Below are 71,930 nucleotides of genomic sequence, written 5' to 3'. Positions count from 1 at the left end.
CAAAATTTAATACGACAAACAGATGCACGCGTCTGACTTGCGCCCAAAATTCCACCCCCGTAGCTCGCACAGTTCCACAGCAATAGCCCGTCAAGCGTGACTGACGCGTTACATACATACATACGGACATTTTGATTTTTATATATGTAAACTAGAGGGACAGCATTACGCGCAGCGTAAAGAGGGACGGCATTACGCGCAGCGTAATGAATCAATTTTCAATAAAATCGGCCCAGTAGCGGCCGAGTTATTGCCAGAATAAATTTGGCGTCTCCTCTTGGCCGGCGGTGCCCTGTTCCGGTATTCATTGCCAAAGGTCAGTGACCTTCCGGCTCTGATTTCGCTCAGTTTTGAAAGCGAAGAAACTGAGCCTAAGGCGCGTGCCGTCTGCTCGGCGCCGGCCGCGGCCCAAAATCCCGCAAAGATGCGCCCGCCACGTGCAAACCGCCGAGCGCACCCCCACCAAAATTTAATACAACAAACAGATGCACGCGTCCGACTTAAGTCCAAAATTTCACCCCCGTAGCCCGCACCGTTCCGGAGCAATAGCCCGCCAAGCGTGACTGACGCGTTACATACATACATACATACGGACATTTTGATTTTTATATATGTAAACTAGAGGGACAGCATTACGCGCAGCGTAATAAGTCAATTTTCATTAAAATCGGCCCAGTAGCGGCCGAGTTATTGCCAGAATAAATTTGGCGTCTCCTCTTGGCCGGCGGTGCCCTGTTCCGGTATTCATTGCCAAAGGTCAGTGACCTTCCGGCTCTGATTTCGCTCAGTTTTGCAAGCGAAGAAACTGAGGCTAATGCGCGTGCTCTCTGATCGGCGACGGCCGCGGCCCAACATGCGGCAAAGATGTGCCCGCCACGTGCAAGCCACCGAACCCACCCCCTCGAAAAGTTGATACGACAAACAGATGCACGCGTCCGACTTAAGTCGAAAATTTCACCCCCGTAGCCCGCACCGTTCCGGAGCAATAGCCCGCCAAGCGTGACTGACGCGTCACATACATACATACATACATACATACATACATACATACATACGGACGTTTTGATTTTTATATATGTGAATTACGCGCAGCGTAATAAATCAATTTTCAATAAAATCGGCCCAGTAGCGGCCGAGTTATTGCCAGAATAAATGTTGCGTCTCCTCTTGGCCGGCGGTGCTCTGTTCCGGTATTCATTGCCAAAGGTCAACGACCTCCGACTCTGTTTTCCCTCATTTTCGCAGCGAACAATCTGAGCCTAGGGCGCGTGCCGTCTGCTCAAAGCCGGCCGCGGCCAAAATATCGCAAAGATGCGCCCGCCACGTGCAAACCGGCGAGCGCACCCCCACCAAAATTTAATACGACAAACAGATGCACGCGTCCGACTTTAGTCCAAAATTCCACCCCCGTAGCCCGCACCGTTCCGGAGCAATAGCCCTTAAAGCGTGACTGACGCGTTTCATACAGACATTTTGATTTTTATATATGTAAATGTTCGACCTTGCGCGGCAAAAATAAAACTTATTGAAGAGGACATTCAATGAAAGCATCATTTCATTGATTTAGGATCAACGGGGGTGGGTGGCCCGAACCTCTCGGTTAGGACGCCAGAATGTGCGTAGCATCTCAGCTCATAATCTTGCAACAAAGCTTCAAGTTGTCTATCCAGTTCTAATTTGCATGCTTTAAACTTTATGTTAGAGCTGGTCTGACATCATAAAACGAGCCTGGTTCAAATTTATCACGAATTTTTTTGCCCGTATTTTACTCGAAGAGGGCAAAAATGCTTTATCACCGCTCATTGCCAAGGAAGACTGAGGAAGATTTCGGAAATCACGTGGGTTGTATAACGGAATGGCTGCTACCAGTTTACGCGGTCAAATGTGTAAAAATACGCAACACTTCTTCAAAACTGCGATGGTCCACACCGGGGACCCATACCTCCCGGGTCTCCCCTATTCCGAAATCGGCAGCAGAACCTTTCTTTCCGCTTATGTCTACGCATTTATGGCGATCACTAGCGATTCCAGAAAGATGGTCTTAAACGTTGCGAGAGACATAATCCCAAAAAGTTTCTCCTAATTCCAAAAAACTTTCGGATTTTGATTCCAATCCTTACACACGGCTGCGCAGTCTAAAATAAGTATTTGATTATAAAAGTTGTTCAGTTTTCGCTTCATTCTCATAATAAGTAAATAGTTGTCGCTTTCGGGCGTTGCGTGGATGGCGGAGCGATTTTGGGCGCCCCCAACCTCTGGATCCGCCAGTGATCGTAACGTTATGTAGTCGAATCCGATTAATTCACTGTTTCTATCCTAAATGTGACCACCCGTCTTATGTCTAGTGTCACATGTTAGAAAAACACAGCTTTGTTTTTACAACCGTTGTTAAAATTTACATAGAAGTTGAATATAACCGACAAATAGAGCCACTGCCTCGTCGATTTCGCATTACAACTAGTTCCGTTGCAACACACCTAGTTCCGTTGCAAAGTAACTAGGTAGTTTGCAACGTACCTAGGTAGTTTGCATCCTAACTAGTTAGTTTGCAAACTAACTGGACGGTCAGTTAGTTTGCAACGGAACTAGTTTCGTTGCAAACTACCTGGCCGGTCAGGTAGTTTGCAACGAAACTAGTTGCGTTGCAAACTAACGGATTTCGCATACTAACTGTAACAGGTATATGATAAGCAGCGCACTTGATATCCAACGGTGACCCAAAACAGCAACATTTTTCAGTTTGACCTGACCTGGAAGGTCAATGACTGACCTGAGAAAGTAAAACTGGGTATCATTGGATTCGTCTCTTCCCAAAGAATCTTTGTAGTCCTTACCGCTAAGCTCTATCTCCAACAGGAACGAAATGGCGCGGGGAGGTGGCAACCACCCCCCGCATGTGCGTTCTAGGATGGGAAAATGGCATGTGCGGGCGACGGATAATATTTCCGTGACCTGTGATGACCTGACCCTGACCTGAAAATAAAGTACAAGTTTGGTACCCTCAGAGTGTCTAAAGCATCTGTTCACGAGTTATAAAAAATCAGCGTATGAGTTTTTAACCCGGCAGGCGGTGGGCCTCCCGGCTCCCAGCCACCTTCCGCGCGGCGGGGGAGGCATTTTTTTTTCCCCAGAGCTACGCTCGTTCACTATGCCTTACTTCGGCCCGTCAAATCATCCTACGAACAATCGGCAGTTTAGCAACATGGCCAGACGAATCTGGAGCTAATCTTTGTCCTTCCGTTCAGTGTCACAGAAAATACAGGGAGCTTCGCGGTACCATTTAACCCGCGCACCGACGGGGGTCTGCGCCAACTTCGCACCGACGGGGGGGGGGGGGCGGATGACCGCCCCCCTGAGATCTCGAAAACGAAGCAAGATAGCGACAAGCGGTAAACGGCATCGGATACGCACGGCCAAGGTCTACAATTTTTACTAAGGTCATTTTCAGGTCAGGTCAAAGATGACGTCACAGGGGTCAAAAAGTCAAAATGGCGGCGCTAGATATAGAGAGAGTTTTTCTCGAATAACTTTCGAATTAGTCAAGATAGGAACAAACTAAGGACATCATCGTGATCCTCTCGTCAATCCGCATCGAATGATATATATGTTGACCTCGAAAGGTCAAGGTCAAAGGTTGACCTCAGGTCACGTGACCTCGAGGTCATCATGTATATCATTCGATGCGTCTTGACGAGCTGAACACAATGAGACCATCCACGCGTCTGTATCTTGTTCCTGTACGGAGTTATTGGCCAAAAACCTTTGGTGACCTTTGATGACGTCACATGACCTCACAGCTGCCCAACAGCAAAACAGACCTCAAGGTAGTGAAGTTTGATCGTATATGAAGTCATGTATGGTATATGGGGCCATTCCGACCCGTTTTAGTGGTAAAAACAGGGAGTTGATTTTTCCCCCATTGACTTATAATGGGGAGGTCGCGAAATTGACCTGACCTTAGGTCACCGATATCAAAATTCCGAGATATACAAATTGTAGATACTAATGACCTAATAATATCCTGCGACCTTCAAAGGCCTCAGACATCTACTGTAGCTCTGGCACGGTGACAAAGTTGCAAAAAAGTGACTTGAGGTTGGGTCATTCAAAGTGACCTGGTGACCTGACCTTAAAAGGTAGGAAGTTCATCATCATCATCATCATCATGTATTCGTATGGCATCCGTTAAAACACGGCTTTTCAGCACAAGAGTCATTCCATATATGCACTGTCCTTAAGGCTAATGATCTAAAAACCTACTAAAATACTACGAATAAGCCATTTATACTCATTTTCTAAGAGATGCTGTTAAAATCCAAGTTACCTACAAGCGTATTTTAAAATAAGCGGCGGATGATATCTATTCTATCTGGGTAAGACCAGCTCGACATTTCCGCATCCCCGCGCGGAACGCTACGACCGTGCTGGCGTGGCGAACCTCGTTCGGCGTCTCGTTCCAGCTCGCTGCTGCCCGAAACCCGAAAGAACGTCTGGCGAGCTCCGTGCGGACCCGCGGAAGTTGCAGCATTCCCGCCATTGATCCTCGCGTTTCCCTCTCGGTTACACAACCGCGACGCTGCAGCAGGTCTCGCAAGTGCGATGGTGCATGGACAGAGTTGAGGAGGCGGTGCACCATGGCGAGGTCACGTTCTGTGATGAGTTGTTCTACTCTCGGCCACTCAAGTTCAGTAAGGTGAGGCGTGATATGCTGATGACGTCGGCAGCATTTAACTATTCGTGCACCATGATTAATTATTTTTTGAACGCGTTTTCGCTGTGTAGCGTTGCATGCTGCCCACACTGTCGCGCAATACATTATGTGTGGGAACACCAGGGCCTCAATAATCAATTTCTTGACTTCCTGTGGCAGCCGACGGGAGAATTTGGAGAGACCTATCAGAATAGTATAAGAACGTTTTACTATATTCGAAATATGTTTTTCAAACGTGAGGTTTTCATCCAAAATAAGCCCAAGAATTTTAGCGTTTGAAGTGGGGCGGAGCATTGTTTCTCCAAATTGAACTTTCAGCTCATTTCCTATTCTTCTTTGACGTGTGGAGAATAGAACGATCTCTGTCTTTTTGGGATTAATTTTTAGTGAATTTTCTGTAAACCACCGCTGAGCGTCGCTCAGCGTTTGTCCAATTTCAAGCTCCAACTGATGAATATGCTTGGGGTGACCACTGTGAATGAATTGAACGTCATCAGCATATAAAACCATCTTAGTGTCACTTAAAAATGAGGTCAGGTCATTTGTGAATAGCAAAAACAGCACTGGCCCCAAAATCGATCCTAACTTGCACACCATGTGTAAAATTGATGAGGTTATAGTCATACCAAATTTCGCGGCGCTACGCGCCGCGGTTTTCCCGCTATTCGCGAAAAACCTCAGGGGGGGGGGGGGCGGATATCCGCCCCCCCCCCGTCGGTGCGCGGGTTAAAACAAAAACGTGCACGGCATTTGGTAGCTCTAGCTGTAGCTGGGCAACCGTGCCCTACCAAAAATGCAGATTAGTTCGATCTTCTATGCGTCCATCTACCATTATTCAGCGTCTGTGCCACTCTTGGTGTTGACCCAGTTGATGCGGCAGTCCACAGCAACAATATTGCAACAATATTGATCTGTGCAAATGCTGCTGAATGCTGAATGTTGTGAATACCAAATACGTGCCACTTATTAACTCAGCTGCACATGCAGGTACAGTGCTGGATCTCCCACGGACCCAGACTTAACCCGCGCCCCGTTGGGCTCTGCCGAGCAACGCGCCCGGTTGGGGGGGGGGGGGGGGCATTTTGGCCCCCCCCCCCTAAGATCTCGAGAACCACGCAACATAGCGACAAGCGGTAAACGGCGTTGGATAGCCCCAACGGGGAACTACCTTGTGACCCAATTTTATTGACCTAGGTCAAATCGATGACGTCACAGGTCAGGTCAAAGGTCCAATTTTCACCGTTTACAGGCACTTCAAGAAATGCGTTATAAAATCGAGTAAAATGCATTTCATTGAAAATCATCGATGGGGAAATGTTCTTCAAACACATATTTTGCTATTTGAGGTCACTGATACCAGGTCAGGTCACAGAGGTCAGGTCACGGGGGGGGGGGGGTCACAATATGAAAGTGTCGTGTGATACATGTTTTATGGTCCATTTTACATGACAAATGCGATTATATGGGTCAGGCAGCCTTTGGGGCCAGCTTAGATCACGTTTTGATCAAGGTCAGGTCAAGGTCAGGTCAAGGTCAGGTCAAATTAGGTCAAATTTCAAAGTTAATATTTTTGCATAAAATGGGTACTGAATCGATGCAACTCGTCACGGGGAGTTCAATGGTGGTCTTTGTTTTGCCGTACGTGGTCTAGAAGTGCTAAAAATTGAGTTCAAAAATTTGACGTCATCATTTTTGAACAGTTTTTTCGCTATAACTTGGCCAAAAAACGAGATATCGACCTGAAATTTGGTATGTATATAGAAGAGCGCTGGGACTATCACATATATTCCGGTTTTTTCGAAATTCGGAAAATTTTTGGATTTTTTCAAAGTTTTTCTAAAAAAATCAATTTTTTGATTTTTTTTTGGTCAAAAACCAAAAATTTTGAAAATCCGAGATAGCAGTTTTGTAGCGCCGCTTTTTGTCTACTAGACCATATAAAGAACTTTGAAATTGCTTGATAACTGTAGATTTGGTGAGCGTTTCAAGATTGCATGTTTTTTGCTCATTTTTGCTCGAACATGACCTCAGTTTGACCTCAATAACTCCTGACCTAAGGTGACCTAAGATTTGAAATTTGGTGTGAAGGTGTCAAATAGATGCCCGGGAAGGTACTGAAAATTTGGCGGCGCTGCGCGCCGCCGTTTTCTTGCTATTCAGGAAAAACCACAGGGGGGGCCAAAATGGCCCCCCCAACGGGGCGAGGGTTAAAAGACATGAGCTGCACTTTTCGGGCGGTAAAGGCTCAGTCATCACAATGGAACGCGGATGGGCTGCGCGAGTGCTGCAAAGTAATGGTGTGTTCAACGGTGTGACGCAGCCATTTTACTGTGGCGGTGACCGACCTAGTGCATGACATGACCGACTAAAGTGCATGAGCTAGTTTCTGATGAGGGCACCTACGAAAAGCTGCCAAAGGATCCGACGAACAGTTACTCACGGAAAGTAAGAGAAATTCTCAAGAATATAGAAAGGAAAGGGGGCATTTCACGAAGTCTCTACACCGGGCCGGGCCAGGTGTTTGAACACCCCCCCCCCTGTGGTTTTTCGCAGGTATCTCAAAAACAACGGCGCAGAGCGCCGCCGTTTTTGGCACATATGTTCGTACATCTTTTCCGCACATGTTGTAAAAATTTCAGACTCAGGTCGCCTTAGGTCAGGTCACCAGGTCACGCCAAGTGACCTCACCTCAGAAAAAATAAGAATGCTCGTCATAGCTACACCATTTGATCGATTGCCTTGAAACTTACAGCGATTGATAAGAGCAACATTATCTATCAAATAAATATCTCGGAATTCTGATATCGGTGACCTGAGGTCAGGTCAATTTTGCGGCCTCTCCATTATAACCCGCGCACCGACGGGGGTCTGCGCCAACTTCGCACCGACGGGGGGGATGACCCTGAGATCTCGAGAACGAAGCAAGATAGCGACAAGCGGTAAACGGCATCGGATACGCACAGACAAAGTCTACAATTTTTACAAAGGTCATTTTCAGGTCAGGTCAAAGATGACGTCACAGGGTAAAAAAGTCGAAAATGGCGGCGCTAGATATGGAGAGTTTTTCTCGAATAACTTGCGAAATATTCCAGATAGGAACAATCTAAGGACATCATCGTGATCCTCTCGTCAATCCGCATCGATTGATATATATGTTGACCTCGAAAGGTCAAGGTCAAAGGTTGACCTCAGGTCACGTGACCTCGAGGTCATCATGTATATCGTTCGATGCGTCTTGACGAGCTGAACACAATGAGACCATCCGCGCGGCTGTATCTTGTTCCTGTACGAAGTTATTGGCAAAAAACCTTTGGTGACCTTTGATGACGTCACATGACCTTGCAGCTGCCGAACAGCAAAACAGACCTCAAGGTAGTGAATGTTGATCGTATATGAAGTCATGTATGGTATATGGGGCCATTCCGACCCGTTTTAGTGGTAAAAACAAGGAATTGACTTTTCCCCCATTGACTTATAATGGGGAGGTGGCGAAATTGACCTGACCTTATATCACCGACATCAAAATTCCGAGATATACAAATTGTAGCTACTAATGACCTAATAACATCCTGCGACTTTTAAAGGCCTCCGGCCTCTACTGTAGCTCTGGCACGGTGACAAAGTTGCAAAAAAGTGACTTGAGGTTGGGTCATTCAAAGTGACCTGGTGACCTGACCTTAAAAGTTAGGAGGTTCAAACGTGCACACCATGTGTAAAATTGATGAGAAAATAGTCGTACCAAATTTCGCGCTTTCCCGCTATCCGCGAAAAACCTCAGGGGGGGGGGGGGCGGATATCTGCCCCCCAATGGTGCGCGTGATAAGACAATGGGAGAAAATTAAAAAGCGTCTGTTTTGCACGAACGCTATTCTAGACACTCTCAAACATCGAGATGTAGGTAAAATTGACACACTGAACCGGAAAATGACAACTGTGACCCCTCGTTATGTCCCCGAGGTCATCTCAGGTCACGAACAGAATCTAACAGTTTTTCGCTAATAACTTCTGATAGAGGCGTGCTAGAGCGCTGAAAATGCCTTAGATGTGTTAGGCTCGACGTTGCGGATCGACTGATATGCAACATGACCTTTTCCGGTCAGGTCATGACCTTGACCTGAGGTCAGATTTTCAAGTTGACCCTTCAAGGTCAAATTATGGTTCTTTCGACGCTTCTCGACGAGAGGAACACGATGCTGGCAAAAGTAATGTCTTGGCTCTTTTGAGTCAAAAGTTATTGCCGAAAAACCGTTTTTTGTAAAAACGGCTATTTTTGAAGTTTTTGCCCTCTGGAGGCTAAACCGTTGACCTGAGGTCAAATCTGAGAACATTATTCAGAAAGGTCTGTAAAAGGGCTATCGAATGCGCTTTTCTGCGGTGCTGTAACTCTATCGGTTCCCGAGATAGCCGTTGGCAGTTTCCAAAATGTTGAAATAGTCAACATTTTACCTTTGGTGACCTCTGGTGACCTGACTTTTGACCTGACCCAAAAAATGACAGAAGTGTTTTCGTCCTTATTTTGGACGTTCTTTCGATTGCCACCTACCGCGTGTCGCTACGTGGCCCAGGAGCCGAGTTAGAAGGGGGGGGGGGTATTCAGACACCCCCCGGCCCGGCGCGGAATCTCAGAGCATGGTGTGTCAAAAGTGGAAATAGCCGCCCGGCTTTAGTTCGCCAGCCTTGTCAATAGATGGCAGTACCCATAGGCGCGGGAGCCGGGGGGGGGGCAGTGGGGGCATCTTGCCCCCCCAACTCTGGGGCCGTGGGGGCGGTGCCCCCACAGCTTTGAGACGGATGAAAACATGTGTCACTGGCTGTGAATATCAGTTTTTATTTTCGGGGATATGTGCCTGCCCGGCTGACCTGACCTTGACCCTGATCCATGCTTGACTGACCCCTGCATGGAGCTGACACTCTTGTAGGCCTTATATGATGGATTGTGCACCGTTTTGACAGAGTTTATGACGAGAGGCGCCCATTGCGAAGTCCTGAAGTCCATGCTACTGAAAGTCCGATTTCAGGTGTTTGACCTGACCTTGAACCGACCTGTGACCTCAAAATTCAACTTTAAAGTACTCATCTGAAGCGTCTCGTCGCGTTCTTTCGTTTGCCGCCTCGTGCGTTTCGCTGCACCTATTGGTTCTCGAGTTATCGGCTGGGGGCGTTTAACGCCCCCCCAGCAAACGGTGGGTGGCGAAATACCCCAGCAACTGCCGGGTAAAAGTACCATCGTAATTCTCTCGTCATTCCGCATCGAAACATGTATGTGTTGACCTCGAGAGGTCAAGGTCAAAGGTTGGCTTCAGGTCACGCTACCTCAGGTCGCTTGACCTCAAGGTTACGTGAGTCCAAGGTCATCTTGTATATCATTCGATGCGCCTTGACGAGCTGAACACAATGAGACCATTTGCGCGGCTGTATCTTTTTTCTGTGAGTATTTATTAGCAAAAAAGCGTTAGATAACCTTTGATGACGTTACATGCCCTTACAGCTGTCCAATAGGAAATATGGCATCAAGGTAGTCAAAGTTGGTCATGAATTATGTCCTTTATGGTATAATTGACGATGACAGCTCGGCCGTCCCAGCATAGTGACTCTGAGCGCCGGCCAAGTTGCCCCGCTAGTCCAGGCCAAATAACCCCACATTGCCATTCTGAAAATGTTTGTCTATAATGTCGTCATGGCTGTACAGAACTACACCTTTTTTCAATCCGAATCGGCATCCGTTCAGTTAGTTTCGGCAGATCTGCGTTAGGAACGTCAGCCGGAGTGCGCTTTCGACAAACCACGCCTCAAACTCGGCATAGTGCAGCAGCGTGACATGGGGCATTTAATTTTGACACTGAGCGGGGTTTCGACACTGGCCAATGGATTTCGGCACACGGCATAGGACTGTGACATCGGGCATTGAAAAAGGCAAATTTCATTTTACAATGGCAATGGTCATTCAATTTCTTTGCCGTTATAACAAGCAAAATCAAGCAAATTTCATACCACATTTTGTATATTGATTTGTTTCCAATGCTTACCACTTGAATTTATGGCATTTTCCTTTTGTTAGACTTCCCTTGGATTAATGGAACACAAAATACGCCAAGGCCGTGGTTTTAAGGTCTAAACGTTTTTTTTTTCTTCTGTGAATGGAGGGTGATAAGGCTATGTAGCAAGCCATGTCAGAGTCGTGAGATGAGAGGATCATGCGGAGGAAGCATTTGGGTGAGTCTACCAGTGACCGGTGAGCTGCGGCGGCTGACAAGGCGCCGGTATAAAACTGTCCCGCTACGGATATACAGCCAAAGCGATCGATGGGTCAGCCCCTAGGGTTTCCACCTTTCCAGAGGGCAGTTTTTTTTTGTCAAGAAATACAGTTGACCATGACTGACCACACCGCCGTCCTGCAAACATTGTTGCCGCTCTCCGGTGACACGCCCATTCCCATTTCGGCAGACCTGAACCATCCGCGCTGGCGGTCAGCGCCACTCACAATGTGTCGACAGATCGACACAAATGAAAAAATCAATATTTTTGTTTTTCATGCAAGAAATACGGCTAAAACATTGTCAACTTTAGATGCGTTGAGAGGAGCGAGGCCCCGAATGACCCCCGTCAACCTTTGGATTCGCCTGGGGCGTGGCCCCGAATGACCCCCGTCGCCCTTTGGATTCGCCAGTGCTTCCACATTGTCACAGAGTGACGCAAGGATGGTGACCTCGAATGAGGTCAGCTTGTGTGCCGGAAGCGGTTGATGTTAGGGACGAACCGGTGTTAAGGTTCCAGAGCGACTGACGAAATTAGGTGCCCGTTGCCGTATTCGAACGAACGGTTGCCGATTCGGATTGAAGAAGTTGTGGTTACTTAGCAACCAAGCGCCCATATTGAGGGGCTCTTTACAGCATCGTGGAGCATTTTAACACAGATCCTTAACCCGCGCACCGACGGGGGTCTGCGCCAACTTCGCACCGACGGGGGGGGGGGGCGGATGACCGCCCCCCCCCCTGAGATCTCGAGAACGAAGCAAGATAGCGACAAGCGGTAAACGGCATCGGATATGCACGGCCAAGATCTACAATTTTTACTAAGGTCATTTTCAGGTCAGGTCAAAGATGACGTCACAGGGGTCGAAAAAGTCAAAATGGCGGCGCTAGATATGGAGAGTTTTTCTCGAATAACTTTCGAATTAGTCAAGATAGGAACAAACTAAGGGCATCATCGTGATCCTCTCGTCAATCCGCATCGAATGATATATATGTTGACCTCGAAAGGTCAAGGTCAAAGGTTGACCTCAGGTCACGTGACCTCGAGGTCATCATGTATATCATTCGATGCGTCTTGACGAGCTGAACACAATGAGACCATCCACTCGTCTGTATCTTGTTCCTGTACGGAGTTATTGGCCAAAAACCTTTGGTGACCTTTGATGACGTCACATGACCTCACAGCTGCCCAACAGCAAAACAGACCTCAAGGTAGTGAAGGTTGATCGTATATGAAGTCATGTATGGTATATGGGGCCATTCCGACCCGTTTTAGTGGTAAAAACAGGGAGTTGATTTTTCCCCCATTGACTTATAATGGGGAGGTCGCGAAATTGACCTGACCTTAGGTCACCGATATCAAAATTCCGAGATATACAAATTGTAGCTACTAATGACCTAGTAATATCCTGCGACTTTCAAAGGCCTCCGACATCTACTGTAGCTCTGGCAAGGTGACAAAGTTGCAAAAAAGTGACTTGAGGTTAGGTCATTCAAAATGACCTGGTGACCTGACCTTAAAAGGTAGGAGGTTCAAACTTGCACACCATGTGTAAAATTGATGAGGTTATAGTCATACCAAATTTCGCGGCGCTACGCGCCGCGGTTTTCCCGCTATTCGCGAAAAACCTCAGGGGGGGGCGGATATCCGCCCCCCGTCGGTGCGCGGGTTAAAATGCCTTTCCAAAAAAGATTTGAGTTGCTTAATTCACTGATGAAATAAATTGACCATTGTCTAGCTAAGCTGCAAGCTGCCGAAGTAAAACGCAATATGACTAAACGGAATGCCTTTTGTCGATATTAAATGCCTCTGTCGTTGTTCAATGACCCTGGTCGAATATCAACAGATGCTATTCTAAATCCGTGAAACGTGTCGAAATGCGTGCTCCAGTGTCGTGTTGTTCGAGTGCCTGTCGAGAAAAGGTGCCCGCTGCCGTAATTGAATGAACGGATGCCGATTCGGATTGAAAAAAGGTGTAGTTTACACAACGCGCTTAGATTAAGTTGGGTGGTGCGCTTACTGGGACATGAATCGAGATCTGGTGATATATTCCGATCTCGCATTGCCCCGTTTACGGTCAACACTTTTTTGAGAACTAGATTCAATGAACAGGTCTTGGAAAGATGTAGACTCAGCGGTTTTCACAAAGATTTGCTCCGGAAATTCAAGAAGTTGTTCCACAAACCCTGCCCCGGTTCTAACGAAACAGTTCGAGAAGAGATTTTGTGGTATAATGAAAAAATATTGATAGATAACAGTCCTGTGTTCTTCCCTCGAATGTATCAGAAAGGAATAATATTCATTAACGACTTGCTTGCAACCCAGGGACAGTTAATGACATACGTGGAATTTTGCGAGAAATACAACTTTAGAGTGAACAGCCTTCTGTATCAAGGATTAATAAGGGCTATCCCTTCTGATTGGAAGTTATATTTACGGCGACCTGGAGACTTTCTTGATGTAGGACAGATGAGAGGGGCTGCTATTTGCTGCCGGATACTAGGATCAAAAGTAAAGTGGATCGTAAATTTAAGGACAAAAGAGTTATATCTTTTAGGTTTGACAAGTCAAAAACCAAAGTCTCTAATAAAGTGGGAAGCCGAGCATCTAGCCCCAGAAGCTTGGGCCACATACCTTAAGATTCCATACACGTGTTGCGCTTCCACCCAACTTCAGTCCTTTCAGTTTCAGGTGTTGCACAGATATTTGCCAACTAAACGCTTTTTGCACGTCAGACGAGTCATAGACACGCAGAGTTGTGACTATTGTGGAGAATCCGATACTCTCGTACATCATTTATACAATTGTCCACCTGTGCACGCCCTTTGGATTAGGCTATTTCGTAATATGAACTCGAGAATACGACCTGCACATGTTCCGTGCGATGCTCGTTCCGTGTTGTTCGGTGCAACGCAGGTGCCATGTGTCATTAATGTCATCATTCTGTTAACCCATTAGTGCCCAATGTTCCCATTTGGGAACATTGACAATTTTGGCTCTAGGCTCTGATCCTGGGATTGCACAGCGATTATGAATATTGGTTCTGGCATCTGAAGCCCTGAACAAAATTTAGCAGCCTAAAAAACTTGAATTTCACCCTTATAAAGCACCTCTCTTGATTTTTGAAATAGCCCTTTTTTGCCACACTGTACCTTCATCAAGAAAATAATTTCCTTAAAATCGATTTTTTGATAGATTTCCTTATAATTTCCAGTAATGCTTCAACAATAAGTTCCAATTGTACGGGAGAAATATCAAAAGAAATGCTTCACCACAAAAGCGTCGGGGGCTTCCAAAATTTGGATGTTCCCAAATGGGAACATTGGGCACATCCACTGGTATGTCAGCTCATAATGGACTGACATTGGAAGGCAAAAGCGAAGCTCTTTTTCTCTCTCCTCGCGCTCTCTCATTTCTCTCTCTCTCTCTCTCTCTCTCTCTCTCTCTCTCTCTCTCTCTCTCTCTCTCTCTCTCCATCTCCCATTTCCTCCCTCCCTCTCTTTCTCTCACTCTCACTTGTTCTCAATTTCCACTGACTCAATTTGCACGTCCTCTCTGGCTGGTTCTGCTCTCACGCTAGGTCCTACACCCGGTGTGTCAAGTGACAGTATCGCTCACGTTACTGATGCTCGGATGATAGAGCGTCGTCTAGTCCAGTGTTATATCCGTCGGCGCCAATGTCAGCGAATGGAGTAGGGTCATTGTTGGTATCGACGAGTCAAGAACGCTGGGCCAGGTGAGGGCAGAGCAGGGTGCGAGTCTCTTGGGCTGGGCGGAGATGTCGTCCTTCGGCTCCTGGAATGTCTTCAGACGCCTGCCTTGCACCATGTGTTCTTTGACAACTACTTCTCGTCGTATGCCTTGATGATAGCTCTCCGTCAAAGAGGCATCCGAGCAACGGGCACTGTGCGCGACAACAGGCTGAAGAAGTGTCCCCTGCCTGACAACAAAACTGCTGAAAAGGCGCCCAGGGGACAGCATTGGTACCAATCCACTAACGGGGTGCTGGCCGTGAAGTGGAGAGACAACAGGGCAGTGACAGTGGTCACAAATCACTCGGGCATCAGCCCACTCAAAGACGTGCAGCGCTGGTCGGGTGACGAAAAGAAAAAGGTGACGGTCAAGCAGCCGAACCTCATATACGAATATAACCAGTACATGGGTGGCGTAGACCTAGTGGACGGAGCGGTGGCGGCTTACAGGCCTGTGATCCGGTGGAAGGAATGGTACGGCACGCTCGTCACCAACGCATTCGGTCTACTGAGAGTAGCCAGCTGGCGCATGTACCGCAGCTGCACCGGGAGAAGTGTGGACCAGCTGGTGTTCACTCGCGAGGTCGCTTTGGAGCTCCTAAAAAAAAAAAAAAAAACGAGACAAGAGCCATGACCGCCAAACGTCACCGACAGCGGACCAGGACCCAGCAGCGGCCGGGTGACGGTGGTCTCCCGGACTGCACAAAACCACTTCATCGTCCCGGCTGCCACTCAAGGCCGCTGCAAGCTGTGTCAAAAAAATACGCGTACAATGTGTAGCATCTGCCAAGTACGACTGCATAACCACTGCAGCCAGAACTACCACACCTAGGCTGCCGCCACGGGGCTGGCACTGCAGACGCATATGTAGTATACACTGATGCTCTGACACTGCTGACTAATCCCGAGCAACGGGCACTGTGCGCGACACAGGCTTGAGATGATGTCTCGCTTCAACAGGTGAGACACTTTGGTGATGGATGGAAAACTGGTATCGCTGGCTTGTGATTTATCGTTCTAAATGTCTCGCTCTACCGTAAGAGTAGAATAAAACGACTTTGGGTGTCAAAAATGTGTGCTGACAAGGGTCGATCAGTGAAGTGAGACCACGATCTCATTGTGGATAGTGACAAGGTCAAAAAGAACAAAAAGCCCTTCTTTAAAACGTTGTATAATATGTGTTTCTACTGTTGCTTTCTTCGTTTCTATCCGCATACTGCATACGCCTCTTACCCCCATTTGTGCCCAATGTTCCCAAATGGGAACATAATTTTTCACCAAGTTCGATTTTTTTTAGGGTAAAACCAATGCCACAGCTGGAATCAGTGACGTCGAAAACCATCGGAACACCATTCGAAATATCAAATATCGCCGTATTTATATGCTTGGTCATTAATGGGTTAACGAAGCGTTACATACATGTTCAGCGTAGGGATGGTAGGACACTCGTGATGGCGCAGTTGAAATCACAGGTAGAACAGTTTTATGAGGCAGAGAGAATAATCGCTTTGAGAGGAAATCGAATGAAACATTTTGCTGCCAAATGGCGATGTATTTATGTTGAAAATGGTATAGCGATATAACGCTTACGGTCGACTGGTTCGATCAATATATGATTATGGTTGTGTAATGTGTTGCAGGCAGGCGACAGATGTAATATCAAGATATGTTTTAGTGATGTGTTGTGCTTCGTATGTGTAAATAAAGTGAAAAAACTCCTGACCTAAGGTGACCTAAGACTTGAAATTTGGTGTGTAGGTGTCACATTGATGCCCGGGAAGGTACTTAAAAATTTGGCGGCGCTGCGCGCCGCCGTTTTCTGGCTATTCAGGAAAAACCACAGGGGGGGGGGGGGGGCATAATGCCCCCCCCCCCAACGAGGCGAGGGTTAAGGAAGCGGCACATCATCGACAAAAACCATTTTCTCCAGCGATTTACACCACCTTGTCGTCGATCAATTAGCTTTTCACAATTTTCCCATGACAGGCGGTACATTTCTCTTGTCAACAGGCGTTGTTTCAACTCGCTCCGTTTAACGGTCACCTAAAAATAAAATTAATTCCAAAATCCCCCAAAATCCCTCAAAGGCAGCAATTTTTCAAATAAAAGTGCCCTCTCCGGTGCACGTGGCGCGTGCTATCCTTTGCATTGCACAACACCTTTCAATAGCCCGTTCAATTCTGTACACGATGCTGTTTTCCCCGTGCCGGTCGGATCCCCGGTCACCTAAGATATTGCACGGGGACTGGACCCGTGTCGGCCAAAATTAGCCGTTTTCGCCCGATTTCGCACGCCGATTTATACATGTTAAGTCTATGACGCGAATTTGCACTTTTTTGGCACGCGCCACGCGCTCACTCACTAACGACCCGATCGAGCTGAGACACATTGCTAATTGCAGCTCGACATTGCACTAACGACACATTGCTCCAACAGACGGTAAATAACTTTTGAAAATACCTATCTCCAATTTTAGTGTTTTCTGAACCAAAATTTTGCGAGGAATCTGATGGTGTGGTCCCTGAAATCTAAAAAATTTCCATTTTGGAGATAGCACCTAATTTTTGAAAAGTAAATATTCGTCATGCACAAAAGTCAAATAAATTGAAAATATAATGAGTGAATATTTATACTAACACTAGAATGTATCGAACATGAATTAGTGATATATTTTAGATGAGATGATACTATATCTGCTCATACATGTACATGAATTAGTACATTAACCCGCGCCCTGCTGGGGGTCCTGGATTTCCACGCCCTGCTGGGGGGGGGGGGGGTGTTTGAACACCCCCCCTTCTAACTCGGCTCCTGGGCCACGTAGCGATACGCGGAAGGCGGCGTTCGAAAGAGCGCCAAAAATAATGAGGAAATCACTTCGGTCAATTTTTTGGTCAGGTCAAAGGTCAGGTCACCAGAGGTCATTGAAGGCAAAGTTTCGCCGATTTCCAGGTCGAATGTCGACAATTTCCAAGTAGCCAACGCATAACTCGGGAACCAATAGAGCTACAGCGCCGCGGAAAAGCGCATTCGATAGCCCTATTAGCGCCCTTTCTGGGTAATGTTCTCAGATTTGACCTAACGTCAACGGTTTTGCCTGCAGGGGGCAAAAACTGCAAAAATAGCCGATTTTTTTCGGAAACAGTTTTTCTGCAATAACTTTTGACCCAAGCCTTGTACGAGCTTACTTTTACCGGCATCGTGTTCCTCTCGTCAAGACACATCGAATGAACTATAACTTGACCTTGAAAGGTCAACTTGAAAATTTGACCTCAGGTCAAGGTCATGACCTGACCGGAAAGGGTCATGTTGCATATCAGTCGATCCGTATCGTCGAGCTGAACACATCTAAGGCGTTTTCATCGCTCTAGCATGCCTCTATCAAAAGTTATTTGCGAAAAACTGTTAGATACCATTCGTGAGCTAAGTTGACCTCAGGGCATAAACAGGGGTCACGGACACCATTTTCATGTTCAGTGTGTCTAAACCACTTGTAATTCAGTGTTTGGGAGTGTTTTTAATGTCTTTCGTCCAAAAGAGGCGCATTTCAATTTTCTCCCATTGACTTATAATGGGGAGGTCGCAAAATTGACCTGACCTTAGGTCATCGATATCAAAATTCTGAGATATACATTTTGTACATGCTATTGCTACTAGCAATCGCTGAAAGTTTCAAAGCGATCGGTCACTCGGTGTAGCTATGACAGACATTGAAACTTTTTATGAGGTTAGGTCACTTCAAGTGACCTGGTGACCTGACCTTGAATGACCTTGGTCTGAAATTTTCACAACATGTGTAGAATTGATGAATGATAAGGTGTACCAAAAACGGCGGCGCTCCGCGCCGCCGTTTTTGATATATTCGCGAAAAACCACAAGGGGGGGTGTTCAAACACCCCCCCCCCAGCAGGGCGCGGGTTAACGCCCTTTCTGAGTAATTTTCTCAGATTTGACCTAACTTCAACGGTTTTGCCTGCAGGGGGCAAAAACTGCAAAAATAGCCGATTTTTTCGGAAACAGTTTTCTGCAATAGGGTAGCCTGGGGCAAGACGCCCCAGATAATTTATTTTGCTACTTAAATTTTGTCCCACATCACCTGAAAGGCCAAATTTGTGCTCAATGCGTTCTTTGGACATTTTACTTTAAATTGCACCCCTCAAATTGATTCACTTATGATCGGACTCCAAGCTAGGAAGTGATTTGTGAAGCAACTGCAAATGGGGCATTTTGCCCCAACCCCAGGGCAAAACGCCCCACGGCCTGGGGCAAGTAACCCCATACCTTAGATTAAAGATTTAACATGGTAGTTGGCTAAATCTTATGTGAGAGGTCCGTTAGACCTCTGGAGGCACGGCACTGAAGTTAGCACATACCATCCTTTCAGGTGCTCAGCATATGACACTGTTGTATGAGCAGGTTTTTCACCTACCTCATAAGACCAAATAATAAATTATTGCAATGCAAATGTTAACAAAATACTTCCTTTGCCATCCAGTTGCTGAGAAAAATACACATAAAGGCATAGAAACTTACTGTTCGCCAGCTACCGAACATTAGAAAGTGGGTAGCCCCAACAACACAAGAGGTAAAACGCCCCAGGGGCTTTTTGCCCCGCGACCTTCTGGGGCGCTTTACCCCATCACGTAGTTCGGTCAGAGAACAACGCCTTGCACTCCAGTGAGACATAATTTAACACGAACCAACCCGGCATGATAAGCGTCAGACAATAGTTGTTCAAAATACATAAAAGTCGTTAACCTAATGTGGACCATAAAAGAACGCCATGATTCATAATCTGACAACAAAACATAAAAATCACTCAAAAAACACATTTTTAGCTATATCTCCCGAAAGAGTCATCACAATTTCTTTCCAGTCTGCTCATATAATGATCATATAGTGCACGTTTTATAGAAGAGATGATGTTTCCCCAGAACCCTGCCAGTTCCGAGAAACATCGGTGAGGCGTTTTACCTCGGCGGGGCGACTTGCCCCGGTCTACCCTATCTTTTGACCCAAGCCTTGTATGAGCTAACTTTTACCGGCATCGTGTTCCTCTCGTCAAGACGCATCGAATGAACTATAACTTGACCTTGAAAGGTCAACTTGAAAATTTGACCTCAGGTCAAGGTCATGGCCTGACCGGAAAGGGTCAGGTTGCATATCAGTCGATCCGTATCGTCGAGCTGAATACATCTAAGGCGTTTTCATTGCTCTAGCATGCCTCTATCAAATGTTATTTGCGAAAAACTGTTAGATACCATTCGTGACCTAAGATGACCTCAGGGCATAAACAAGGGTCACGGACACCATTTTCATGTTCAGTGTGTCTAAACCACTTGTAATACGGTGTTTGGGAGTGTTTATAATGTCTTTCGTCCAAAACAGGCGCATTTCAATTTTCTCCCATTGACTTATAATGGGGAGGTCGCAAAATTGACCTGACCTTAGGTCATCGATATCAAAATTCTGAGATTAACATTTTGTACATACTATTGCTCTTAGCAATCGCTGAAAGTTTCAAAGCGATCGGTCACTCGGTGTAGCTATGAAAGACATTGAAACTTTTTATGAGGTGAGGTCACTTTAAGTGACCTGGTGACCTGACCTTGAATGACCTTGGTCTGAAATTTTCACAACATGTGTAGAATTGATGTATGATAAGGTGTACCAAAAACGGCGGCGCTCCGCGCCGCTGTTTTTGAGATATTTGCAAAAAACCACAAGGGGGGTGTTCAAACACCCCCCAGCAGGGCGCGGGTTAACCCTCGTCGGCCGAGAAGGGGTGGGGCGGATGCCGCCTCATAGGGGTTTTTCGCGATAGCTCAAAACACGCTGAGGGAAAACAGCTGAAACTTGGCATACCTAATATTTTATTCAAGCTGGATCTTTTGACACCAACTGCGTTTTCAGGTCAGGTCAGGTCACTGACCTATGACGTCATAAATGAACCTCTGCACGGTCCTCAGAAGTTGCAACTTTGCAATGCCCTCAGTGCCAGAGGAACTTTCACAGGAAGATGAAACTTACAGGACGTAGTATCCTTTAGAGGTCTCACAAATTGTATATCTCAGATTTTTCCCAAATGTCACATGAGGTCAGTTCGGTCACGTGACCTCACCATAATAAGTCAATGGAGGGAAATATGAAAACTGTTATTTTGACGCCGGTAATTGTGTAAAAACTGTCCCAAGCACATGAAATCGTGGTTTCATGCACTCTTTGTAAGGTCCGATCATGAAACCACGATTTCATGTGCTTGGGATAGTTTTAGATCATTTCCGGCGCCAAAATAACAGTTTCAATATTTCCCCCATTGACTTATAATGGTGAGGTCACGTGACCGACCTGACCTCATGTGACATTTAGGTTAAATCCGAGATAAACAAGTTGTGAGACCTCAGAAGGATACTACGTCCTGTAACTTTCATCTTCCTGTGAAAGTTCCTCTGGCACTGAGGGCGTTGCAAAGTTGCAACATCTGAGGACTTCGCAGAGGTTTATTTATGACGTCATAGGTCAGTGACCTGACCTGACCTGAAAACGCAGTTGAGGTCAAAAGATCCAGTTTGAATAAAATATTAGGTATACCAAGTTTTAGCTGTCTACCCTAAGCGAGTTTTAAGCTATCGCGAAAAGCCCTACACCTTTTTTCGATCCGAATCGGCATCTGGTCAGTTAGTTTCGGCAGATCTGCATTAGGAACGTCAGCTGGAGTGCGCTTTCGACAAACCACGCCTCAAACTCGGCATAGTACAGCAGCGTGACATGGGGCATTTAATGTCGACAATGAGCGTGATTTCGACACTGGCTGGCCAATGGATTTCGGCACACGGCATAGGACTATGACATTGGGAATTGGAAAAAGGCAAATTTCATTTTACAATGGAAATGGTCATGCAGTTTTGTTGGCGGTATAACAAATTAAATCGAACAAATTTCAAACCATATTTTGTACATTGATGCGTTTCCAATGCTTACCACTAGAATTGTTAACATTTTCTCCTTTTCTTAGACTTTCCTTGAATGGAACACAAAATACGCCAAGACCGTGGTTTTAGGGTCTAAACGTTTTTTTTTTTCTGTGGATGGAGGGTGAGTAGGCTAGCAAGCCATGTCAGAGTCGTGAAATGAGAGGTGTAATGCGGAGAAAGCATTTGGGTGAGTCTACCAGTGAGCGGTAAGCTGCGGTGGCTGACAAGACGCCGGTATAAAACTGTCCCGCTACGGATAAGCAGCCAAAGCGATCGATGGGTCAGCCCGCAGGGTTTCCACCTTTCCAGAGGGCAGTTTTTTTTTTGTCCAGAGATACAGTTGACCATGACTGACCACACCACCGTCCTGCAAACATTGTTGCCTCTCTAGGGTGACACGCCCATTCCCATCTCGACAGACCCGAACCATCCGCGCTGGCGGTCAGCGCCACTCACAATGTGTCGACAGATCGACACAAATGAAAAAATCAATATTTTTGTTTTTCATCCAAGAAATACCGCTAAAACATTATCAACTTTAGATGCGTTGAAAGGAGCGAGGCCCCGAATGACCCCCGTTAACCTTTGGATTCGCCAGGAACGTGGCCCCGAATGACCCCCGTCGCCCTTTGGATTCGCTAGGAGCGTGGCCCCGAATGACCCCCGTCGCCCTTTGGATTCGCCAGTGCTTCCGCATTGTCACAGAATGGCACAAGGATGATGACCTAGCATGAGGTCAGCTTGTGTGCCGGAGGCGTGTGATGTTAGGGACGAACCGGTGTTAGGTTCCAGAGCGACTGACGAAATTAGGTGCCCGTTGCCGTATTCCAATGAACGGTTGCCGATTCGGATTGAAAAGGTGTGGTTTCTTAGCAACCAAGCGTCCATATTGAGTGTCTCTTTACAGTACCGTGGAACATTTTAACGCATATTCTTAAAATGCCTTTCCGAAAAGATAAGAGTTGCTTAATTCACTGATGAAATAAATTGACCATTGTCTAGCTAGGCTGCAAGCTGCCGACGTAAAATGCAAAATGACAAAACATAATGCCCTTTGTCGATATTAAATGCCTCTGCCGTTGTTCAATGACCCTGGTCGAATATCAACAGATGCTAGTCTAAATCGGTGAAACGTGTCGAAATGCGTGCTCCAGTGTCGAGTTGTTGGAGTGCCTGTCGAGATAAGGTGCTCGCTGCCGTATTTGAATGAACGGATGCCGATTCGGATTGAAAAAAGGTGTATGAGGCGGCACCCGCCCCACCCCTTCTCGGCCGACGAGGGTTAATGTAATAGTTCATGTACATGTATGCGCAGATATAGTATCATCTCAGCTGAAATATATCTCTAATTCATGTTCGACACATTCTAGTGTTGTTACAAAAATTAACTCATTATATTTTCAATTTATTTGACTATTATGCCTGACGAATATTTATTTTTAAAAAATAGGTGCTATCTCCAAAATGATTTTTTTTTTTCGGATCTCGGGGACCACACCATCGGATTCCTTGCAAAATTTTGGTCCAGAAAACACTAAAATTGGAGATAGGTATTTTCAAAAGTTATTTACCGTCTTTTGGGGCAATGTGCCCTCAAAGGCACGTCGCGCATCTTTGATCTATAAGTTGTGCAAATTTTACCGGGCTAGGTGCAACGGTCTGGCCTGTAGTCCACTAGGTCTGTAGTCTGTGTAGTCTGTAGGCCTGTAATATTGATAGCAGTTTTGCTCGTTATATGCTAAAACCACATAATCCGGAGCCATTCGTCTCAAAAATATAAATTGACAGCGCTAGAGAGCGATTTCGATGGTCTTTACCAGATCGCCAAGGTCTTTACCAGATGTGACCAGAGGTGTATGACGTCAGCAAGAAAAAGCCTTGATTTAAAGTTAACGGGAACAGATTCGCCTAACAGACTGGTCGTTTTAAAAATTGTGTTCAAGATTGTCCGCAAGCAGCATGTTGAGAAGACACGGGCAGATGGAGCGCGAATCGTCGTAAAGCTATTCAGAATGCTTGCTTCTGATTGGGTAATATTCTTTGACGTTTCAAGCTGGAGAACTCAATAAGGCTTTCCTTATTCCTAATACATTTTGCGCGTTTTTGTTTGCTGGTGGTCAAGGCAAACAAACAAAAACCAAGATACCAATAAGAAACCAAAAACCCTTTTGCGCGTGTGTTTGTATTTTTCCAGTAGCTTTGCTGTCAAGCAAAGCCGTTCAACCGAAGCCGTTGTTGATGAAGCAAAGCTGTTTTCTAGTGAAATTTTAAGTTACCAGTGAGTATTCGCAATGCTGTGATTTTTTTAGAAATTAAATTGACTGAGAGGGATCCAAATTATTTCTGACATAAAGCACCAGTTCAGGTCTAGGTCATTTTGTCAGCAAAGCAAAGCAAAACAAAGCAAAGCTTTGCAGGGCAGGCAGGAGCAAAGCAGGACAGGCAGGGCAGGCAGGCAGGCAGGCAGGCACGGCACGGCACGGCACGGCACGGCACGGCACGGCACGGCACGGCACGGCACGGCATATCACTGGCTTTGAATGGGAAATTCTCATTGCACAGTCTTTTATATGCATGTCTGTTGGATTTTTCACGGGTGATTCTCACGTCTGGACCCGCAAGGACTTGGAACGTCTGGACGTCACACAGGCCGCCGCAAGTCCGTCTGGCGGTGGTCACCTTGTCTGCCGGCGGCGGAGGTCACCGCGCGCCGGTCTGCTGGAGGTCACTGCGCGCCCGTCTGCCGGGGGTCACTGCGCGCCAGTTTGCCGCGACTCCTGCTGGCTGTTGGTCTACACTCGGTGGAGAGTAGTTAATTTTAGCAATTGTAGTAAATCCTAGTAAATTGGAAGAAACTTGATTAGTTGTAGGCTTCTTGAATAGATCTATCGTTCTGCCAATTAGTACCTACCAATTAGGTACTAATTGTAATTGGGTGATCTTGCTGCAACTGCTTACCTGAGCAGCTGTTGTGTTCAGTGTTTATCCTGATGTACACAAATAATGTGTGCAACTGTTTGAACTACCTACGTCGACCGAACAAAGTGATCTGGGCTAGGCTATAGGATTGACAGTGATTTGGGAATCTAACCTTGGGAAAAGAATATAAATGATGGTGCTTCAGAGGTGTTATGGAGAAGCGTCCCTGAAGTTGTGTCAGTCGCTATCCATGCCCGGATGGCCAAAACCAAGATTACATATAAACACCGCGAAAAAAAACTCAGTATTATCACAACAATGTATTTAACAACACTCAAAGGTTGGTTACACACCAGTTCTTCAGGCAACCCCACGCAAACACAGACTGCTGATGCCAACACCATTTGTCAATGCGGCTCAATATCAGCTATCAGCGCTCTAAATCACATCAGGTGTTCAAACTTCAACGACAAGGTTTGTGCCACTGGTGCAAGTTGTGCTATCATCACATTTGATAAAATGAAATCAGTCAGCAGTGATCAACGTCAGACATGGGCGTGAAGATCAAACATTACTTTTCGCACCATCAGCACCATTTAGTCGTGTTCCAAAGATACCTTATTACATCAACATCAAAGCACAACCAGGCACCACTAACAGTTATGCCGAAAGCACACAACACAATTTTGTAATTATTTTGATAACCTACAGGATGTTTGAAACTAGCTATCTATTGGCCATAGCTCCGAAATCTAGAATCATATTGAACATTCAGATGGGTACCTAAATTAACGTAAATTCAACCCAAATTCAATTTTCTGAACTGTTCTGCATCGTGAATTTTGCCATGCATGGCTTGAATTATTGATGAGGTGAAGCACTTCGTAATTCAAATTATTATACATTTGAATTTGATTCACCACTGCTCCACCCAATACTCTTCATGGCTATATCACTTGAAGTTTTATTACCAAAGTCTTTTTGAGCCACAAGTAGGACGAACTTTGGTTCGTTTCAAAATAAAATAAAAATGAAATTGTTTGAAAAATGTTTCGTCGAAAAAAATACACACAAATAGCCATAAACGCTTGCGCAATTATCGAAACTTGCACGCAATGTCTGTAGGACATTGATTCACCATAACTTGTAGCGAATTGTAGTTCGCTACTTTCACACCAGGTGGCTTCGTGACGTGTATGACGTCACATCCATAAATTACGTCATCACTTAAAATTTAGTTTTCATCATTTTCATCAACATTTGGCCAATTAACCCGCGCCCTGTTGGGGGGGGGGGCTATTTTTTGCCCCGTCATTTGACCTCAGCTGCCCTCATTTGACCTGACCCATGGATAAGTACACCAAACAAAGAAGCACCAGGTGACCTGCCGTTAAAGGGACTATCCCACCTTCTAAAATGTTGTTAAAACCAGTTAAATTGTGCCCGACTTTATAGATTGGATGACCAGGAATACGGTTCTGGCATTTATTTTTCATTAAACATCTTAGGCTTCCCATATTCCAAACACAAACTTTCAAATATGTGACGTCACAGCCCAAAATTACCTCCTTCCCCAGGCCACATTACTGTCATAAAGCTGATTCTTTTTACTCTGTAGGCACCACAACAAAGTTCAGACCAAGTTTTAAGCGATTTTTCAACGAACAAACCCATTTAAATCAGAATGACTAAACGAGGTGACGTCACACTAACGGTCGCTCCATGTTGAAGATAGGGCCTTGTACAAGGCCCATTTTCAAATGAAGGGAACGAATTTCTTCAACACCAAGAGGCCGCGGGGGTTGCAACCTAGATAGATAGTGGTTTCTGAACCTCGCCGCAAACTTGGCTATCTCAACTCAAACCCCATGTTAAAGGTGGGATAGTCCCTTCAAGTACTGTGGTTTCAAAGCACAAAAGTGATAGAACGAAGCGGATATATCCAGTATTTTCCGAATTTAGTATTTTCCCATAGGCTTAACATTACGACGTAATGACCTCTAACTGACCTCAGGTCAGTGACCTAAAAAAAAACCGAAATATATGTTATACAACTCGGTGAAATTAGCACATCCTGAAAGTTTGAAGGAAATCAGTCCAAAACTGTGAGTTTGACAGGTGCAAAAAGAAAACTGAAATTTGACCATGACCTTGTACCGGTTTTTCTGACCTGGTGACCTGACCCAAAGTTACCCGGACCTGAAATTTTCCGGTCCTATGTAAAAAGGCTGCCCCATAGGCTGCGCCAAATTTGGCGGCGCTGCGCGCCGCCGTTTATACGCTATCTTCGAAAAACCTTAGGGGGGTCGCATCGACCCCCCTGCCAGGGCGAGGGTTAATGCACGCTGCCTTCACCCTCGGACATATTTTAATGAAATTATTCAAGTTTCTCACATAAAGTGCGAGTTTCTAGTTATTCTCGTCAAGATCACGAGGCTTGCGACACAGGTCCGCCACGGACCAAAGTTTCGACAAGCGCAGCGGCTTCGGCCGATCACCGTAATGCAGCCGGTGGCACAGATTACACATGGCTCGGGGATACTGCACCTTGTGGGAGCTGCGCCATGCATGGTACTCCTCATAAGCCGTCTGATTGCGAGACAGCGCCAGCAGATGGGCGGCCAGAGCCTTGGGCCCGGCGAAATCCTCCACGTGGATGAAGGAGTTGGGCGGTGCCACGCGGTGGTAGGACTGCGGCGACGGGCCGCGCACCACCGGCACCATCCCGTACCGCAGCGCAAACCAGAACTTCTCTGTGATGTAGTCGTCGCAGAGACTGTTTTCGAAGGACAGGTAGAAGAGGTGCGTCTCGGCGAGGCGACGGTAGCAGTCATCTTTGTTGCCGGAACACTGTTGCTCGCCGCACTTGCCGAATGTGTCCACTGCAATGTGGTGTCGCAGCTGGGCGACGTATTGCTCCCTCTTACACACGGTGATGCAATGAGACACCATCCAGGCCACTGGCCGCACCCTGCAAAGACGTGGGGTGCCGGTCAGGGTGGTCCAACATGTGGGCGTACAGCTGCCGGACAATGGTCACGTGACCACTTGACCTTGAGTTGGCACCATATTTTGTCGACAGATATTGCGCTGTACATGCAGTGGCGCAACTTTTTTTAATGCAATATTTTAGGTTCTAAATATTAGGCATGCTATGCTAAATGATAAATACCTAGTATAGGAATAATCTTTAATATCGTCATTATTGAAACTTGAAATAATGGAAATAAAATAAATTGAACTGCGAAACTGTCTTAACCCTCGCATGTGTAGGGGGGTCGGATGGACCCCCATGCTTTTTTTGCGAATAACTCGCGTAAAAAGCGGCCGATTGCGACGAAACTTTCAGTACCCTCGCATTGATCAATTTATACCAACCATGAAAATTTCATGACCCTGACCCAAATGACCTTTGACCTGTGACCTCTTTTCCGAGACCATGTTTGGCCGGAATCGCGATTCAGCGTATGTCGGCTCGCATTAGCCGCGCGTTTGCAAGCTTCTCGTGGTTTCAAACGTTCAAACATGTGATTTGATGCTGCTGCCATGCATTATGGTGGGTGTCAATGTCACCTGAAGGTCAGGTCAGGTCATTGACCTTTGGTGCCCTCGGTTCACTTTTTCGAGTTTTACATGTTTCTAGGCTAGTTTTTGGAGCTGAATTCGAATTTAGCAACCATTTGAACATTTACGAAGTAGTTTTGGTGACTTCGTAACATGTTACGAAGCTGTCAGAGACGGTTGACACGTACTACGAATACCCGTCACGACGCCTACTGGTTGATTTGACCTGACTCGACCTGGTCCAAATGCTTTAACCCGCGCCCTGCTGGGGGGGTTTGAACACCCCTTTGTGGTTTTTCGCAAATATCTAAAAAACGGCGGCGCGGAGGGCCGCCGTTTTTGGTACACCTTATCATACATCAATTCTACACATGTTGTAAAAATTTCAGACTAAGGTCATTCAAGGTCAGGTCACCAGGTCACTTGAAGTGACCTCACCTCATAAAAAGTTTCAATGTCTGTCATAGCTACACCGAGTTACCGATCGCTTTGAAACTTTCAGCGATTGCTAAGAGCAATAGCGTGTACAAAATGTATACCTATCTCATAATTTTGATATCGATGACCTAAGGTCAGGTCAATTTTGCGACCTCGACATTATAAGTCAATGGGAGAAAATTGAAATGCGCCTCTTTTGGACGGATTGACATTATAAACACTCCCAAACACCGAATTACAAGTGCTTTAGACACACTGAACATGAAAATGGTGTCCGTGACCCTTGTTTGTGCCCTGAGGTCATCTTAGGTCACGAATGGTATCTAACAGTTTTTTTTCGCAAAAACCGTTTAATAGAGGCATGCTAGAGCGATGAAAACGCCTTATATGTGTTCAGCTCGACGATACGGATCGACTGATATGCAACATGACCCTTTCCGGTCAGGTCATGATCTTGACCTAAGGTCAAATTTTCAAGTTGACCTTTCAAGGTCAAGTTATAGTTCATTCGATGCGTCTTGACGAGAGGAACACGATGCCGATGAAAGTAAGCACGTACAAGGCTTGGGTCAAAAGTTATTGCAGAAAAACTGTTTCCGAAAAAATCGGCTATTTTTGCAGTTTTTGCCCCCTGCAGGCAAAACCGTTGACGTAACGTTAGATCAAATCTGAGAGAATTGCTCAGAAAGGGTGTTAACACGCGCAGTGAAAGGGTTGCGAGTACTACGCCCAGTGGAAGGGGGGGGGGGCGGATTTCGCCCCCCCTAAGATCTCAGCTCCCACTGGAGCTAGAAAGACGAAATTTGGAGGGTAGGTGGGGGCCCAAGGGAACTCTGTTGTGTGTGAATTTCATGACCCTAGGTCAATATCTTCAAGGTCAAATGAGGTCAAATGTGGTAAAATCTGCCATATGAGCTACTTTTTTGCGTTTACACGCCGATAACTCAAAAGGTTACGGGCCGATTTTCTTTTTTCTTTCACTATACGAAAGAACAAACATTTGTGAGTATGTATGGTGAATTTCTAGATAATCCAACAATAAATATGGCAGTTAGAAGCCTGCTAAGGGTAAGATGTCGCCGCCTGAAGCGGGATCGGCCGACGCGGGAAACGCGGCAATCACAATTTTGTGTTTACACACTCATAACTCAAGTTGTTACCGGCCGATTTTCACAATTCTTTGACCATATGATTGCTTGTACATTTCTCAGTCTTCTCACCGAATTTGACGCGAATTTAATACAATCAGCGATAAGGAGCTCGATGTAAAGACGTTACCATCCCGCCCCGGTACAGCCTACAATTCAGGCGGCGCGTAACGGCTAGCGCCGGCCGCCGCTCCGCCGCGCCGCCGCGGCGGCAGGATGTTTGACTTTACACCGCTATTACTAGAAAAGTTGTGAACCGATTTTCTTATTTCTTGCACGAGAAGATCCGCAATTCAATTTTGGACAGGTAGCCGAAATTTCACATTAATATTATGTTTGCCGCGCGAGTTATTGGCGAAAAACAGGAGGGGTGGGCGAAATCCGCCCCCACCTTCCACTGCGCGTGTTAACCCGCGCCCTGCTGGGGGGGGGGTGTTTGAACACCCCCCCTTGTGGTTTTTCGCGAATATCTAAAAAACGGCGGCGCTCCGCGCCGCCGTTTTTTGGTACACCTTATCATACATCAATTCTACACATGTTGTGAAAATTTCAGACCAAGGTCATTCAAGATCAGGTCACAAGGTCACTTGAAGTGACCTCACCTCATAAAAAGTTTCAATGTCTGTCAGAGCTACACCGAGTAACCGATCGCTTTGAAACTTTCAGCGTTTGCCAAGAGCAATAGCATGTACAAAATGTATATCTCAGAATTTTGATATCGATGACCTAAGGTCAGGTCAATTTTGCGACCTGACCAATGGGAGAAAATTGAAATGCGTCTCTTTTGGACGAAAGACATTATAAACACTCCCAAACACTGAATTACAAGTGGTTTAGACACACTGAACATGAAAATGGTGTCCGTGACCCCTATTTATGCCCTGAGGTCATCTTAGGTCACGAATGGTATCTAACAGTTTTTCGCAAATAACTTTTGATAGAGGCATGCTAGAGCGATGAAAACGCCTTAGATGTGTTCAGCTCGACGATACGGATCGACTGATATGCAACATGACCCTTTCCGGTCAGGTCATGACCTTGACCTGAGGTCAAATTTTCAAGTTGACCTTTCAAGGTCAAATTATAGTTCATTCGATGCGGCTTGACGAGAGGAACACGATGCCGGTAAAAGTAAGCTCGTACAAGGCTTGGGTCAAAAGTTATTGCAGAAAAACTGTTTCCGAAAAAATCGGCTATTTTTGCAGTTTTTGCCCCCTGCAGGCAAAACCGTTGACGTTAGGTCAAATCTGAGGGAATTATTCAGAAAGGGCGTTAATAGGGCTATCGAATGCGCTTTTCCGCGGCGCTGTACCTCTATTGGTTCCCGAGTTATGCGTTGGCTTCTTGGAAATTGTCGACATTCGACCTGGAAATCGGCGAAATTTTGCCTTCAATGACCTCTGGTGACCTGACCTTTGACCTGACCAAAAAATTGACTGAAGTGTTTTCCTCATTATTTTTGACGCTCTTTCGAACGCCGCCCTCCGCGTATCGCTACGTGGCCCAGGAGCCGAGTTAGAAGGGGGGTGTTCAAACACCCCCCCAGCAGGGCGTGGAAATCCAGGACCCCCAGCCGGGCGCTGGTTAATAGGGCTATCGAATGCACTTTTCCGCGGCGCTGTAGCTCTATTGGTTCCCCAGTTATGCGTTGGCTTCTTGGAAATTTTCGACATTCGACCTGGAAATCGGCAAAATTTTGCCTTCAATGACCTCTGGTGACCTGACCTTTGACCTGACCAAAAAATTTACCGAAGTGATTTCGTCATTATTTTTTACGTTCTTTCGAACGCCGCCTTCCGCGTATCGCTACGTGGCCCAGGAGCCGAGTTACAAGGGGGGGGGGGTGTTCAAACACCCCCCAGCAGGGCGTGGAAACCCAGGACCCCCAGCCGGGCGCGGGTTAAGACATCATCTGCGATCAAATCTAGCACGATATTCGTGATCAGCACCCCGAAAAACCCCTTAGCAGCCACACTTAACCCTATTAGTGGCAGGGGGGTTGTTTTTATCCACCCCTCAGGTTTTTCGGGAATATCTCCGAAACCGCTGAAGCTACGATGCTGAAATTTTCTGACTTTTCCTAAAACTAAATTGGGCACATTCCCTGAAAATTTCAAGTTCATAACTTTACCATGGGCGGCTCCAGAGCACTGGGAATTGGGGGTCCTATTCGTGAAGCGAGTCATTTGGGCGAAGATCACGATGCTGCACCAGTTTTACGAACAGTGAATGAAAGGTATCATGTGATAACATATACAAAGTTATTGTGCATCCTCTTTTGACACGTTTTTGCTATAATAGGCGGATCCAGGCGTCCAAAAAGGGGGGTTATTTTTTACCTCCCAACATAGGTGCCCTGACACCGCCTATGCATGACCAATACAATTTTAGTCGTTCTCTCATAAGAAAATTGTAACATAACAAGACCATTGCCACCCTTTTTAGAAACAGTACCAACAAAAACCTTATTTACTATACTTTTTGTGTACCCCCAATCTCAATGATCTGTATCCGCCTATGATTTTTGAAAATGCATATTTTTAGGATCCATGTAAATTCCTGGTTCATTCTCTATCGATCGGCAAAAGTTGCGTTAAGATTGGTTCAGAAACCTGGCCGTGATAAACAGTCTAAAATGTATCTGCAATTTGCCCGTTTTTACCCCCCTCTACCCCCCTATTGACATTTTTTAAGTTTATTTTTTTTAGAAATGTAGATCTCGTTGAGCCAAATCGAATGCCGTTTGAATTTTGAAAATCGGCCGGTTAGATCTCGAGATATCAAGGGGGGTCGTAAACAGCCCCCCCTGCCACTAATATGGGGTAGCCAGGAGCCTGCCACTAATAGGGTTAACGACTTTCTAACAGGTCCCGATTTTCCCGACTTTGGGTCATTGACCTGACCTGGAAGGTCAACCAATGACCTAGGACCTTAAAATTGGGTATCATCGGCTTTCTCTCGTCACGGGCAACACGCTCGTTTTTTTCCGCAAAGCTCTAGCTCGATCAGGGGCCAAACGGCAAGGGGGGTACAACCGACCCCCCATCCCCTACACATTAGAAGCTGGCAAACGCCGCACACGTGCGAGGGTTAAGTGGCATTCACTGTGCCCTAACCCGCGCCCCGCTGGGGGGGGGGGGGCAGAATCTGCCCCCCTCCTGTTTTTCACCAATAACTTCTAAACGCGTTACGCCAGCGACGTCAAACTTTCAGTACCGTATCATACATCAATTTGACACGTTCTCTGAAAATTGGAGCGAAATCCGTCGGAAAATTTTTGAGAAAACGACGTTTTAGTGACGTCATGTTCGCCATTTTCGCCTCAAAAATCGCAAAATTTCAAACGCCGCTAACATCTTCATTTGTAAAGGAATCAGGACGTAACAAAAAAGGTTATACGTGATGCTACTTTGTCTATCAAATGGCTATCTCGGTTTTTTGAAAATTTTAGATTTTGGCCCATTTTTTTCTCAAAAAACCGACTTTTTTTGGGAAAATAATTATAAAATCCAAAATTTTGTGTATATAGAAAAAACGGAATATATGTCAGAGAAGTGGTCTATATGCATACCAATTTTGAAAACAATCGGTTCAAAAATGTGGGAGTTATTAAAAAATTTATGACGTCACGACACACACAATTTTTGAAAAATGAATTTTTTGGAATTTCTAGACCTCGTACGGAAACAAAGATAGCACCATTCGACTCGCCGTGAAAAACTGCATCAGCTAGACACCTTTTTAGGCCTTAACAACCAACTTCAAAATTTGACCCCATTTGACCTGACCTTGACCTGACATTGACCTGAAATTCATCCAAAGGTGGTCCATATCGCTAATTGTGTGTGCCTATTGAATTCTATGAATAAAATGACCCATAAAACATGTATCGCACATGCCCTTTTCTATATTTTGTTTTTGTTGACCTGACCTGACCTTGACCTTGACCTTTGAATGATATTGTATGCAACGAATATTGTCTTGGTAGCCTAAGAACACGTTTTGGGCAATCAGTCTCAGTCCATTTTTCGGCAATTACGGTGCAAGACCGATACTGTACAAACTTGCATTTTGTACCCTTGATCTGACCTTGACCTGACCTCTGACCTACTTAAGCAAAAAAAATTGAGCTCTTAAGATTCGCCTCGTTGAGAGCTTTCGATTGCCGTTTTCCCCGTCTTTCTACGACCATCGGTTCGGAAGTTAGACAGGGGGGCAGAATCTGCCCCCCCCCCCCCCTGCAGGGCGCGTATGGCTGAATAGCCCAGCGGGGCGCGGGCTAACAAATACCTAAAATGAAGAGCTGACTCTGAGCCTGCACAAGGTCTGCATGGTTACAGTTTCTTGATTTTTCTTCATGCATAAGTAAAGACTACGAGTGCTACAAATGTTTGCTCACATATCTTGTTTAATAAACTAATACCCCGTTTTCATTAAATGTATAACTCAACTTCGCTGTAAGAAGCCTTTGCATTGAAGGAAGTTGATGGTAAGGTAGGTATGCGACCATCACAGTGATATGTGTTGTGTTCACAAATGTGTGATCACAACACAAAATATACCAGAATAATAACAATGGTTCATTATATGTATTTAAGTGGCAAATATATACTCATAACTCAGAAAAAATGATACAATTAATCTTTTATGCAAAGCTTTTAAAATTTCATCAATAACCAAAGACAGATACGCTTCCTCTCAACGTTTCACCCAGCCGGTCGAAGGAGGTAAAGGTAATATTGCGTATCTGTCGATTTCACAGGTTTTCCGGAGCCCATTGGCGGTTTCCGCGACTCGCTAGACGCTATCTCAATTTGTTCGGGAGTTATTGACCAAACACTTATGAAGTTACTGGCGTCCTAAATGACGTCACGCAATGTCAGCAATGCAAAAGTGAAACATCGCACCTTGCAAGGAGTACAAGCAATCATGATTCCATGTGCCTGAGATAGTTTTGGATCATTTCCAGTGCCAAAATAACAGTTTCGACATTTCTCCCATTGACTTATAAGGGTGAGGTCTCGTAACCAGCCTGACATCAGGTGACCCTTAACCCGGCAGGCGGTGGGCCTCCCAGCCACCTTCGGCGCGGGGGGGGGGGCATTTTTTGCCCCTCCCCCCGTATCTCCGAAACTACTGGACGGATCCGTAAAATTCAAACGGCGTTAGATAGCCCTATCAAATTTGATGAGGGAAACGAAATTTCATTGAACTCGGGTTCATCGATGACGTCACAGGTCAGGTCAAACCTGAAATGCTTCACCGTTCACGGGTCTTCTAGGAAATGCGCTATAACACCGAGTAAAACGCATTTTGTCGAAAATCAGCGATAGGGCGTCAGTTGCCTAGTACATATGATGCTATTAGAGGTCACTGATAATACCAGGTCAGGTCACAGGTCAGGTCACAGAAGGTCAGCACATGAACCCAATTTTACTAAGGTTCTGCGATGCATGTTTAATGGCGGACAATTTTTCATTTCCATCTCTTTTTTTTTCAATTTATTTCATAAATCACACGAGTCACAACAGCCATACACAAAACACATGTACGTAACAGGCCACACCGCGTCGCACACTCGTGCCCCTCGCGCGCTCCCGGCAGCTCCAGCCAACTCTAACAGGTATCGCAGGGAACGAAAAACGCCATATAATAATAGAAACAAAAAGAAGTAGAAAACTAGCAAGAAAAAAAAGAGCGAAGGCACTGCCGGCGGAGCGGGCGGCAGCACCACCGGGCACCCCCACGACGAGCGGGCAGGACCGAGAAGCTACCGGGTGACAGTCGCAACGCCGCGCCAGCCGCCGGGCCCCAGCCGGAGGCCCACGACGACCGGGATGTCTCGCATGCACGTAGGCTTGTGGGTAGGATGGGAGAAGGTTCCGGGAAGAATATGCCGTTAGTTTTAGGGCCCTGTCCCTGAAACAATGTTCGCGACAGTGCCCCACTTCGACTCAAACTTCTGAAAAGAGTGCCGTTTTACAGCACTTTTACAGCACTTTCATTTCCATCTCAATGGTGTTGGTTATAAGACCATCAGGCACGGTTTCGGTCACTTTCTGGTGGAGGTCAGGAAAAAAAGTGAAAGTTCAAAGTTAATAATTTTGAATGAAATGAATATTGATTCGATGCAGCTCGTCACGGGGAGTCTAATGGGGGTATTTGTTTTCCGCTACGACGTCCAGAGTTGCTGAAAATTGAGTTTGAAAATTTGACGTCATCATTTTTGAATAGTTTTCTTTTCGCTATAACTTGGACAAAAATGAGGTATCGATCTCAAATTTGGTTTGTGGATAGAAGGCGGTAGGGACTATCACATATATTCCGTTTTTTTTTTCGAAATTAACCCGCGCCCCAGTGTCGGTCTCAGCCAACTTCGCCCTAGTGGGGGGGGGGGGGGGGCGGCATATGCTACCACCCACCTCTAACTCGAAAACTAAGGGGGCTAGAAAGATGCGGTCAAAAGCAGTCATAGCTCTCAATGCGTACGTTTGAAAGTATTTCAGTCATTTTTCATCTTAGAGCAGTATTGGGGTCACCAGAGGTCATCAAAGGTCAAAATTTGCCAATGGTCATTATATTTTTCAGAAAACATGCCGTTACCTCAGGAACTATGGTAGCTAAAAAACGCAGGGAAAAGCAATCGATAGCTTTTAACCCGCGCACCGACGGGGGTCTGCGCCAACTTCGCACCGACGGGGGGGGGGGCGGATGACCGCCCCCCCCCTGAGATCTCGAGAACGAAGCAAGATAGCGACAAGCGGTAAACGGCATCGGATACGCAGGGCCAAGATCTACAATTTTTACAAAGGTCATTTTCAGGTCAGGTCAAAGATGACGTCACAGTGGTCGAAAAAGTCAAAATGGCGGCGCTGGATATGGAGAGAGTTTTTCTCGAATAACTTTCGAATTAGTCAAGATAGGAACAAACTAAGGGCATCATCGTGATCCTCTCGTCAATCCGCATCGAATGATATATATGTTGACCTCGAAAGGTCAAGGTCAAAGGTTGACCTCAGGTCACGTGACCTCGAGGTCATCATGTATATCATTCGATGCGTCTTGACGAGCTGAACACAATGAGACCATCCACGCGTCTGTATCTTGTTCCTGTACGGAGTTATTGGCCAAAAACCTTTGGTGACCTTTGATGACGTCACATGACCTCACAGCTGCCCAACAGCAAAACAGACCTCAAGGTAGTGAAGGTTGATCGTATATGAAGTCATGTATGGTATATGGGGCCATTCCGACCCGTTTTAGTGGTAAAAACAGGGAGTTGATTTTTCCCCCATTGACTTATAATGGGGAGGTCGCGAAATTGACCTGACCTTAGGTCACCGATATCAAAATTCCGAGATATACAAATTGTACCTACTAATGACCTAATAATATCCTGCGACTTTCAAAGACCTCCGACATCTACTGTAGCTCTGGCACGGTGACAAAGTTGCAAGAAAGTGACTTGAGGTTGGGTCATTCAAAGTGACCTAGTGACCTGACCTTAAAAGGTAGGAGGTTCAAACTTGCACACCATGTTTAAAATTGATGAGGTTATAGTCATACCAAATTTCGCGGCGCGTAGGCGCCGCGGTTTTCCCGCTATTCGCGAAAAACCTCAGGGGGGGGGGGGCGGATATCCGCCCCCCCCGTCGGTGCGAGGGTTAAACTCTTCTTTTGATAAGGTTATTATCAAAATTGACCTCAGGTCAACGGTTTAGCCTCCAGAGGACAAAAACTCCAAAAATAGCTGTTTTTACGAAAAGTGTTTTTCGACAATAACTTTCTACTACAAAAAGTCACGACATTTCTGTTGCCAGAATCGTGTTCCTCTCGCCGAGACGCGCCGAATGAACTATAATTTGACCTTGAAAGGTCAACTTGAAAATTTGATCTCAGGTCAAGGTCATGACCTGACCGGAAAAGGTCATGCTGCATATCAGTCGATGAGTCTCAGCAAGACGAACACAATGAGGCCATCCCCTGCGTTCTAGCTCTTTCCAGTCGCGAGTTATTGGCAAAAAAACTGTTTGTAGCCTCAAATGACCTCGGATGACCTTTCTAGAGGCTATCTGCAAAAATGACACTCTGGTCATCACGGGTGGTCCAAATCATTGTGATTCTGAAATATTTGGACTCTTCCTATGCGTACATACGGATCTAGAGGCATTTACATTTTTCTCCATTGACTTGTAATGGAAAGTTCACGCCACTGACCTGACCTTAGGTCACGGATATAAAAAAATCTGAGATATACAAATTGTAGGCGCCCATAAATTCATGCAATCCACCAAGTTTAAAACCTTTCTGACAAACACTGCAGGCTGGACATGTTTGCAAACTTTTTTTAGCCTTGGTCAGTTAACTTGACCTGGTGACCTGACCTGACATGACCTGGGGTCAAAAAGTTCACACATTGTCAAAAATTGATGTACCAAAAGCTACCCCAAGCGTCGCGGCGCTACGCCGCGGTTTTTTATTTACACGCAAAAAACGTGACAGGGTGGTAACATATGCCCCCCCCCCCACTGGGGCAAAGGTTAACCCGCGCGGGGCTGGGGGGGGTAAATTTTACCCCCCCTCGCGAATTTTCGCGATATCTCAAAAACGGCGGCGCGCAGCGCCGCCAAACTTTCAGTTCCTTTTCTTACATCAATTTGACACCTTCCCTGAAAATTTGAGCGAAATCCGTCGGAATTTTTTTGAGAAATTGACGTTTTAGTGACGTCATGTTCGCCATTTTCGCCTCAAAAACGGCAAAAGTTCAAACGCCGCTAACATCTTCATTTTTAAAGGAATCGAGACGTAACAAAAAAGGTTATACGTAATTTTACTTTGTCTATCAAATGGCTATCTCGGTTTTTTGAAAATTCTGGATTTTGGCCTAAATTTTTTCAAAAAACTGATTTTTTTGGGAAAATCATTATAAAATCCACAATTTTGAGTCTATCGAAAAAACCGGAATATATGTCAGAGAAGTGGTCTATGTGCACCTACATACCAAATTTTAGAAGAATCGGTTCAAAAATGTGGGAGTTATTCAAAATTTTATGACGTCACGACACACAAAATTTTTGAAAAATGCCTTTTTTGGAAGTTCTGGACCTCGTACGGAAACAAAAATAGCACCATTCGATTCGCCGTGAAAAACTGCATCAGATATACACCTTTTTAGGCCTTAACAACCAACTTCAAAATTTGACCTCACTTGACCTGACCTTGACCTGACCTCGACCTGAAATTCATCCAGAGGTGGTCCATATCACTTATTGAGTGTGCCTATTGAATTCTATGAGTAAAATGACCCATAAAACACGTGTCGCACATGCCCTTTTCTATATTTTGTTTTTTGGTGACCTGACCTGACCTGACCTGACCTTGACCTTGACCTCTGAATGATATTGTATGCAACTAATATGGTCTTGGTAGCCTAAGAACACGTTTTGGGCGATCAGTCTCAGTCCATGACTCCATTCTTCGGCAACTACGGTGCAAGGCCGATACTGTAGAAACTTGCAATTTGTACCCTTGACCTGACCTTGACCTTGACCTCAAACTTTAAATTAAGTACATGTTTTTAGTAGTTCGTGATGAGAGCTTTCGATTGGCGTTTGAATTTTCCAAATCGGACCATTAGTTCGGGAGATAACAGGGGGGTAAAATTTACCCCCCCCCCCCCAGCCCCGCGCGTTCGGCTGGAGACCCCAGCCCCGCGCGGGGCAGTGGAAGGGGGGGGGGGCGGATTTCGCCCACCCCTCCTGTTTTTCGCCAATAACTCGCGCCGCAAGGATAATATCAACGTGAAATTTCGGCTACCTGTCCAGAATTGAATTGCGGATCTTCGCGTGCAAGAAGTAAGAAAATTCGTTCACAACTTTTCTAGTAATAGCGGTGTAAAGTCAAACATCCTGCCGCCGCGGCGGCGCGGCGGCGCGGCGGCCGGCGCTAGCCGTTACGCGCCGCCTGAATTGTAGACTGTGCCGTGGCGGGACGGTTCCGTCTTTACATCGCGCTCCTTACCGCTGATTATATTAGATTCGCGTCAAATTCGGTGAGAAGACTGAGAAATGTACAGGCAATCATATGGTCAAAGAATTTTGAAAATCGGCCGGTAACAACTTGAGTTATGAGTGTGTAAACACAAAATTGTGATTGCCGCGTTTCCCGCGTCGGCCGATGCCGCTTCAGCCGGCGACATCTTACCCTTAGCAGGCTTCTAACTGCCATATTTATTGTTGGATTATCTAGAAATTCGCCATACGTACTCACAAATGTTTGCTGTTTCGTATAGTGAAAGATTTAAAAAAATCGGCCGGTAACTTTTTGAGTTATCGGCGTGTAAACGCAAAAAAGTCGCTAATATGGCAGATTTGACCACATTTGACCTCATTTGACCTTGAAGATGTTGACCTAGGGTCATGAAATTCACACACAACAGAGTTCCCCATGGCCCCCACCTACCCTCCAAATTTCGTTTTTCTAGCTCCGGTGGGAGCTGAGATCTTAGGGGGGGGGGGCGACATCCGCCCCCCCCTTCCACTGGGCGTAGTACTCGCAACCCTTCCACTGCGCGTGTTAAGAAAAATCCGAGTGATACAAGTTGTGACACCTCTTGAGGATACTAGATCATGTAAGTTTCATCTACCTGTGAAAGCTCCTCTGGCACTGAGGGCGTTGCGAAGTTGCGACATTTTAGGGCCATGAAGTCACTTATGACGTCATAGATCAGTGACTTGACCTGCCCTGAAAATGCAGTTATAAAAAATGCAGAAAAAATGCAGAATGCATTTATGAAAATGCAGTTATAGTATTACAAGATTCGGCTTGAATCGATGATAAAATATGCCAAGTTGCAGCTCTCTAGCTGCAATGTGTTTTGAGTTATCGCAAAAGACGTTAGTAAGTGCTGCCGACTCTCTAGGTCGGCCACTGACGATCAGGACGCATGCCAGGCGCGGCGCCACGGATTTTGTCCAGGGGGGGGGGGGGGGGCAGAGCCTCCGGGGGCCTCATAGCAAGGGGGCCTCCCGGCAGTGGGGCCTTTTTGTTGTACCTATCACGAACAAATCATGCATCCTTTTATCCCGGTTACTTTTCTTTCCAAAAAGTTCACATGCTTTGCGGTATGGACGCCAGTATAAGTTGCTTATCAAATACCTAGTACCTCACGTACATACGTCTTGGGGTAAGTTTGGGAAAATGGATTTGTGTGGTAGAAGGTACTAGCCTAGGTAGGCATACTGAATACCCAATATAATTTTTACTTCAGATGGTTCAAATGCAAAAGTAAAAAATGACGGTGGGCCGCGTTTTAGCTCGTTTAATTCTACACCTGTTTCTGGGGCGGTGGGCCTCCCGGCCACCTTCCGCGCGGTGGGGGGGGGGGGGGCATTTCCCCCCCTCCGTATCTCCGAAACTACTGGACAAATCCGGAAAATTCAAAAGGCTTTCGATAGCCCTGTCAAATTTGTTGAAGGAAACCAAATTTCATTAACCTCGGGGTCACCGATGACGTCACAGGTCAGGTCAAAGATAAAATGTTTCACCGTTCACGGGGCTTCTAGGGAAAGCGCTATAACACCGAGTAAAACCCACTTTGTCGAAAATCAGCGATAGGGCGTCAGTTGTCTAGTACATATGTTGCTAATAGAGGTCACTGGTCATACCAGGTCAGGTCACAGGTCAGGTTACCAGAGGTCACCAAGGGTCACCACATGAACCCAACTTTACTAAGGTTGTGCGATGCATGTTTTATGGCCAGTTTTTCATTGACAACTCAATGGTGTTGGTTATAAGACCATTAGGTACGGTTTAGGTCACTTTCTGGTGGAAGTCAGGTCAAGGTCAGGTAAAAAAGGTCAAATTTCAAAATTGATATTTTTGCATAAAATGGGTAAAATTTCGATGCAGCTCGTCACGGGGAGTCTAATGGTGGTCTTTTTTTTTTGCGCTACGAGGTCTAGAATTGCTAAATGTCGAGTTTGAAAATTTGACATCATCAATTTTGAACAGTTTTTTCGCTATAACTTGGCCAAAAAAAGAGGTAGGTATCGATCTCAAAATTGGTATGTACATAGAAGGCGGTAGGGACTATCACATATCTTCCGTTTTTTTTTTCGAATTCATTTTGGTTTGGATTTTTCGGCTATTATATTAAAAAATCTATATTTTTGATTTTTGGGGGTCGAAATAAAAAAAATCAAAAATCAGAGATAACAGTTTTGTAGCTCTTCAAATTTTACACCTTTTATGTCTGAAACATTTTTCTGTATCTCTAGAGCTGTAGGCCTGACAGCTCTTCTCGCGAAATCTTTTTTTGGGTCGAAAATGGCAGAAATGACGTCACTCTGACGTCATTAGCGTCCAACCTATCATAGCCTTTGGATTTTTTGTCACAATGTGTAATAGCTGTTCATGGTAGGGTACCGAAAGTTTGGTGACGATCGGCGCAGCAGTTCTTGAGATATATCGAAAAAAGTAAAAAGGGGGGCAAAAAAAATGCCCCCCCCCCCCCACCGCCTGGAAGGTTAAGTACAAACGCCTCTGTGCAAAGTGTTTCAAGAATAAATCAAGGCTTATGAAAATCGTGAGTAGGGTTGGGAAAAGCAGGAAAAATGATCACGTGACTAGCGTCCCAACCTTATCTGTAAGAATCTTGGGCAGCAGAACCCTTTTGTTTATGTCGAGTTCAGTGTTTATGTCCCTTGTACAGAAGTGATGAGGTCACTGAATGTTTCATGTATGCCATCTCCAAAACATGCTAGGTAACTTCAATACCTGACTAATCAGTTTTGGAGAAAAAAACTTTGGTATTAGTATATTTGAATTTGTCATGCAGCATAGCTGACACGCCTCACTCACCCGCGACTGGCGTTGTACGGTGGCACTTTTTTCGCTTGTTCACCGTCGGTAGTTATTCCATATGGAAACAGCACGTCCGCGTCTCTCGTGTATGTCATCATCAGGTCAAAGTAGCCGTCCAGTTGCGGAAGCAGGAGATGTAACGACTTCGGCGGGGCCTCTTGCCAGGCCAGGATATAAGGTTTGTGTGGCCGCGTTCGACTGGGCAGATTGCTCATATTTAATGTTTGTCCATGGATGACAACTGCGTCAGCAGTCGACAGCAGCTTGCGATCAGAGGTTGCTGAACAGCTGCTTACGGGGCAGTTGGAAAATGAAGAGTTGCTTATACGGAAGTAGAAGCCAGGGTCCTCTGTCCAGTGAAGAATAAGCAGGGGTCTGTTAGGATCTTGGGCGGGGTGATTTCGGCTCACCTCGCTGGTGAGATTACGTGTCTGTCTACGAGGAAGGTATGTTGGCTGAGCTTGACTCGCTTTCTGAACGGTAAGGTCGAGTGTATGCCAAGCCATATTCATAGGTGGCCTACGGAGGAGAATAGGGTGAAACCATAGGGATGCTGTCAAGAGGAGGATAGTTAATAAAAACAGGCTCCGAACTTCTCTTGGCGTGCAGAAGCGAACACACCTGAAACGAAATGAATCCATTTCATGTACGATCATCGCTTACATACAGGAAATTGGGTTGTTAGCTCTATTACTAGTGGGGGGGGGGGGGGGCGGGCGGATCAGCCCCTACCTGTAGTTTTTTTGCTCTCGACGGAAAACGACAGATTTGAGATTTGATTGTTGGATAAAGTGTTGAGCTGTTGAGTTGAGTCAGAGTTGAGCTGGACAAAAACATTAACCCGGCAGTTGCTAGGGTATTTCGCCAGCCGTCGTTTGCTGGGGGGGGGGGGGGGTTAAACGCCCTCAGCCGATAACTCGAGACCCAATAGGCGCAGCGAAACGCACAAAGCGGCAAACGAAAGAACGCGACGAGACAATTCAGATGAGTACTTTTAAGTTGAATTTTGAGGTCACAGGTCAGGTCAAGGTCAGATCAAACACCTGAAATCGGGCTTTCAGTAGCATGGACTTCAGAACCTCGCAATGAGCGTCTCCCGTCATAAACTCTGTCAAAACGGTGCACAAGCCATCATATACGCCCTACAAGAGTGTCAGATCCATGTAGGGGTCAGTCAAACATAGGTCAGGGTCAAGGTCAGGTAAACCAGGTAGGCTAATATCCCCGAAAATCAAAACTGATATTCGCAGCCTGCGACACAAGTTTTATGGGTAAATTTTGGCGTAGAACACCACGATGGTGACATTCATTTTGTCATATATGTACGTGTTTGGTTCAAAAAGTTCAATTTAAGAAATGCATGTATCATGGTCGTGAAGTTAGTCACGGAAAATCACCAAGATTCAGTTCAAGATTTCGGAAAATGCAGAACGATAATCAAAAATCGAAGATAGCCATTTGATTGCCCGTGGTATTGGCAGCCTAATGGCGTTTACGGCAGGTCTGTATCTTTATTCCGTGATTTTATATGATTTTTGAACATATGCCGTTTTTGGTGGAAAACTCAGAAATCATGACGTCACTAAAACCTTGATATCTCAAAAACTTTCCGACCGCATTTTTAAACTTAGTCACAATAAACTTCAATCAATTCCCTAAGGAAACCTAAATTTTGGTGCGACTGCGGCGCGCCGTTTTTATGCTATAGCGCGGCGAAAAAAGTGGGGGCGTTTAACGCCCCCCCAGCAACTCGTGGGTTAAGGCGTTAAGTTGAGTCAGAGTTGAGTCAGTCAAATAACCTTTGACATTTGGTTGAGTCAAACGTTTAGGAACATGAGTCAGCTGACTCAACTTTCTAGAAATATATATATATATATATATATATATATATATATATATATATATATATATATATATATATATATATATATATATATATATAGATATCTTGACATTAGTAAAGGTAGGGAGCAGATTCTCTATGATACATTGTTCATTGAATAATACAGCGTACGAGTGATTGATGCATTTCTTTTCTAAGGATTCAATACGGCGCACTAGCTTCTTGTCTTCGTTAGAAAAACAGCTTAACCCGTTACCGCCTAGGGGTCGGATCCGACCCCCGTCCGTTTTTCTTGAATTGAATAACTCATGAACCGCTTACGCTATCAACTTGAAACTTGGCATACCTTCTCACCCATCAATTTGACGTCTCCTGTGTAATTTTTAAGAAAATTTTTCCATTTTTTAGATATATCGATTTTAGTGATGTAACTACATGGCGTTTTCAGTCAAAAAGGGGTAAATGTTTAAAAAATCGCCAAAAATGGTTTAAAGCAAATTGCAAATTAACCCTCGCCCTGGCAGGGCATTTTTCATAACACGGCTTGGCAGGGGGGTCGATGCGACCCCCCCTCGCGATTGGCTCCTTTGGCATCTAGAAACACCAAATTTGGTAGGTAGGTGGGCCCCCTGGAGTTCTCGCCCCTGTGCAAATTTGGTTGCTCTAGGTTAATATTTAGGGGGTTTTTGGGGGGTATAAATGTAAAAAATTCGCTAAAAACAGGTCAACAGTTTTTCGCTTATAACTTTTGATCTAATTAAGAAAGAGCAAAAAGAAAAGCACCAGTGAACTCAGCACGTCAAGGCGCGTCGAATGATATAATTTTTAGCTTGCTTAAGTGTACCCTAAGTTTTTCTTAAATTTTAAGTAAACTTAAGTTAATAAATTGAGTTAAAATTGACCAAATTGCATCATATCGCATATCATTCGATTCGGCTGATCACCAGGAACACAATGATACCATTTTTGAAGCTCTAGCGTCATTATGTGCCAAGTTATTGGCAAAAACGTCATTTGACCTCAGTTGACCTCATTTGACCTGACCCATGGATAAGTACACCAAACAAAGAAGCACCAAGTGACCTGCTGTTAAGTACTGTGATTTCAAAGCACAAAAGTGATGGAACAAAGCGGATATCTCCAGTATTTTCCGAATTTAGTTTTTTCCCTTAGGCTTAACATTACGACCTAATGACCTCTAACTGACCTCAGGTCAGTGACCTCAAAAAACCCGAACTATATGTTATACAACTCGGTGAACTTAGCACATCCTGAAAGTTTGAAGGAAATCAGTGCAAAACTGTGAGTTGGACAGGTGCAAAAAGAAAATTGAAATTTGACCATGACCTTGTACTGGTTGTTCTGACCTGGTGACCTGACCCAAGGTCACCCGGACCTGAAATTTTCAGGTCATATGTAAAAAGGTTGCCCCATAGGCTGTGCCAAATTTGGCGGCGCATCGACCCCCCCCCCCCTGCCAGGGCGAGGGTTAAGAACATGAATAGACGCAGCTCAAGAGTTCTTTAAAATGGCTATCTCGGATTTTCCATAAAATGCGTTTTTCACTCCTAAAAATTCAAAAAAAAAACTATGTTTTTTTTGGAAAACAGGTAATTCAATCCAAAATTTTGGGAGTTTCCAAAAAAACGGAATATATGTTATAGAGCTCTATTAGACCAATAGATGTCCCAAATTTCAACTTTCTATCTTGATTTTTGACCCCCAAATTGTAAAAAATAGCTCAAACATGCATAGGGCATGGTGACGTCATAAGCATTTTCGTGAATTAGAGGCACTTCTGAACATCGCATGTGAAAACAAATGGCACCACTAGATTCCTGGGACAAAGCTCGTCTAGAAAAGTGCATTTGTTATGTCAAAAATAAAAAGTTGAAAAATTGACCTTTTTCGTAGCCCTCATTTAGTTATATATGGTATAAACGATTTTTTATGCTTTCAATGCACACTTATCACCAGCACAGTAACTTGGGGTCACATATAACCATTACCATCGGATTCGGCGTGAAAAATAAGCCATAAAACATGTGTCGCACGCCCATGTAGCAGAAAGTTAAAACCGTGACCTTTCGTGACCTGACCTGACCCTGACCCGTACTTAGTATGACCCCTATATGCGCATGGTACCTTCACTAGGTCTTTGAGGTCATTTTTGGTGAGTTTCGAGCAGCAGCTATCGATTCCGCTGTCCGTAAGCCTAATCATGCAAAACCCCAGAATTTGACCTTTGACCTGACCTTGACCCGAAAGTTGACCTCAATCTTAAAATCTTAAGAGTGCTTTGGGAAGGTCTCGTAGAGACCTTTCGAACGCCGCCTCGCGGGGCTCGATGCAACCATTGGCTCTCGAGATATCAGGGGGGGGGGGGGTCGGATCCGACCCCCCCCCCCCCCCCAAGCTGTCGTGGGTACGGTAATAGCCCATGGGCTGCAGGCTACCGCCTGCAGGCGGTGCCGGGTTAAAGAGTCGGGCGCCCGGCACATAGGAAAGCTCGGGATGACAGCCCCTGGGATAAATTCAGTTGCAGTCCGGCAGGACCGAGGCATTGCAATCGTCAAAACTGCGACAATTCCATGTGCTGAAGTGCTCACGTGGGCTTTTACAGATAACTCTGATCTAACTTTGGTGCAAGAAAACGTGAAAGATCTTACCCTGACATCCTGTGTTTTTAATAGCAGCTTCGTTGTTGTGATATTCAATCAACAATGCTTGTTCCTTTGTCCGATGATGTTCTCGGAGCTGAAAAAGAAAACGACCAGACTTAAAGGTTCGCCTCTTAGCGAATTAAACCGCGCCATGCTAGGGGAAGGGAGCGGGTTGAATACACTCCCCTTGTGATTTTTCGCTTTTTCAAAAACGGTGGCATTCAGAGCCGCCGTTTTCAGCACACTTAATCATACATCTCTTCCGCAAATGTTTCAAAAATTGCAGACCAAGATCACTCACGGTTAGGTCACTAGTTCATTCCAAGTGACTTTACCTCATAAGTTTCAACGTCTGCCATAGCTACACCGAGTGACCGATTGCTTGGAAACTTTAGCGGTTGATAAGGAAAAGCAGTATGCAGAAAAATGTTTGTCTTGGTATTTTGATATCTCTGATCTAAAATCGGGTCAGTTTTGCAATATCCCAAAAAGTCTATGGGAGAAATTGAAAGGCGTCTCTTTTAGACGAAAGTCATTCTAAACACTGTCAACACTGAATTACAAGTAACTTTGAGACACCGCACATGAAACTGGTACCCATTTTTATGCTCCTTAGGTCATATCGAGTCACGAATGGTATCTTACAATTTTTTGCGAATAACTTTTGATAGGCATTCTAGTGGCTAGAGCTAGAGTCTTTCGCGAATAACTTTTGATAAAGGCATGCTAGAGTCATGAAAATGCCTTCACCCTCGCCCGCACATGAGGGAATGCTCCCCCCCAAGGTAGTTTTTTTCTGCTCTGCACTAAACATTGTTATAGCTACAGGGTCTTTCATAATGAATGTTACTTTTGAAAGAGCTATTTCTCAGGACATATATGCTCCTCATGTAATATGTACCATCACATGGAACAGAAACACATTAGCGTTTTTGCACACACAGCTTTCATTTTAATGCTCCTCAGGAATTTTCCACTGTATCGCCCTTAATTTAGGCACAGGTTTCGACCCTCTGATGAAGGTGTCGCACCCCGCGCCTCACAACGTCTGGGTCCAGGCTTCCAGCAAACCTCTCCACTGTGTTTCGCAGTGGATGGCTGCAGGAGGGTTTTGTCTCAGATTTGCCAATGCGACCCCCCAAAACCAGTAGTTCAGCGGGGAGAGGTCAGGACTCCGTGGTGGCCATGGTCGACCGGTGAGGTGGCTGATAACGCGCTCTTCGAAATTTTCGATCAGCCACTGGCGCAACAGCTGCCGTGGTGCGCACTGTGGCACCATCCTGCTGGAACCACAGGCCGTCTCTTTGAACCTTGTCCCTGACCTGAGGCAGAAGCATTCGTTGAGCAGCCTGAGGTAAGCCACCCCGTTCAGTGTTGACGCAGGGGAGAACCAATGGATTAAGACTTGTCCGTCGACCGTAATCCGTAATAAGTTTTAGTGGTGTCGACATACTCTGCTTTTCCGTGAAGGAAAATTGGCGTTGTGAATTTTTTATTTTTTGGGACAAAACCCTAATCAATTTGCAACAATACGCATATAAAATTCACGGGAAAGTGATAAATTAAGAGCTCCTAACTAAATGTTCAAAAGTAACATTCATTATGAAAGACCCTGTAGAAGCCTGATTTTTAGTATAGCTGTTCCTCTCTTCTTTCTTTATGTCCACTGAAAATGTCAAGTTTCTGTGGTTTTTTGTTTCGGAGATATGACCTTGTTATGTTTTTTTTCGGAGATATGACCAAACGCATTTTTGTGTCAGGTCAGGTCACTGACCTATGACGTCATAAGTGAACCTCTGCACGGTCTTCTGATGTCGCAACTTCGCAACGCCCTCACTGCCAGAGGAGATGTCACAGGGAAATGAAACTTGCAGGATCTAGTATCCATCATGAGTCTCACAACTTTTATATCTCGGATTTTTCCTAAAGGTCATATGAGGTCAGGTCATTTTCGTGACCTCACCATTATAAGTCAATGGGGAAAAATGAAAACTACTATTCTGGCGCCGGGAACGATATCCAACTATCTCAAGCACACAGAATCGTGATTTGATGCACTCCTTGCAAGGTTAGATGCGTCACTTTTGCAATGTTGACCTTGCGTGACGTCATTTATAACGTCATCAAGGTCATATTAGTTTTTGGTCAATAACTCTTGATCAAATTGAGCTAGCGAGTCGGGAAAGCCACCACTGGACTCAGGAAGACCTGCCAAATCGAATGATATGCGACATGACCTCTTTTGACCAGCTTCGTGACCTGGGGGTGCTGACCTGACCTTAGCCTGAGGTCAACACCCCAAATTGACCTAACCCGGACAAAAAGTATATCATTCGACGCGCCTGAGCAAGGCGAACACGATGCTGCCAAAATCGGCGTTCTGCGGTCGTTTTTTTGCGAAGTTATTCACCAAAACCTAAACCGTACCTTGGGGCACTTGACCTGACCTCAGAGGACACCGGTTGACCTAGGACCTTAAAATCGGGTACCAATCTCTGCGTCTCGTAACGGCGCACACGCTCGTTTTTCCGCGACGCGCTAGCTCCACCAGGGGCGAAACGGCGAGGGGGGGGGGTCGTACCCGCCCCCCCCCCTCGGTCGGCGCGTATATAGAAAACCAATAGGTCCGGCGAGGGTTAAAAAAGTTGAACTGGAGAATAATGAAAAGGCGAGGGGGTTGCGGTGGCGCATGCAAAGTGGTTGCATCTGCATAACAGCAATCTGCGGTTATAAGACTGCGGTTAATATGTCAGATGCCTGCGGTATTCCCGAACCGGCCGGCCGGGCCGAGTTGGGACATCCCGATCGGGATCAGAGTTCATCGCTTGTTTACCCTCGCCGGCCGAGGGGGGGGGGGGATGGGCTGGTGCCGCCCCCCATAGGGTTTTTTCGCGATAGCTCCGAACACGCTGGCGATAGAGAACTGAAACTTGGCACACCTGACCTTTGATTTAAGCCGGATCTTTTGACACCAACTGCATTTTTGGGTCAGGTCAGGTCAAGTCAGGTCAGGTCAGGATGGTGTTGTTTAAGTGAACCTCTGCACGGTCTTCAGATGTCGCAACTTCGCAACGCCCTCACTACCAGAGGAGATGTCGCAGGGAAATGAAACTTGCAGGATCTAGTATCCAATTATGAGTCTCACAACTTGCATATATCGGATTTTTCCTACAGGTCATATGAGGTCAGGTCATTTTCGTGACCTCACCATTATAAGTCAATGGGGAAAATGAAAACTGCTATTCTGGCGCCGGGAACGATCTCCAACTATCTCAAGCACACAGAATCGTGATTTGATGCACTCCTTGCAGGGTTAGATGCGTCACTTTTGCAATGTTGACCTTGCGTGACATCATTTATGACGGCTGTGCCAGCATGATGGTGCTGGCATCAGCTTTTTCTGCACATTGTGTCGCTTCACTAGGCAAAAGACATTCTCAACATCTCAACCGCAAGCCTCATGACTGAACTTATGCAATTGTTCCAACAGATCCAGAGAATCTATGCCGAACTCCAGGCACTCCAGGCAACGACGGAACGGAGCAGCACGGTGCTCCGAACCTCCCCTTTACATAGCCGCGAGTAGGATTTTTTTTCCGGTTAAAAAGGATCTGTAAGCTTTTTGGCAGCGTGCAACGGTTATATGTATAGGCCGTGCCACTAGCCGCCTTTGTTTTAACATCACGGATGGCACGTATGCCACCCTCATCTTACACACTTGATTCTATTTGTGCCAATCGCTCTGAAAGCTCCCAAACTCCCTGACCGGTCAGTGAGTTTGCAAACTCCTTAGTTACTTCGTCACTTTGTTAACCCGCGCCCCACTGGGGTCTGTGTATAACACGCCCTACTGGGGGGGGGGGGCTATTCATAGCCCCCCTCCTAACTCCGAAACTACTGGGCCGATCGTCAAAATTCAAACGGCGTCTGATAGCCCCGGAAAAACTGTCGAGCGAAACCTAATTTCATTGACCTCGAGGTCACCGATGACGTCACAGGTCAGGTCAAAGTAAAAATTATTAGCATTTTGGCTTGTTCACATTTTGGGCTCTGGCCGCCGTCTTACAAGTCAGATCAGGCTCATTTTTGGTTTCCACACTCGTGAACAGATGCTCTAGATACCTTGAGGGTACCAAACTTGTACTTTGATTTTCAGGTCAGGGTCAGGTCATCACAGGTCACGAAAATATTATATCATCCGTCGGTCACGTGACACATGTTTTATGGTCCATTTAGGCCATAGATTTCGAATTTGATGTCGTCTGTGTCATTCGAGGTCATTTTGAGTCGAATTTAGCTTAGGCCAGGTCACTTTCAGGTCAAAAAAGGTCAAATTTTGAAGTTAAAATTGTTCAATAAAAAAGGTGTCTATTGGATGCAGTTTGAGCTCAGGAACACGATGGTGCCATTTATATTGGTGTACGATGTCAAATACGTACTGAAAATTTGATTTGAAAAATTAATAATAGTGATTTTTTTGCAATAATGCGTATAACTTGGCCATCTTTGAAGATATTTAGCTAAAACTTGCTGGAGTTAGTCATAATCATGCGTTCTGTCACATATATTCCGGTTTTTTCGAAAAGTCAAAAACTTTTTGAAAAAATATTAAAATATAAATTTTAAATATTATTATATAACATTTTCGAAATTTACAAAATTTCGAAAATCCGAGATAGCAGTTTGATAGCGCGGTCAATTCTGAGTCCTTTCATGCAAAGAAATTGGATCTAGCTTAAAAACTGAGCTCTTGGGAGCGATTGCCGTGGTTCAATGTTTTGCGTCGAAAACGGACGAACATGACGTCACTCTGACGTCATTTCCGGCCGACCTATGGTAGTTACGAAGTTCAAATTTTGACACAAGGTGTCAAATTGATGCAGCCGAAGGTACTGAAAGTTTGGCGTCGATCCGTCAAGCAGTTTGGAAGTTATTGCAGAAAAACGGGAGGGGGGCTATAAATAGCCCCCACAGTGCACACAGCCGCTATTTGAGTTCGGAAGTGGCCAAAATGCGATAACTCGTTAACCAGTTGACATTTTGCCAAGGAATTTTTATTGTATGTGAAGTCAACCGTAAGGTCACATATGGGAACGTATGAGCATCCATGCTGATACATCATTGCCGTAAAAAAATATTTTTGCTTGTAATCCGCGGATGACGGGTATATCCCATAACGTGGGTGACTCGGGAGGGGATTCTGCATAGCTTCCCTGCTGTCTTCGAAACTACTCGTTCAATACTAAAAGTTCAAACGGCTTCTGATAGGAATAGCTGATAAACGAAACCTAACTTTGTCACAAAAGGTCATGGAAAGGTCATGGGTCACAAAAGGTCATGGAAAGGGTCATGGAAGGAAATGTATACATTTTTAAGGTCATGCGACACATCTTTAATGGTCCATTTCGGCAAAAGCATCTACAAATGATGTCATCTGGGTCGTCCGATTCGAAACTATTTCCATTCGACAAATGAAGGTCGGGTCACGGCGAGGTCAAAAAGGTCAAATTTTGAAGTTGAGCATTATCAACAAAAAAGATGTGCATCGAATGCAATTTGAGCTCTGGAACACGATGATGCTATTCATTTTGGTTTTCGATGTCAAGAACGTACTGAAATTGCCTTTGCAATATCGAAAATTGTGATTAACTGACTACGGTAAAATGCAAAAGCCAATAACATTGCCATTTCTGAAGATATCTGACTGAAACTTTCCAAAAGCAATGCTAATGTTACATACAAAAGCCAATGACGTTCATTCTGGTCGATGGCTGCTCCCCAAAACTCTGAATGTTATCAACCATATCGGACATTCTTACGATATTCTGTTGGCTGGATGTCTTTTTGCTTTATTGAATTTGATCAGACTACATTCTGTTAAGACGACGTACATTTATTGGTCACCAGAAAGTATACCCACAAGTCATTCGACAATCGACAACCAACAAATGCAATCGACACGAGCGTCGAGCACCCCTCAGCACAAGCAACTGCCGGGGGCGATTAGACGGACCGCGCTCCTCTCTCGCAGCTGATTGGTCAGCTGCCGAACCGTACGGACGTCAGCTGCACGGCCGCCGCCCGGCCGACCTGACCGGGGTCGGCCGGGCGGCGACCTAGCGTCACTAGAACTGCAATAACTTTTGCCGGCAGTGTGATGCCGACCTAATTTTTGCAGCAAATGAATCACAATTGTACGGTATATGTTATGGACGTTGTCTCGATGTGAAGCACGCTGTGCGTTTTTTGGTAGGCCTATGTAAATATTTAAATCCTCAAGCCCTTCTGCTTTGTGCAAGTGTGCAACAATTAGCTTATAATAACTGATTGGGAAGTTTTTTAGATGCACTTTTGTTACCAATGGATTCCGCACATTTTCCCCTTTCAGCTGATATCTTACTTACGCATTTTCAAGCAAAGAATATGACAGGAGACTCGTCAACATTTACATGAAAATCGCAGCACAAGTTCGGTCTCACGGAGCAAAACAAAACGGTGTTCTTTGGGAGCCCACCAATCTGTGCCAGAATGAGTAATATTTTTTCTGGATGATATTTTATACAGTCTGATCAATTTGCGACCAGAAAATGTGAGAAAATCACGCTTTAAAATTTGTCGAAAATTAGGGTATTGGCCACTTCTGAACCCTGATAGCGGCTGTGTGCAGTGGGGCGCGGGTTAACCCGGCAGTTGCTGGGGTATTTCGCCACCCACCGTTTGCTGGGGGGGGGGGGGCGTTAAACGCCCCCAGCCGATAACTCGAGAACCAATAGATGCAGCGAAACGCACGAGGCGGCAAACGAAAGAGCGCGACGAGACGCTTCAGATGAGTACTTTAAAGTTGAATTTTGAGGTCACAGGTCGGGTCAAGGTCAGGTCAAACACCTGAAATCGGGCTTTCAGTAGCATGGACTTCAGGACTTTGCAATGGGCGCCTCTCGTCACAGACTCTGTCAAAACGGTGCACAATCCATCATATAAAGCCTACAAGAGTGTCAGCTCCATGTAGGGGTCAGTTAAGCATAGGTCAGGGTCAAGGTCAGGTCAACCGGGTAGGCACATATCCCCGAAAATCAAAACTGATATTCGCAGCCTGTGACACATGTTTTATGGGTAATTTGGGGCGTAGAACACGATGGTAACATTCATTTTATCATATGTGTACGTGTTTGGCTCAAAAAGTTCAATTTAACCCGGCAGTTGCTGGGGTATTCCGCCACCCACCGTTTGCTGGGGGGGGAGGGCGTTAAACGCCCCCAGCCGATAACTCGAGAACCAATAGGCGCAGCGAAACGCACGAGGCGGCAAACGAAAGAACCCGACGAGACGCTTCAGATGAGTACATTAAAGTTGAATTTTGAGGTCACAGGTCGGGTCAAGGTCGGGCCAAACACCTGAAATCGGGCTTTCAGTAGCATGGCCTTCAGGACTTTGCAATGGGCGCCTCTCGTCATAAACTCTGCCAAAACGGTGCGCAATCCATCATATAAGGCCTACAAGAGTATCAGCTCCATGTAGGGGTCAGTCAAGCATAGGTCAGGGTCAAGGTCAGGTCAACCGGGTAGGCACATATCCCCGAAAATCAAAACTGATATTCGCAGCCTGTGACACATGTTTTATGGGTAATTTGGGGCGTAGAACACGGTGGTGACATTCATTTTATCATATGTGTACGTATTTGGCTCAAAAAGTTCAATTTAAGAAATGCATGTATCATGGTCGTGAAGTAGTCACGAGAAATTGCCAAGATTCAGTTCAAGATTTTGGAAAATGCGGAACGATAATCAATAATCGAAGATAGCCATTTGATTGTTCATGGTATTGGCAGTCTAATGGCGTTAAGGGCATGTCTGTATGTCTATTCTGTGATTTTATATGATTTTTTTTTAACATAAGCCGTTTTTGGTAGAAAACTCAGAAATCATGACGTCACTAAAACCTCGATATCTCAACAATTTTCCGAACGATTTTTTTGAAACTTAAGCACAATAAACGTCAATCAATTCCCTACAGGTACCCAAAATTTGGCGCGCCTGCGGCGCGCCGTTTTTATGCTATGGCCCGGCGAAAAAAGTGGGGGCGTTTAACGCCCCCCCCAGCAACTCGCGGGTTAATTCCCTAGTGAGTTTGCACTGACGGGTCAGGGAGTTTGCAAATTCAATGATTTCTCAAACTCCCTGTAACATATCCCGGCAGTTGCTGGGGTATTTCGCCACCCACCGTTTGCTGGGGGGGGGGGGCGGTAAACGCCCCCAGCCGATAACTCGAGAGCCAATAGGCGCAGCGAAACGCACGAGGCGGCAAACGAAAGAACGCGACGAGACGCTTCAGATGAGTACTTTTGAGTACTTTAAAGTTGAATTTTGAGGTCACAGGTCGGGTCAAGGTCAGGTCAAACACCTGAAATCGGGCTTTCAGTAGCATGGACTTCAGGACTTCGCAATGGGCGCCTCTCGTCAGTAACTCTGTCAAAACGGTGCACAATCCATCATATAAGGCCTACAAGAGTATCAGCTCCATGTAGGGGTCAGTCAAGCATAGGTCAGGGTCAAGGTCAGGTCAACCGGGTAGGCACATATCCCCGAAAATCAAAACTGATATTCGCAGCCTGTGACACATGTTTTATGGGTAATTTGGGGCGTAGAACACGGTGGTGACATTCATTTTATCATATGTGTACGTATTTGGCTCAAAAAGTTCAATTTAAGAAATGCATGTATCATGGTCGTGAAGTAGTCACGAGAAATTGCCAAGATTCAGTTCAAGATTTTGTAAAATGCGGAACGATAATCAATAATCGAAGATAGCCATTTGATTGTTCATGGTATTGGCAGTCTAATGGCGTTTACGGCATGTCTGTATGTCTATATTCTGTGATTTTATATGATTTTTTGAACATATGCCGTTTTTGGTCGAAAACTCAGAAATCATGACGTCACTAAAACCTCGATATCTCAAAAATTTTCCGAACGATTTTTTTGAAACTTTGTCACAATAAACTTCAATCAATTCCCTACAGGTATCAAAAATTTGGCGCGCCTGCGGCGCGCCGTTTTTATGCTATGGCCCGGCGAAAAAAGTGGGGGCGTTTAACGCCCCCCCCCCCCCCCCAGCAACTCGCGGGATATATACTTTTCAAATTTTTGAGCTCTCACTTGGTGAGAGCTTTTGAGCTCTCACTTGGCGGGGCGTGTCCCCTCAGGTCTCACTTTGTGAGCTCTCACTTGGTGACAAAGTCGTTTTGAAATGTGTCAGTTTTTCGTGAACAACCCCGTATTTCCAATGTATTCACCAATCACCAGTGTATGAAATCTCACAGTAGGACCTTGCACAATGCACATGCAAGTACACAGTCGGTTAATGTTTAGTCAAAACGTATTCACGGAACTTTTGCCTCGCTGTAAGATTAGAATCACATCGGTGGACAGCGCTGCGCCCCTGGCCGGCGGTGGCCCATATAACGGCATATGCCGCATGTATATGATTTGCATGCAGCTACATACCGACCTATTCGTGACTCGAATGATGATGGCGTATGTTTAGTACGATTTCCATGCCGGCTTCTGCTGCAGCCGCTAGCATGTGCGACGGAGGAACGGGGCATGTCCCCTCAGTGACAATTCGGTCACGCAGTGTTCTGAGAGCGATGACCTATCCTAGGAAGCCGAAATAGCTCCATGGACGCCACTCGACCTAGTCTCACCTTATACACAGCCACTTGTATGGTCAGAAACACACTCACAACGGTCGTGTGAGGTGACCGTGAGCATATAGTTACATAGGTAGATCATAGGTATAGCATAGGTAGATCTTATTCAGAGAGATGCCCTAACTCGTCAAAATTCCCGACGCTTATTGGGCGTTTTCCAAGCAAGGTTTATGAGTCCCAAAATCGTGCGATCTTCACTTCCACTACATCCAAATACCGATTTCTTCTATGTTTTTAACCCGCGCCCCACTGGGGTCTGTGTCAGTGTTCGTCATGAGCCGGGCCAGCCCAATGGGCCATGAGCTGGGCTGGGCTACGGGCTGGGCTGGGCTTCAAATATGCAGGATTGATGGGCTGTAAAGTGTAGATGGGCTGGGCCAAGAACTCTTAACCCGCGCCCCGTAGGGGGGGGGCCGAAACGGCCCCCCCTGTCCTTTTCGGTCGATATCTCCTAAACGGCTGAAGATATCGCCACCAAACTTTCAGGACCCCTCCGAGCATCAATTTTACACATTATGACCAAAAATTTTCCAGAGGCTATGATAGGTTGGCCACAAATGACGTCAGAGTGACGTCATGTTCTGTCATTTTCGACCGAAAAAAGACCTTCGCGAGAAGACCTGTCAGGACTACAGCTTTGAAGATACAGAAAAATGATCAAGATATAAAAGGTGTAGAATTGACAGGGCTACAAAACTGCTATCTCTAATTTTTGAAATTGTTGAGTTTTGACCCCCAGAAATCAAAAAAGCATTTTTTTGGATATATTCGCCAAAAAATCCAAAAAGTTTTTGAGTTTCGAAAAAACCGGCATATATGTGATAGTGCCTACCGTCTTCTATCCACATACCAAATTTCAGATCGATACCTCGTTTTTTGGCCAAGTTATAGCGAAAAAACTGTTCAAAAATGATGACGTCAAATTTTCAAACTCAATTTTTGGCAATTCTAGAACTCGTAGAGCAAAACGAAGACCACCATTAGACTTCCCCCCGTGACGAGCTGCATCGAATCGATACCCATTTTATACAAAAATATCAACTTTGAAATTTGACCTAATTTGACCTGACCTTGACCTGACCTTCACCAAAACGTGACCTAGGCTGGCCCCAAAGGCTGCCTAACCCACATAATCGCATTTGTCATGTAAAATGGACCATAAAACATGTATCACACGACACATTCATATTGTGACCCCCGGTGACCTGACCTCGCTGTGACCTGACCTGGTATCAGTGACCTCAGATAGCAAAGTATGTGTTTGACGAACAATGTACCATCGATGGTTTTCAATAAATTACCAATTTACTCGCTTTCACAGCACATTTCTTGAATTGCCTGTGAACGGTGAAAATCTGACCTTTGACCTGACCTGTGACGTCATCGGTTTGACCTAGGTCAATGAAATTTGGTCACAAGGTAGTTCCCGGGTGGGGCTATCGAACGCCGTTTGAATTTTGAAAATCGGCCGGTAACTTTCCGAGATCTAAGCGGGGGGCCGAAACGCCCCCCCCCCCTACGGGTGGTAGGGTCCGCCGGTAGCCCTACGGGGCGCGGGTTAACCCTATTCCTGGCGGGCTCCGCCGGGACAAGAAACTGGCGGGGGGGGGGGGCCGATTCGGCCCCCCCTGAGATCTCGAGAACGAAGCAAGATAGCGACAAGCGGTAAACGGTATCGGATACGCACGGCCAAGATCTACAATTTTTACAAAGGTCATTTTCAGGTCAGGTCAAAGTTGACGTCACAGGGGTCGAAAAAGTCAAAATGGCGGCGCTAGATATGGAGAGAGTTTTTCTCGAATAACTTTCGAATTAGTCAAGATAGGAACAAACTAAGGGCATCATCGTGATCCTCTCGTCAATCCGCATCGAATGATATATATGTTGACCTCGAAAGGTCAAGGTCAAAGGTTGACCTCAGGTCACGTGACCTCGAGGTCATCATGTATATCATTCGATGCGTCTTGACGAGCTGAACACAATGAGACCATCCACGCGTCTGTATCTTGTTCCTGTACGGAGTTATTGGCCAAAAACCTTTGGTGACCTTTGATGACGTCACATGACCTTACAGCTGCCCAACAGCAAAACAGACCTCAAGGTAGTGAAGGTTGATCGTATATGAAGTCATGTATGGTATATGGGGCCATTCCGACCCGTTTTAGTGGTAAAAACAGGGAGTTGATTTTTCCCCCATTGACTTATAATGGGGAGGTCGCGAAATTGACCTGACCTTAGGTCACCGATATCAAAATTCCGAGATATACAAATTGCACATACTGGTACCTTAACTAAACCCTGAAGAGAAGAAATTGATCGGTCAAAAACTCTAGCTCTGGCGTGATTGCAAACTTTTCTGAGGTACGGTCACCAAACCGCCTCTGGTGACCTGACCTGAGGTCAGATCAACTCAAAATTTTCAGACATGTTGCGTAGAAGCCTTTTAGGAAAAGTCAGAAAATTTGAGCTTCCTAGCTCAACGCGTTTGGGAGAAATAACCAAAAAACCTCAGGGGGGGCTCCTGAGGCCCCCCCCCCCCCGCCAGGAATAGGGTTAAGTGCAGTCAGGGGTTCGCAACTGACACAATAACTACCGGGAGTTCCTAAATAAACAGACGAATTTAATTTCCCTCTGGCGGTGGCTGTGATTAAAATTATGTTAATAAAAGTGCACGTGCTGAAAGCACGTTCATTGCTTTTTTGTGTGATACCAGCTTCAATCACTTGTCATCATGAAACCATACAGTACAGACGAAAAAAACAAAAGTCATGCGCTTATATATTGAGACAAAATCTATCGTCGGTACACAACGTAAATATCGGCGGTTTTTTAAGACCCGGAAGGCACCATCGAGAAATGTTATTTTGAGGTTGGTGGAGAAGTTTCAGTTTCTGGCCCATGGCAGTGTTGAGAACCTCAGGAAGGGTCGATGCGGCCGAAAGAAGACAAAACGAACACCTGACAACGTGGAAAAGACCCAGAAGGCTCTCCAGCGGAGTCCCAACAAGTCCCTGAGGCGGCTGAGCCAGGAGCTGGGCTGCAGCAAGACAACGGCTCAACGGCTGGCCAGGACTGACTGTCAGCTGTTTCCTTATAAGGTGTCTGTTCACCAAACACTGACGGAGTCCGACAAACCAGGGGCGGATCCAGGGGGGCGCTGGGGGCCGATGCCCCTAGCCTATCGAAAATTGCCGCCCCTCCGCCGCCTTCGGCGGCGGAGGGCGGCTTTTTTCCATACGTGATGAAGTGCATTTTACGGAAATGACCATTCCTTTGAAGTTCATTTCATAATAATCTCTGAGAGTAACTATCTGAATTTATATTTAACCCTCAGAGTATGTCGCTTCTCTTCCTGAAGTCAGAGTGCCGCCCCTTAATTCGAAGGACCGCTGCTTTAAAGTCATATTGCTATCCTTTGAAGTAGTAGTGCCGCTCTCGGAAGTCGAAATGCCGCCCTCTGTACTCGTAGTGCCGCCCTCTGAAGTCATAGTGCCGCCCTCCGCAGTCTTCGTCAAGCTCCTTGAAGCTCCTTGAAGTCATTGCGCCGCCCTCTGAAGTCATAGTGCCGCCCTCTGAAGTCATAGTGCCGCCCTCTGAAGCACAGTGCCGCCCTCTGAAGCATAGTGCCGCCCTCTGAAGTCATAGTGCAGCCCTCTGAAGTCATGGTGCCGCCCTCCGCAGTCTTCGTAAAGCTCCTTTTAGTCATTGCGACGCCCTCTGAAGTCATAGCGCCGCCCTCTGAAGTCATAGTGCCGCCCTCTGAAGTCATAGCGCCGCCCTCCAGTCTTCGTGAAGGTCCTTGAAGTCATTGCGCCGCCCTCTGAAGTCATAACGCCGCCCTCTGAAGTCATAGTGCCGCCCTCCGGTTGTCCCAAAGTGACGAGATTTTTCCCACCCAGTCGGAGTAAATAAGGCGCTTCAAATATTATCCAGCATACAATTAGTTGTTGAACCCGGTGTCAGACAAATTTGCTGTTTCACTTTCTCATTTTGGCGCCAGTGTTTACACGGTCAATAGCCATTCGTCTAATATAAAAGGGCAGGTCATCAAGTGGCGTATTAACCCTATTCCTGGCGGGGGGCCTCAGGAGCCCCCCCCCCTGAGGTTTTTTGGTTATTTCTCCCAAACGGGTTGAGCTAGGAAGCTCAAATTTTCTGACTTTTCCTAAAAGGCTTCTACGCAACATGTCTGAAAATTTTGAGTTGATCTGACCTCAGGTCAGGTCACCAGAGGCGGTTTGGTGACCCTACCTCAGAAAAGTTTGCAATCTCGCCAGAGCTAGAGTTTTTGACCGATCAATTTCTTCTCTTCAGGCTTTAGTTAGGATACCAGTATGTGCAATTTGTATATCTCGGAATTTTGATATCGGTGACCTAAGGTCAGGTCAGTTTCGCGACCTCCCCATTATAAGTCAATGGGGGAAAAATCAACTCCCTGTTTTTACCACTAAAACGGGTCGGAATGGCCCCATATACCATACATGACTTCATATACGATCAACCTTCACTACCTTGAGGTCTGTTTTGCTGTTGGGCAGCTGTGAGGTCATGTGACGTCATCAAAGGTCACCAAAGGTTTTTGGCCAATAACTCCGTACAGGAACAAGATACAGACGCGTGGATGGTCTCATTGTGTTCAGCTCGTCAAGACGCATCGAATGATATATATGATGACCTCGAGGTCACGTGACCTGAGGTCAACCTTTGACCTTGACCTTTCGAGGTCAACATATATATCATTCGATGCGGATTGACGAAAGGATCACGATGATGCCCTTAGTTTGTTCCTATCTTGACTAGTTCGAAAGTTATTCGAGAAAAACTCTCTCCATATCTAGCGCCGCCATTTTGACTTTTTCGACCCCTGTGACGTCATCTTTGACCTGACCTGAAAATGACCTTAGTAAAAATTGTAGATCTTGACCGTGCGTATCCGATGCCGTTTACCGTTTGTCGCTGCGATGTGTAGTTTTTGAGATCTGAAGGGGGGGCCGAATCGGCCCCCCCCCCGCCAGTTTCTTGCCCCCGGCGGAGCCCGCCAGGAATAGGGTTAACCCGCGAGTTGCTGGGGGGGGGGGGCGTTAAACGCCTCTACTTTTTTCGCCGGGCCATAGCATAAAAACGGCGTGCCGCAGGCGCGCCAAATTTTAGGTACCTGTAGGGAATTGATTGAAGTTTATTGTGACAAAGTTTCAAAAAAATCAGTCGGAAAATTTTTGAGATATCGAGGTTTTAGTGACGTCATGATTTCTGACTTTTCGACCAAAAACGGCATATGTTCAAAAAATCATATGAAATCACAAAATAGACATACAGACATGCCGTAAACGCCATTAGACTGCCAATACTATGAACAATCAAATGGCTATCTTCGATTATTGATTATCGTTCCGCATTTTCCAGAATCTTGAACTGAATCTTGGCAATTTCTCGTGACTTCTTCACGACCATGATACATGCATTTCTTAAATTGAACTTTTTTAGCCAAACACGTACACATATGATTAAATGAATGTCACCATCGTGTTCTACGCCCCAAATTACCCATAAAACATGTGTCACAGGCTGCGAATATCAGTTTTGATTTTCGAGGATATGTGCCTACCGGGTTGACCTGACCTTGACCCTGACCTATGCTTGATTGACCCCTACATGGAGCTGACACTCTTGTAGGCCTTATATGATGGATTGTGCACCGTTTTGACAGAATTTATGACGAGAGGCGCCCATTGCGAAGTCCTGAAGTCCATGCTACTGAAAGCCCGATTTCAGGTGTTTGACCTGACCTTGACCCGACCTGTGACCTCAAAATTCAACTTAAAAGTACTCATCTGAAGCGTCTCGTCGCGTTCTTTCGTTTGCCGCCTCTTGCGTTTCGCTGCGCCTATTGGTTCTCGAGTTATCGGCTGGGGGCGTTTAACGCCCCCCCCCCTCCCCAGCAAACGGTGGGTGGCGAAATACCCCAGCAACTGCCGGGTTAATATGTTGGAAAGGGGAGGAGGCCAAACATGGGAATTAAGAAGGGGTCCTATCTTAACTTTAGGGGCCCCAGTGGTAACCTACTTTACCCGAGCCCGGGTGCGGTTCCTAGCCAACTTTGCCAATTTTTTCCCTCGCATCCGGGCGCATAGCTCGTGCACCGTATAAAGTGTTACAGCGTCACGGAACAATGCATTTGATAGATCCTTGGAACCCTCCTCTGCATTGCCCTTAGATTCGGGCTCAGTTCAACAATTTGGCCCACACTGAGAGCAAAAACCTCCAAAATAGACGGATCTTGCAGAAGCATTTGTTCCATTTCTTTACGTATATCTACTCAGTACTCACTCCACGTATGGTAGGCACAGTTTTTACCGTAATTGTGTCTCTCGTATCGAGAGGCGTTAAATTATCTATTGTAGGACCTATAGTCATATGACCTATAGTCAGTTGCATGCTCTAACCGAAAAAGGTCATGCTGTACGTAAACTGATCTGTGTTGTTGGGCTGAAGGCATTACATAACCCGCGCCCTGCTGGGGGGTGTTTGAACACCCCCCCTTGTGGTTTTTCGCGAATATCTCAAAAACGGCGGCGCGGAGCGCCGCCGTTTTTGGTACACCTTATCATACATCAATTCTACACATGTTGTGAAAATTTCAGACCAAGCTCATTCAAGGTCAGGTCACCAGGTCACTTGAAGTGACCTCACCTCATAAAAAGTTTCAATGTCAGTCATAGCTACACCGAGTGACCGATCGCTTTGAAACTTTCAGCGATTGCTAAGAGCAATAGCATGTACAAAATGTATATCTCAGAATTTTGATATCGATGACCTAAGGTCAGGTCAATTTTGCGACCTCACCATTATAAGTCAATGGGAGAAAATTGAAATGCGCCTCTTTTGGACGAAAGACATTATAAACACTCCCAAACACTGAATTACAAGTGGTTTAGACACACTGAACATGAAAATGGTGTCCGTGACCCCTGATTATGCCCTGAGGTCATCTTAGGTCACGAATAGTATCTAACAGTTTTTCGCAAATAACTTTTGATAGAGGCATGCTAGAACGATGAAAACGCCTTAGATGTGTTCAGCTCGACGATACCGATCGACTGATATGCAACATGACCCTTTCCGGTCAGGTCATGACCTTGACCTGAGGTCAAATTTTCAAGTTGACCTTTCAAGGTCAAGTTATAGTTCATTCGATGCGTCTTGACAAGAGTAACACGATGCGGGTAAAAGTAAGCTCGTACAAGGCCTGAGTCAAAAGTTATTGCAGAAAAACTGTTTCCGAAAAAATCGGCTATTTTTGCAGTTTTTGCCCCTGCAGGCAAAACCCTTGCCGTTAGGTCAAATCTGAGAAAATTACTCAGAAAGGGCGTTAATAGGGCTATCGAATGCGCTTTTCTGCGGCGCTGTAGCTCTATTGGTTCCCGAGTTATGCGTTGGCTTCTTGGAAATTGTCGACATTCGACCTTGAAATCGGCGAAATTTTGCCTTCAATGACCTCTGGTGACCTGACCTTTGACCTGACCAAAAAATTGACTGAAGTGATTTCCTCATTATTTTTGACGCTCTTTCGAACGCCGCCTTCCGCGTGTCGCTACGTGGCCCAGGAGCCGAGTTAGAAGGGGGGGGGGGTGTTCAAACACCCCCCCCCCCCAGCAGGGCGTGGAAATCCAGGACCCCCAGCCGGGCGCGGGATAATACACTCTTTCATCACTCTACTATGTCTTCTTTTAAACTCTTTGTTGAATTTTTTGGTGCCTTTGGTGACCTTTCTAGTGACTTCTACAGGCTCCTGCACAGACCGGTAGAGGCCATGCTGGTCACTGAGAAGTCACGCTGGTCATAGGTCGGTCTCTAAGAGCTCCATGTCGTCGACCTCCGAGGACCCTGCACAGTGCACACTGCTTCGGAGGCTCCACATCGGACCCTGTAGATCCTATCTCCGGTCTTAGATCCTTGAGGGCTCAAGATGGTCCCCGAGAGCCCTACGTCAGCCTCAAAGAGCAGATATCAATCTGCCTAGAGTCTTGCGCTGGTTGAGGGCTGATACCCTAAGTTTTAGGAGGGCCCAACTCGGGCTATGAATTCCTCTGATGGCTCCATGTCGCCCCCGGGGCCTCAGTCCGACCTCTAAGGCCCAATCATGCATAAGTGCTGAATTCATATATAATCCGAATCTGAATCAACTGAATTCATGCATAAGGCCTTCAATGTGGCCTCTGATGGCCCAGCGCCAGTCTATGAAGACCCCGCGCTGGCTTCTGAGGACTCAGCAGTCAGCACTGTTGGCGCCGTTGTCGCCTGGCGATGCTAACTTTTAGTTGTCTGGGCGATTGACAGATGGCGCTGTGATTTTCGGTTGTCCATTTGCTATCGATTTATTGATATGTGTATTTTTTGGTTTGGCGCCTTGTTTCTTTTGGTTTATTTTAGGTATCGATTTGTAATTTAGTTTTGTATTGTGATCCGCGGTCATAAGTTATTTGGATTTTGTTCGATTTACTGACCGTGACCTCTACGGTCACGTGACCCGGCGCCGGCTGACCTGCCACGTCACCCTTCTGGGTCAGCGGAGGGGCGGCCGGCGGGGCAGCGCCCATTCTTGGTTGGCCTGTCGCGGCGGCGTTAGCGTGCCGCGCATCGGTTTGGTTTGGTCGTGTTTGGCTTGGTTCGGCCGTTCGACGCTTGGAGTGCACAAGGGCGCACCGTGTAGGTGAGTGAGCGATTTTGACCTCGGAAATTAGTTCATGTTGGTGAGATTGTTTGCCGATTTTGTTTGCTTTGCTTTGTTGTGTCTGCGTATTCGTTTGGTTGGTGTTCTTTTTGGTCATTTGTTAAGTTTCTTTGTTTCGATTCCAGAAACCGCTACGCTTTGTTCCGTTCTGTTTGCTGCTCTACGAGCAATATATGGTCAGCACAGGCGGAGAGCGCGTTTCACTACCGGTCGGCGCGAGATCCGGAGCCCTGAGGTCGTCGGCGGCTACAGTTTCTACACGCGCCAGTTTCTGGCTCTGCGCGAGCGGCATCTGCGCTCGCTGGCTGGTCTTCGGCTGCTCGGCGCCAGCTTCTGTGCGCGCTGACTGGATCTTCGGGAGCGCGCAGTTTCTGCGCGCCGGCTGGATCTTCGGACGCGCGCAGTTTCTGCGCGCGCTGGCTGCGCGATCGTCGCTGTCCTACGGACGCGCGCAGCTTCTACCAGTTTCTACGGTCTGCAGTGGCTACTGTGTTTCGGCCTGCAGCCGAGCTCGACACGTGCCGACTGCCGGGCCTCTGCGCGTGTTTCAACGTGCTGAGTTTCTGCGTGAGCTAACGTGCGCAGAGTCGGTAAGTGATCTGGGTCTGGTTTGGTATGACCGTGAGTTTGGTTTGGTTTGGTTTGACTCACCTCTGTGAGTTTGGACCTGTGAGTACCTACTGCTCGCGGGTAGTTTGGCCTTGAACCGGGGGCAGTTTGGCCTTGAACTTTGGACTTGGACTCGCGCCAACTCGCTCTTCCTGGGTTGGCTGTGTGCCAGGATTAGACTCAGTCTGGCTCAGTGGTATCAGTGAACTTTGGCTCAAGTAAGGAATTTGAGTGCTCTTCAGGGGAACATCAGTGGGGCTGTTGGGATTAGCTTTAAGGTGTTACTGTGTCACGCATTTGTGTTTAGTGTGTGTTGTTGTTGTTTGTGTGATGCATTATTAGGGTAAGGTAGCTAAATGGCATCAAGGGAGGAGCTCTCCAAGCTCAAGTCCTCAGAGTTAGTGGAGGAGCTCAGCTCTAGGGGGCTTTCGACTTTGGGTAAAAAGGCGGAGCTTGTTGATAGGCTGTGGAATGTTGTCAAGCCTGTTGATGATGAGCATGATGGTGTAGACAGGGACATGTCTCAGCTAAAGGGAGATGTAAATCAGGAACGGGTCAGGATGGCAGCAGGTCAGTTGGATAGCAATACTTGGTCTCAAAATCTGTCAGGTTCTGGCTCGGAAGCGTCTCAGTTGCTCATTGCAAAGTTGAGGAATTTGAAAGAGATGGAACAGCTTGAGGAACAGGAACTTAGGATTAAGATGAGACGTCAGCAGTTAGATATAGAGTTAAAGCTGGCTGAGTTGCCCAGTGGAGAGGTAAGTGAGGAAGTGATTGACTCATTGAGGATCCAGACAGACAACCAGGTGAGATCTCCCCGTTCTGATGAGACATCCGTGCTGAACTCACAGATGCAGAGGATGTTGTTGCCACCTACTGAGATTGAGAAATTTGATGGTAATGTCATGAAGTACAAACTGTTCATCAGGTCATTTGAGGCTAGAATTGTGTCACGCACGACTGACGATGACGAGCTCTTGCACTACCTTGAGCAGCTGACTGTGGGAAAACCGAAACAGATTGTTAGGAGCTGTATGTATCTGAGTGAGGGTGGTTATGCAGAGGCCCGAAAGCTGTTAGATCAGAGGTATGGCAGCTCACACAGGGTGGTCGATGCATACGTGCAAAGACTGAACGACTGGGGCAGGATCCCTCCAGGTGACGTAGAGGAGTTAGATAGGTTGACCCTGTACCTGACTGAAATCAAACACGCAATGACTGACTTGGACGTTGCAGGTGAGCTCGAACACCCGAGAACCTTGAGAGAGGTGGTTGACAAACTGCCTGGCTACTTGAAGGATAGGTGGATGAGGTTAAGTGATGATATCATGGAAGGTGAAGGAAGGATGGTTAGGTTCAGGGACCTGGTTGATTTTTTGGCCAAGGAAGTGCGCGTTAAGAGAAACCCAGTTTTTGGTAGGTCCTCGGAGAGCAAACAGGCTGCACAGAGGTCAAAGCCGCAGGTCTCTGGTCGCATGCAGGCGCAGTGCAGTGCGACTGCAGTAAGCTCAGGATCAGGTGAGAACAGATGCAGGTTCTGTCGAGGTAATCACTTCCTTGATGACTGTCAGGAGCTGAAATGGAGACCAATGGATGAGAGGAAGCAGTTCATTCAGACTCAGAGGTTGTGTTTTGGTTGCTTGCATGAAGGTCACACTGCCAGGTTCTGCAGGAAGCGTAGGAAGTGCAGCATCTGTGGTGGTCTGCACGCTACTCTCCTCCACAGGCAGGGTGAGCAGCCACCTAAGGCTGAGCAGGTGAGACCCAGTGCTGCTCCCAGCAGCTCAGTTCAGGTTAGCAGCGGTGGAGTCACTGCTGACTCTGGTCAGAGAACAGGTACTCTGATGCCTGTGGTTCCAGTGAGAGTTGTGTCACCCTCAGGGAAGACAGTGGAAACTCTTGCCTTTTGTGATAGTGGCAGCTCTGGAACTTTCATGAGTAAGAGTCTGGCTGATCAGCTTGGGATGTGCTTAAAGTCCACTACCATTTCTGTTGACACTGTGTGTGGATCTGGGAGTGAGATTTCCACATCTGTGATGGAGGATGTGAGAGTTGGTCCCCTGAAGGGTGAAGGTCTGTTCTCGCTCCCTCCAGTGTTCACTCTTGACCGCATTCCTGTGTCCACTGAGGATGTGTGTGACAGAGTTGAGTTGAGTGCTTGGCCACACCTGTGTGGTGTGGAGCTGCCGGAGACTGATGTTGATCTGCATGAGGTGGATCTACTGATTGGTGCAAACTGTCCACAGCTGTTGGTGCCGGATGAGGTGAGGAAGCCTGAGGGCGACGGGCCGTGCGCTCTGCGCACCCGCCTCGGGTGGTACGTGATTGGACCCTCCCATCGGTCGGCTCGTGATCCTGTGGGTCAGCACTCTGTGAACCGGATCGGCGTTTCGCGTTCCGACATTCCTGGTAAGGTCTCTGAGGCTGATCTGTTCGTTCAGCTGTACGATCAGGATTTCAAGGACGCAGCTGATGAGACTGAGAGTTTGTCCGTGGAGGACAAGGAGTGGGTGAGCATGGTCAAATCTAAGCTGAGGAAGGATGAGATGGGCCATTTTGAGATAGGTCTCCCACTCCGTGATGTCAGTGACTTGCCGGATAGCTACTTCACAGCTAAAAGGCGCTTGGAGCCTCTCAGGCGACGCTTGTCTGACAACCCCGATCTTCGTGATGAGTATCTTTCTGTTGTTCAGCGACTGTTTGATGAGGGCTACGCTGAGGTGGTCCCCGATGCTGAGGTTGAGACTGGGGAAAGGGTTTGGTATTTGCCGCACCACGGTGTTAGGCATCCAGAGAAGAAGAAACTAAGGGTGGTTTTTGATTGTTCTGCAAAAACTGACGGCCTGTGTCTGAACGATCTGCTGATCAAGGGACCCAACCTCACCAACTCACTTGTTGGGGTGCTGCTTCGATTCCGCCTGAATCCTGTGGCGTTCACGTGTGACGTGGAGTCGATGTTTCACAGGGTTCGACTGCCTGCTGCTGATGCGAACATGATGCGTTTCCTGTGGTTCAGGAACGGCGATGTCGGCGGTGACGTGGTGGTCTGCCGCATGAAATCGCACATCTTCGGCGCGGTGTCTTCTCCCAGCGTCGCAGGGTTTGCACTGAGGCAGTGCGCTGAAGAAGGTAAGGCCGAGCATCCAGAGGCTGCTAGGATTGTTGATCAAAATGTCTATGTAGACGATGCACTGGTATCGGCTTCATCAGTGGACGAGGCTGTTCGTTTGGCCAGCGATTTGAGACAGTTATGTCAGACAGGCGCATTTAACATGCGCAAGTTCACGAGTAACAGCACAGAGTTCCTTCGGAGTATTCCGCGTGAGGACAGGGGCAACAACGCGAAGGATCTTGACCTCCAGGCAGAGTCGTTGAAGCCGGAGCGTGCTCTGGGCATGCTGTGGTCGGTTGAGGATGACACGTTCCGGTTCCGCTTCGTTGACAGGCGCAGACCAGTGACGAGACGAGGCATCTTGTCCACAGTCAGTGCCTTGTTCGACCCGCTAGGCATCGTCGCGCCAGTCACCTTGCAGGGCAAGGTCTTGGTCCAGAAGCTGTGCATGATGTCCTGTGGCTGGGACGACGCCATTCCGGCGCCCTTGGTGGACGAGTGGTCTGAGTGGTTGGCGCAGGCCAACCGCCTCGATGCGGTCAGCCTGGACCGATGTTTCGGGGCTGCTTCTGGTGAGGCTGCTCGTCAGCTTCACGTCTTCTCGGACGCCAGTGAGACTGGTCACTCAGCAGTGGCGTTCCTGAGAACGGAGACGCCGACAGACGACGGTGGTGTCGTGTGTACCGTGCGCTTTGTTATGGGGAAGGCTTTGGTGAACCCTGTGAAGTTCGTAACGATCCCTCGTTTAGAGTTAGCCGCGGCCGTGGTGGCTACAAGGCTGAGGGATCTGATCGTGAAGGAGTCTGGCCTTCGTTTCAGCAGCTCGTACCTGTGGACTGACAGCACAGTCGTGCTGAAGTACCTTCGTAACAGGACGGCTCGGTTTAAGACTTACGTGGCAAACCGAGTCACTTTCATTCGAGACAGGACGTCGGTAGAGGATTGGAAGTACGTCCCGTCTGCTGCCAACCCGGCAGATGTCGGATCACGTGGATCCACTCCAGAGGACTTGGACATGTGGTTGAAGGGGCCGGACTTCCTTTCAGCGAGCGAGGAGAGCTGGCCGTGTGAGCCGGGGCGGTCAGTTGATGATTCTGATGATCTAGAGATCAGACATCCCTCACCTGCGACTGTTGTTGCAGCGGTCGCTGAGGTTCCTCAGGTGTCGGCTGCAGTGTCGGGTCGCGAGCAGCCGTCGGCGACTGAGAAGCTGCTCAGTCACTTCTCGTCTTGGTACAGACTCAAGAAGGCCGTGGCATGGTACATACGTTTCTTTCAGGTGCTCAAAGGGAGACTGCTCTCTCGGGCGCGCGTGATCCGCGATCGAGGTCTGCGCGCTCGCGGAGTGGGGTTGGAGACGTCTCTGAGCGTGGACGATCTAAGGTCTGCTGAGCTGAACATTCTCAGGTATGTTCAGGAGACCAGCTTCTCAGAGTTTTATGATCGTGGAGGCACGGTAAACGTGAAGTCGAGCTCCCTCAAGGGGCTGAACGTGACGCTGAAGGACGGACTGTTGGTCGTAGGGGGTAGGTTGAGCCGCTGCCCAGTTGAGAGCAGCGCCAGGTGTACTGTGCTCCTACCGAGGAACCATCATGTGACGAGACTGGTAATGCGTGACGCTCACGTGTCAGTGGGGCATCAGGGTCGTGAGCACACGCTGAGTAAGATCCGAGAGAGATTTTGGATAGTGGGGGTGGGACCTCTGGTCAGGAGCCTAGTGCGATCCTGCGTGACCTGTAGGAAGGTTAACGCAGCACCAGAGCAGCAGATGATGTCAGATTTGCCAGAGGATCGGGTGACACCGGACACGCCAGCTTTCACGTCGGTAGGTTTAGATGTGTTCGGACCAGTGATGGTGAAAAGGGGTCGTCATGAGATCAAGCGGTATGGTCTTATGTGCACCTGTCTGGTCACCAGAGCCGTTCATGTTGAGGTTCTTCAGTCGTTAGAGACAGACTCACTGATCAATGCGATTCGCCGCATTGTAGCGCGTAGAGGGCCGATTCTTAGGATAAGGAGCGATTTGGGCACGAACATGGTGGGGGCCAACAATGAGCTACGGGCTGAGCTTGAGAGGTTAGATGTAAGTATGCTGCAGCAGTTCGCTCTGTCCAAAGGGATTGAGTGGATCTTCAATCCACCTGCTGCGTCCCACTTTGGGGGATGCTGGGAGCGATGTATCCGAACGTTTAGGAAGGTTTGGAGATCTATGCCGACTCAGAGACTTGACGACGAGGGACTGAGCACACTGTTCTGTGAGATTGAGTCAGTGCTTAACAGTAGGCCGCTGACATACGTTTCCGATGACAACGGGAACCTTGAGCCGCTCACGCCCAATCACCTGCTGCTCTTACGAGGCGGCGGTGAAGGCATACCAGGTAGGTTTGCTGACGAGCAGTTCTCCGCCAAGCAGTGGAGAAGGGTCCAGTACCTCGCTGACCAGTTTTGGCTCAGATGGAGGCGCGAGTACTTGCCGACCTTACAGCGGCGCCAGAGGTGGGTATCTAAGTCTAGGAACGTAGAGCAAGGAGACGTTGTGTTACTGATAGATGAGGATGTGCCGAGAGGTCATTGGCGCATGGGCAAGGTGACGCAGACGTTTCCGAGCAAGGACGGTTTGGTGAGAAAGGTGTCCCTGAGA

The 71,930-nt window shown here is 46.6% G+C and overlaps 3 protein-coding genes across 3 annotated transcripts in view; 2 read left to right on the top strand and 1 right to left on the bottom strand.

Annotated features, from left to right (window-relative positions):
• The first annotated feature begins 14,827 nt into the window (after nt 1-14,827).
• LOC122367685 (piggyBac transposable element-derived protein 3-like) lies at nt 14,828-15,679 on the top strand. Its single transcript, XM_043341021.1, has 2 exons — nt 14,828-15,189; nt 15,649-15,679. Exons 1-2 carry the CDS (start codon nt 14,828-14,830, stop codon nt 15,677-15,679), a joined length of 393 nt encoding a protein of 130 aa, XP_043196956.1.
• An 11,197-nt stretch (nt 15,680-26,876) lies between these two features.
• LOC122367684 (alpha-(1,3)-fucosyltransferase C-like) lies at nt 26,877-42,717 on the bottom strand. The gene is made up of 2 exons (XM_043341020.1): nt 42,620-42,717; nt 26,877-27,579 (listed from the first exon to the last, which is right to left on the bottom strand). Exons 1-2 carry the CDS (start codon nt 42,715-42,717, stop codon nt 27,018-27,020), a joined length of 660 nt encoding a protein of 219 aa, XP_043196955.1. The 3' UTR covers nt 26,877-27,017.
• Nucleotides 42,718-67,391: 24,674 nt separating this feature from the next.
• The window catches only part of LOC122367683, a 10,430-nt gene continuing 5,891 nt past the window's right edge, over nt 67,392-71,930 (top strand). Inside the window, exons 1-5 of the mRNA XM_043341018.1 lie at nt 67,392-67,413; nt 67,659-67,695; nt 67,904-68,036; nt 68,424-68,687; nt 68,871-70,815. Coding sequence (XP_043196953.1) covers nt 67,392-67,413; nt 67,659-67,695; nt 67,904-68,036; nt 68,424-68,687; nt 68,871-70,815 — 2,401 coding nt within the window. The remainder of the gene's footprint in view (nt 67,414-67,658; nt 67,696-67,903; nt 68,037-68,423; nt 68,688-68,870; nt 70,816-71,930) is intronic.

Source organism: Amphibalanus amphitrite, unplaced genomic scaffold (genome assembly GCF_019059575.1).
Source record: "Amphibalanus amphitrite isolate SeventyFive unplaced genomic scaffold, NRLGWU_Aamphi_draft 000888F_arrow, whole genome shotgun sequence".
Taxonomy (NCBI): Eukaryota; Metazoa; Arthropoda; class Thecostraca; order Balanomorpha; family Balanidae; genus Amphibalanus; species Amphibalanus amphitrite.
This window is presented reverse-complemented; position numbering and strand designations above follow the sequence as displayed.

Bases quoted from the DNA above. Each gene is read 5' to 3' on its own strand.
- LOC122367684 (XM_043341020.1), bottom strand. From the start codon at position 42,717: ATGACATACACGAGAGACGCGGACGTGCTGTTTCCATATGGAATAACT. The intron at 27,580-42,619 runs GTGAGTGAGGCG...ACGTCTTTGCAG, and splicing joins CCGTACAACGCCAGTCGCGG to GGTGCGGCCAGTGGCCTGGA.
- LOC122367685 (XM_043341021.1), top strand. From the start codon at position 14,828: ATGATAGCTCTCCGTCAAAGAGGCATCCGAGCAACGGGCACTGTGCGC. The intron at 15,190-15,648 runs GTACGGCACGCT...TGCGCGACACAG, and splicing joins GTGATCCGGTGGAAGGAATG to GCTTGAGATGATGTCTCGCT.